The sequence below is a fragment of the Numenius arquata genome, chromosome 2 (genome assembly GCF_964106895.1).
Source record: "Numenius arquata chromosome 2, bNumArq3.hap1.1, whole genome shotgun sequence".
Classification (NCBI taxonomy): Eukaryota; Metazoa; Chordata; class Aves; order Charadriiformes; family Scolopacidae; genus Numenius; species Numenius arquata.
Window position 1 is genome coordinate 108,349,957 of NC_133577.1, and position 72,089 is coordinate 108,422,045.

Below are 72,089 nucleotides of genomic sequence, written 5' to 3' on the forward strand. Positions count from 1 at the left end.
CTGGTGACTATGCTGTGTCTGGTGTCCTCTCACATCCTGGATAGAGCACCACCAGGCATTGCGCTGCAGCTCTGTAGATACCTTCAGGGAGCAAGGGGTGCTGCCAGGGTCCCTGCTGGGCTCCTAGTTAATCATTTAAATCCTATCATCCTTACATTCTTCCTTTTCATGCGTTGTGCCCCACTGTATATTTTTTCCTTGTTCTTTTTCTACCCATAGTCCTCTTCCATCCCAGATGGGCTTTAAGATTTTGTTAGGGCTGGGCCAACACCTGACTCTAAAAGGAGAACCAGACAGAAAAAAATTTCCCAAATCAATCTCTGTAAAAGGCCAGAGCCATTCTCTGGAGAAAAGAGATTCCTTTTGGTGAAAACTCTTTCTCTTGCTGCTTTTCTGCTTTATCACTTTCTGGTAACTGAAACTAAGTTAAAAAAAAAAAAAAAGCAAAAAAAAGCTGTGCTTTCTTTCCAGCGTCTGCTTCAGGCAGCATTACTGAAACCAGTTACTACCAACTGAGCAGCCGGGAGGCAGCGCAGCAAAATAAAATGGTTGGAAGAGTGTATGTCATATGCCTAACCACTGGCTCAGTTTTACAGCCTTGTTTTCCTAACCAGATGACATATATAAATTGGATATAGTTGGCAACATTTTCTGGCATCACCTGTGCAATCCAGTTCCAGAATAAAATACTGTAATCGAGAACAGAATGTTTGCATCATGTGTAATTGCTTGCTGTCTTCAAAGTAGTTATTTTGGCTACGTAATTTACTATATGCATTCTACCTTTTGCCCTTATGTTATAGCTTACTTACATTAGCATAATCCTTTGCATATTTCCTCTCAGGATGACCTGGTAAACACCATTGGAGAATCTGCTGCACTGGGTGCTTCTGGAATTGTGATCTGGGGTGATATGAATTTAACACAAAATAAGGTATGCCAGATTATTATATGACATTTTAAAAGAGCAATAAAGTGAAAAGGATACAAAGCACTATGATTACTTATATCATATCTTCTATGACTCCATATTGCCAGCAGTCTTCTCTAGCTAAAAATCAAGCACATTTGAGGCTTCAGAATTCTGTCGTTGACTACACAGAATAAGAGTTCAATATTTTAAAAAATCAGTGTTGGCTCTGAGTAACTGGGCAAGCTACCATGATAACTGTACGCAAGTTAGCACTTGTTTAGTTAATTTAAGGAAAGAATTCCTATATCTTCATTGCATTCCAGTCATGAGGTACAGAAAAAATTACTTGTGCTTGCTCAGGACAATTTTTAAAAGACTCTTCTGCTTTTTAAAGTGGTGCACTTAGCAATAACATTTAAAGCGCTAGGAGGAGCCAGTCTGTGAAATTTCAGCTCTAGCCTGTTCTGTGTGTTTTAAATAGTACTTTGATTAATTTTACTGTAAGAAAGATCTGAGTCAGAAGAGGAAAAAAAAAATCGAATCTGTTTTAGGAAGGCCAAATACATAGTTTGAGAAACATTCTTATAAGGATGTTCAAATAAATCTTTTGAACTAGCTCATTCATACCCAGCAAGCAGATATAATAAACTACTGCATGGGAAGACTCTTCTAAAGTCTTCTAAGAGCAAAGAAGTGAAACTCTTCAGCGCTACTGGGCCTCCTGTCACAGAAAGTATGGCCAAATAAACCTCGGCAGCTCTGGAAGGGTCCGATTCCTCATATCATCCCACTTTGACTCTTTTTAGTATGTGCCTGCCTTCGAGAAAGCATCAGTTGCACCTGAAGCTTTTTTGCCCATTACCCCAATAACAGAACATAGAGGAGCAACAACTTTTATTGCCTGAATTTTGAGATTTGTATGAGCAAATAGAATTTTTCACAGCCCAGTCAAACTATGTTTTTGTGGACTAATCACACCTTTTTCTTTACAGCTATCAGAGTCAGTAGCCTTTCAGCAATGAAATATTACTGTGAGCCTCACTTCTGCAAGAATTGCATCAACCAAAATTTTCAGGCAGGTTTTTTATATATACCTAAAAGAAAAACAAAAAAGCTACATATACCTCAGATTCACTGAAGTGATCTCCTTGGGTGTAAATATTAGCTGTATCCGTGTGTGGTATTAGGAAAATGCCCTAAGGAGAAATAGGGTCAGAAACAAAGAAAGAGTTTGCAAAGCCTCTGGTTATTGAACTGTGCCAAGCATACACAGAATATATGCCAACATGATCAATTAAAATGATCAATTCTTTTAGCATGCTTTCCAGTTGACCATCCTCCCAAAATACTTTCCATTCAAAAATGTTGTGAAAGCTCCCTACTCCTGCAGCCTAGCTATTCGGGTCAGGGGAAAATTGAAGAGCCTTACAGAGATGATTTGATAGAAAAATTATTTGTTCGGGCTGAAGAAGTGACATTTTTTTTCAAGATATCCTTTCAAACTGTTCAAGATACAAAAAAAGGAACTTCAATCCTTCATGTAACTTTTTTCAATGCATCTGATTCAAAATGCTACATGAAACATACAGATAAAATGAAAGCTTAAAGTCATCTGCTTTCTGATATAAGTGCTTTTCATAACATCTCCAGTAACCACCCAACATAAATTTGCTGCGATCCTTGAGCTATATAGCAACTTCTCAGATAAACTTGCTTCCAACAACCAGTTATAACTATTATCAAAACCTCAGGAGAAACATTCATAGATATCCACTATGGTACTGTTATTAGAATGACAGCATTGTAATGGTTTCCATACTAAACACTGCAGATATGATGCTCTTTCCACAGAACACCTGTAGGACTCTGGACAACTACCTGAGGAGGACTCTGACCCCATACCTCATCAACGTCACGATGGCAGCCAGAATCTGTAGCCAAGTGTTATGTCAAGGCGCTGGTGCTTGTGCACGGAAAAAATGGAATTCCAGTGACTATCTTCACTTGAACCCCAAGAATATTGCCATTCAAATGACAAAGGATGGAAAATACACCCTGCAAGGGCAACCAGCATTTCAGGATCTGCAAACGTTCGTAGAAAAATTTGATTGCCACTGTTATGCAGGGCAAAGTTGTGAACCTAGAGTTGATATAAATGACATCCATTACCTCCATGCTTGCATTTCAGAAGATATTTGCATTCATGTATCCTCAAATTCACTTTCTGATATAGAAGTCTCTGAAGAAAAGATCCTGTCTAACAGAACTGTATTTCCATTTACCTCTCAGAGTAAGGTGACATTATCTACACATCTTGAAACAGAAGATTTTCAATCTACCTTTGGAAAGAATATACTCAATGTAACATCTGCAGAATATAACACTGTCACAGCTGCCACTGGATATGATTTAGAAGCAAATGACACTCGTACTTTCAGTAGTGCTTCATCCTATAAGATGTTTAATCTGTTTTGTTTAATTCTAATTTTGAGAACCTTAATATAAATGACCCACGGAATTGAGAATATTCTTTTCTAAAGGTTTTATTTACACAGAAAAATCATTCCTGAAAGGCATAAAACAGCTGCAACTCTGAGGTCTTATCTGTATCAGGTAACCTTTTCTGTTCCATAGGTGACACTTCAGCTTGAAAGTATTTCTTCAGTTTAGTTCTATAAACTACTATTTGTGCCAAAGATATACTGGTATGTATACACTGATTTGACCATATGGAAGGCTAATCCAGAATAAGGAATATTTTTTTACAGTTTACATTTTTAACAGTTATATTAAAAAAAAAAAACAACAAGTATTGCAGATAATGTAATTTTGTACACTTCAAGTTAAGCCAATTAAATACATCCCAGCCTGGATTTCATTGAGTCTCAGCAGTCAACAGGTTTGATGCTCTATGCGGGAATTCATTTCATTCCAAAGGAAAATTAGCTCTTAAAAATATTTGGCATAACTTTAGATCTGTGGGACTTTGCAGCACAAAATTGATTACTGTAATGTTTCTCCACTTTTCACAATATCTACAGGGACACTATGGTTTTTCTTTTAATTAAATATATTCATAACTTCAAAGGGTTCTAACTTTAATGTAGACTTCAACTATTACAGCTTCGTTATTTAAAATTTGAGCTGTAGTGGTTTATGCTTCTTTCTTTCTTCTCCTCCTCTTCTCCCAAGCCTTCCCTCTTATTTCAGAGGTCCCTTCCTTGGCTTTCAGTCATTTTGCCTGGCCAGTACTCACAACTCATCTCATCTGCTGCTGCACTCCCTATGGGCCCTGGTCACCTGTCCTAGTTTTTCTGTTCAGCTGGCCCTAGCAACTGGATAGGACTGTCCGTGCCATTTGGACAAAAGCCTATGAGCGTGGCACTTGATCTATGCCTGACTATTTCCTGGGCAGTCTCTTTGGTGGAAACCAGTCTGTTCCTTAGGAAGATGCAGCAGTGGGAGGCTGCAAGATGCAGTGACCCTGGGAACCTGGGGTCCCCTTCCTTCACTTCCAGTGCCTGTGACCCCCAGTCTCAGGACCTCCTTTTTGATCCAGTCTGCTGACAGAACTAAGACTACCTCCTTAGTATTATTTCACTGCCAAAACCAACATTAAAGTAGCAGAGATACCTCAGAAGAAAACCATTCCTGGTTTCATATCAGGACTCCAGTTGTGATTTATTTAATCAGTTTAAGCATTTAGAAGCAATTAACTGCAATTCATTTGATAAAATATCCTTTCCAGATTATTATGTCAGATGCTTAATAAACAGCTGGACTTCTGGTGGGTGAAAAGTGGCTGCTGGCATGGATAGATTAAAAAGGATTCCCTAAAGCTAGGCATGATCTGCATAAATCACCATCTCCTACAGATACAACCTGCCTCACTAATAGAAATACCTGGGATTTCAATATAGTAGCCCTTTCTTTACGAAAAGTTAATGTCTAAATTTAGCAGAAAACACATATTATATCCTTTGTCTTTGAATTTACAGGTTGTCAGCCATAATAGACGTGCAGAAAAATAGGTAAAGGCTTTAGATTTAACATGGAGAAGTAACGTTTTATGGCTTTTGGACAACAAGTTATCAAGAGGAAGTGACAATTTTCTCATCACAGTTATCGTGTTGAGTCCACAAGCCAAAGGTATTTCTGCCATCAATGTTCCAAGTAGAATAATGAATAAAAAATATGCATGTAGTGGACTGTCCAGCACAAAAGAAGCCAGCTGGTTTTGATCACCTCTGTAAAAACACAGTTTCTTCACTGCAGCTTTGATTTTGGTTACTTGATCTTGAGTAAACAAAAGCCATGGTCTGTCTTCTGAATAACTCCTATACCTCAGGTCCCTCCCTTTCCCACTGGACTTGTGATAACTATCAAAGAATTTCTAAAAGCTGGAAACGTCACTGGTACTGTCTTACTGTATTTTGTATGACTTATATGAAGTTTTATTTTTTTTCAGCAGAACGTTTTAACATGGTTAAAATTTTATGTTCACACATAAAATTGTGCTCAAACACTGCACTTTTTTTAAATCACAAATTGGTAAAGTTTCCTGAGGTTAGGCTTGTTTGTATCTAGTTCTCTGAAAGACACTGGATTTGTGATAAGAGCTTGCTTACAAGTCTTGCCATAAATGTTTCTGAATAACAGCCAGGCAATAGAAAGCAGAGCATCTCTGATGAGAAAAGAGTGAAATCACCAGAAAAGGAGGAATGAAAAGCTAAAATCACAGAAGAGTTGAGACGGAGCACCCAGGACCTCCCAGTGGATGCAGAGAAAGTGAACTGCAGAAGTGAAAGAGTGAAGCAATAGGGAAGGTGGACAGACCAGTCTCTTCCCATTCAACAGTTTTTTATCTACCTGGTATTTAATACAATCTTTCCCTGAGGCCCACCGTAAAGATAAAGGAACACAGTAACTGCTCTGTTAGATTAGACCTATCCATCTGATCCCACCTCTTTTTGATTGAGAACAGCCAGGACCAGAAAAGGAAGGTGAGAAGAAAGCAGACTATTGCAATAAACTGTCCACAGAAATATGTCTTCCTAAGCTCTATCCATAAATATCATTTGGGATATTTATGTTACCTACATGTATCTGCAATTCATGTTTTAAATCCTACAAGCCTGTCACAACGAGATTCAAGCCAGCTACATGCTGTGTAAAATTACAGTATTTTCCAAATATATTGTTTTGCTCTGTATTATATTTGTCTTGCCTATATTCTATGTTAAAGAGTCACCATGGAGTCAGAAAGTAGGGAAGGAGAAAAGAAGGAAAAGGGGAGCTACGCCTTGTATTGCTGGTGACTATCTCCTGTTCAAAGCCAAACATGCATTCTCCTAAAGCAGAACACCCCCCTCCCAAAAAAAAAAAAAAATTATTCACCTTCCATTCACTGCATTTCTTGTAACCACTAGTTGTCTCTGTAGCCTTATAGTTTCCGTTTCTTATGTTCTTGTATTTTTCGAAAGATTAAATACTAGAGGAACATCCATTTCGCTTTGATTGCCATTCATTATTTTGTACTTCTCCCTTCTAGGCAGAATTCAGGCTGGCAATACTTAAGAACTGGGAAACACTAAAATGGGTTTGATGAAGTGGTCTAAATGAAAGTCGTTTAACTACTTCCAGTTCTCTCCTTCAACGTCTAGAAATTTTGCTAAAATTTTATTTGGAATTCTGTTTCTCTATCTGATGAATCTGGACCTGGTTTATTGTGTTGTTTATTCTGAGACACCCAAAGATATTCACACTTTTATGAGAGATGGCTATTAGCACTTACAGAATCTGAACAGAACTGAAATCACAGTCTAGTCCCTGCCTTACAGTTTCTTGCTTCTCTGTATTAAAAATAACAACATGGAGAGAGATTTTGAGAGACAGGCAAATAAGACCACTTTGTAGACAGCTTAGGATGTGACTAGCATCCCAAGGAGTCCAGCAAAATTTGCTTTAATCCCTGCATCACACTGGGACACCCTGTTGTATATATATCAGCAAAGAATTGTGTGGAAGATTTCAGACCTGTGCAATATGCACTAGGCAGCTCCCAGGCACAGATTAGATTTGTACATGTACCTCTCCATCACTTTTCACTACAAACAACAAACAGCAAAGACAGTTACATAATTTTAAAGCATATTTAGTTATGGAACATCAATGACCTTTCTAAGAAGGTAACTAAATTCCAGCCTTCAAGCATACATACTTAAAACTTACTTGAAAGGTTTTCACAGTGTGCTTGTGCAGGCCCCTTTGCACTGGCAGACACCATTCTGCCGAAGCAAAACAGCCTCCAGAATTGGGGTCTGAGATTTCAAGACAGGGTCACGAGTTTCATCTCAAAGAATACCATTGATAAAAAGCAATGTTTATTGCATGGGTTAAAAAAAAAAAACAACTGCTTTACTAAACAATAATTTAATTTTTTCTTAAAGAAATTTCATTTTTGTTGTTCTTGGCAGGTTTTTGCCTGTCCTATTGAAAACCATTGTATAGATGGCTGGGAACAGATTCAAAAAGCTTATTGGTCTAACTTCATCCTTTAAGACTTTTAAACGTTTCCTGATGCGTGGCAATCCTAGACCCATGGTATTTTTATTAATGATGATAGTCATGTAAACACACAGTATTTGAGATTGAGCCTAAGTTTTTGTGCACACCGCTCAAGGATCTGGGTCTTTAGAGAACAGTTCTTTTGTTATAGGTGTTCTGAACCTTTCACAGCTACTTTTCTCTTTACTGTCAGTAGTACTCAGGACTACAAAATCTTCCTGCATTTTTTGTCCCCTTGTTAGATATGAGAAAGTAAAGGGCAAGGAGGTAAAGGGCAACTATCAATATTAGCATCCTTAAGGGAATAACTTTAGATTTCATTATGTTCACTAATGTGTTACCACCATCATGGTGTATTGATCATAGTTCTCCTTGGCCAGTAGTAATTACATGACATTTTTCAATGTATACTTGTATATCCCTTAGTTTATAACTGATAAGGTATTTATTGATTAGTGATCAGACACAAACAGACAGTATGAAAATTAATGTGAATCACTACTTTATATATTGAGCCACCATTGTTTCTGCGCACGCAATTCCAGAGCATGGTGTTCAGCTATATATATATACAGACATAAGACAATATGCTGTCACCCTTCTCTGCCTTTGTTTTCATCTCAGAAAATGTATTTATTCAACAGAACTTCAAGATTCTGCAGAAGATACGCCAGTTGTTGGCAGTCTCCTTGTGGAGCACGCTGCTCCCTCAGGCTACCAGCAGGTTGAGACAAGATGATCGCTTGCCAGTGTCAAGTAGTGATTTCCTGAGGCAGGGACCTAACAACCCTCCTTTCAAAGGGAGGCTAAGGGCTCCCTGCAGTCCCATAACGATAATACTGTTAATGTCACAAGAAAGCATGAAGTACCTTACTGCTGGGACTAATAATACACAAACTTAGGCTGTCGGTAAGTCCTATGTGTTGTTTCAGTTTTCATGCTGTGTATACCAAACATAGGCATGCAAAATGCAGAGTCCTTGAGTTAAAAACCTTAATCCTCCCCACTCTGTCGGTATAACAATCCTTACAGAAATCCGTTTTTACTCCTTTCACTGTAACGTGAGAAAAATTTAATAAGATATATAATAAGGAGTCTGTGATCCTCCAGCCAGCAGAGGGCATGGACGATGCGCAAAGATACTGTCGGGTATAATTACAATGCTTTCACTTAGAAGTTCAATACAGTCTTTCCATTCTCTTTAGCAAAGCAACTGCTTGACTCTGGCCTACAAACAGAAAAGATGGCTGGTCTCTCACTAATGCAGTGCCTCGTTAGCAGAAAAGATGTACAGCTTATTCTACACGTTTTTTTTTCCCCAAACATCTCGTATATCAGGACAAACCTGAAAATATAGGAGTGAGACACCATCTCTTCTCACGCTCTGCTCCCTGGAGATTTCATTCAGCTGAAGACTACTTCTCATTAAGATCTTCAGCTGTCACTAAAATCCATTTTTAAACTACAGATAATGTGATCTGATCTCTGTGGTAGTACTCTGAACTAGAGGTGGGGTCTCGTCTCTACCCAAATACGGAAATACCTGGATATGCAGTGTTGGTACAGGTCAAGTTTTGCTGACTATGTATTTCTAGCATTACCACCATCGCCATCCGAAAACCATTGTTACAAATTTTTTTAGCACAAATAAGTCTCTGCAATGGAGTAAGCTGCTTTACTATCACTTCAACGACAGAGCACTTGGAAGACTCAATATGCTACACTGCTAAACTAGTCCTGAAGTGTGTAAATCTCAATAGACAAGACAGAAAAGATTTTAGCAGTGGTCAAACGTTTCCCAGAAAGTTTAAGCAGCTTGTCTACAGTCGCACGGGATAATGAATTGTGGCCTTCTGTGACCCAGCTCAGACTTTTAGCTACAAGAATAAATGCCCTCTGAGCTTGCAAAAGATATAACAGACTTTAGAACAATATAACAGATCTTTGAACTTGGACAAACCCTCCAAGACTTTGTCATATATTATATTTTGACCCCTTAGACACTGTAAAAGACTTCAGTCAGTGTACAGATGAATTAATGTTTTAGAATTTACCTGCCTATCCTCTGCTGGCCTTTTATGAGGATATGACTGAAATGTATTTTTTCAGAATATGTTACTGTATTTGCAACATATTGTTTCTTCAGATTTCCGTCACTTATGAGCCTTAAGCACTACTGCAGAATTTAAAAATTCCTGCAAAAATTCTCACAAAAACAGAGACTGCTGTAGATCACCAATTCCAGTGACAACTTCAGAGACCGGCAGATGCATCCAGGCTAAGAGTTAGCTCTTTATTTATGGGGAAAACCAAGCCCTTCTCTACTGCTGTGTGGCAAGACTGGATGCTAAACGTCGCTTATCCAGTGCAGACAGAAGACTCCTGGAAGGGGCATGTGCCATCATTGCCCACTGCACAAAACCACCATCACGTGTCTCTTGTTGAGGCAAGGAAGCATGCTAAGGGAGACCCTCCAAAAAGTGTCAGAGGAGAACCCAAATAAAAGCACAGGAAGCCCTGGATCTGAAAGCCTGTTCCTACATGATGAACAAGAAGAGTCAATTCAAGAAGAGTTTCATGGGAAGAGTGGCAGTCCTAGGGGTGTGAGAACTGCCACCACTAGAAGTGAAGGACCTACAAAATCAATCCTATCAAGGAGACCAAGTCCACCACAAGACAGTGCTGCTAATGTGGCCCTGGGCCATCACTTCTTGGGACATCCAGCCCAGGGCGGCTGACCACCGCCGGCCGCCCCATCCTGCCACACTCCCGCCAGGGACCAGCTGGCCACCTCACACGATCCATCGCGGTGCCCGGGGCCACCCTGCTGCCCCACGGCCTTGCGTGCCTCCTTGCGGCCGCCTCAGGCCCCCAGGCCCCGTTGGACTCCCCTCCGCCCGCCGCCCTCGCCCCGGCCCCGCCCGCCATTTCGTGCGGGAGCCGCCTCCCCGCAGCGGACGCGGCTCCGTCACCTCACGCGACGGACGCCTCCCCGCCCGCCCCCGGCCCTGACTCACGCTCGCCCGCCCGGTCCCCCCGCCGCTCATCGCCGCTGCCAACCACCCCAAACCCCTCCCCTGTCTGCAGCAAGTGGCAGCGGGAGAAGGGCGGCGGCGCCATCACGTGAGGGCCCTGCCTGGCGCCCGGCTCCACGCCCAGCCTCGTCGCCGCCGACCCCCGGCCCCATCCCGCGCCCGGCCGCTGCCTCCCCTCGCCTCGCCTTGCCTCGCTTCCCTTCCCCTCGCCTGGCCTGGCCTGTCCCCGCGCTCCCATGCCCAGCAGCGAGGCGGTGCCGCTGGGGCTAGGCGCCTGCCGCAGGTCGGGGGCGCTGGCCGGGATGCTGGGGCTGGTGGCGCGGCTGCTGGAGTGGCTGCGCTCGCTGTTCTGGAAGGAGGAGATGGAGCTCACCCTGGTGGGGCTGCAGTACTCGGGCAAGACCACGCTGCTCACCGTGCTGGCGGTACGCTGCCGCGGGGGGCAGGGCGGGGGGCGCCGAGGGCGGCGGCCGGCGGGAGGAGGGGGGTGGCCGCCGGCGGAGAGGCGGCGGCCCGGCGGGGCTGGAGGGGGCCGCCCGCTCCGAGCCGGCCGCTCCGTGTCCCTTCCCCCGGCAACAAGTGCGGGCTTTGCCTCCGGGGCCTGCGGGGACGCACCCGCCTGTCATGAGGGGAGGGAGAGAGGGAGGTGGGGGGACGGCGGGGATGAGAGGGCTCTCGCATCTTTTGCGAGCTGGAGAATGTCACAGCAGGCTCGGATGGGTGTGAAACTGTTTTAAGAGAAAGAAAACGTCTCCTGTGCCTGACTGCGAAGCGCACCCGTCTCAAAGCAGATTGCTGGGCACGGGGCTCTTGCCCGTGGTTCAGAGTGGGCTTCTCACGGCCAGTGTATCCCAGAATAAATGGGAATATATTGTGTATCCTCCAAAGGCCACAACTCCCCTGTCACTGAATTCTCCCCTCCCATCGGTTGCATCGTTGTTAAAGCTTCCCACAATCCCTTGATGGCTCTTACCCGGCATTTAAGTCTGATTTTTGCCTTCTCTTCCCACCGTGGTGATGGCCTTGCAGCCCTGTTCCTCGCTAACGCTGACACCTGCCGTGACGCTTTCCGTTTTGTCGCCATGCTGAGTACGGTCCTCATCTTTGTTTGCTGTGCTCTCCGCCCTGCTGCATTCAGGTCCATCCCGAAGATTTTCTTTCCATTGGAAGATGGAAACAAATATGCACGTTAAATATGGTTACTACTAATCATGAAGCTTAGTGCATACCTTTATTCTGAAAGATGATCACTGTTGTGAGATGTATTGCAGCTCACCTGCCGCCAAATAAAGGTTTTCAGGTATTCTTCAGTCCTCATCCTGAAAAGTCACTAGAACACAAGTCGAAACCAGACTAGGAGGTGTATGGCCTAAAGTCAAAGGGATTGAAGCAATGATGACACGAGTATATGGTATTCATTATTTGCTTTCATATACAATTATGGATTAAGGGAAAAGTAGGAGATTGTGAATTAGTGTGAGTGAAGAAGTAGAGAGAGAGAGCAGGAGAAAAACGAATGGGGTAGGGAAAGTGCACAATGAAAGTAGGTTTTTGGGGGACATCAGCAGTCAATAAACAGAAAAGAGCTGAAACTGGTATTTTAGTTTGTTAGGCACTCAGGCGGGCTTCGTAACACAGGCCTCAGCACTTCTTGTGCCCATTGGAAGTCTTCATCTCCCAAGGGTGGGTTTTGCTGAGGAATGGGGAAGAGGCACAACAAATTATATTGCTTCTTGGGTTGGTTTCATAAACGGAGCAAAGGAGAACACAACAGTTCAGAGACCTCAGTAACAGTAGCATGTAACTGTTTATCCACTCACACTACACCACCTGTGGAATGGCATCATACATGTTTGTCTCTGTCATGCTAATATCTTGAATACCAGAGCACTGTTGTTACTGCAGGTCTGATTTTGCCAGCAAACGTGTTGCTTAAGAATATTGTACAAGGCATATATGTTTTCTGACTTGAGGAGTGTCACACATTGCAAGTTTTGTAGCTTTTGATCTTTGAGTCTGGAGATGATGCACCATGGTAATCACTGAAGAAGGGTGGCTGAAGAATTTGGGAGTAAGGCAATAGATAATAGCTTACTCTTGAATACAGTTTATATGGGGATGGCGAATAGATTGGGAGCTCTATGTGTGTTTGTATGTATGTGGCTAGAGTGTAACAAGATGGAAATAACTGTCACAAAATAGTGGCTACTTAAAATGCAGACTGTGATGGATCATAAAAACAAATGGTAGGAACTTACTATTTTTTTCACTTTGCAGTAGTATTCAGAGATCTTATCAGGCTAACATTGGATAAACACTCTTTGAGACAGTCTCCTCCCTGAAGAGCCTGAGCCATATTTAGTCCTCTGTTACCAGTAGAAACCTTGGATACTGTCACTGCCTTTTACTATGGATGTGCACTGATGTAATGGGTAGAGGGTCTGGCCCATGGTCATTATCATGAGGGGTTATGGCAGTATTCATTATCAGTTCAATATTCAGCAACATTTAGAGAGGACATTGCAAGCTTCTTAGCACCACTTGTTTTCATCTGTGTCAGGGTGTAATCTCTTTTTTACTGAGATACAACAATAAACTTCTTGGCACATCTTGAATATTCACCAAAATAGGTAATTTGTCATGTAAAACTTCCTTAGCAAGCAAAATGGAACAGATTTTTTACTTTATGGTGCTTATAGCACTTGAAACAAAGCACAGTAATCAGAGTTTTTTGACTAATGCTGACAAAAGATTCAACATAATACTTTCTTTTCTTCATTGTGTGGGAAAATAAAGAACTGTAAACAGAATACTTTCTTTGTAGCTGTTTCCGCTCAAGCAGAATGGAAATTTTTTAGAGGAAAAGACTAAAGACCAGACACTTACTCTTTGCACTCTATCCCCAATACCAGAGCAGTTATGATGGGTTTGTTTGATTTTTGTGTTCCATTTTAACATATTACATACGGTATACAATTTGCTGACAAAAGTGGAATTCTGACTTTCTATGAGTTTGTTTAAACAATAGCGTCCTGAGTCGGTTGGCCTTTTTTCCAGTCATTCCTATGCTTGAGTAATGATGGCACATCCTCAGGATTTATGCATTCATATGTCTGTCCTCCACAAATAAGTGTACTATATATTCTAACAAATTAGGCCACTACCTCCTACAGGAGATGGTTACTGATTGGCTTTGTCTTACTCCATCCAATTAAAAACTTAAGTCACTGCTGGGTACGTGTATCTGCATGAGGCTGCAGGTGCATTTGTCTTCACTATTTTTTCCTACTGCTGTTGACAAGTCACTGAAGCAAGGAAAGGGGAGGAAAAAGAGACTTTCAGAAACAAAAGATGGGGAAGATGTCTATAGTACAGAATTTAGCAAGAAGCTTCCCACAGGTAAGGTTGAACAGGTAATTGAAGGAAGTTGTTTCTTGCCTGAATCTAATTCTGGATCTAATTCCAAACCCCAAAATCTTGTGAGAGGATCAAGTAACTGTCAAAGTTTATATAGCTTTTAATGTCCCAGATGAAAAACAATTAATCTTAGTTTGTGAACATGAACTGGAGGCATAGTGTATTCTCACTCTCCATGAATAGCAAAGAGAAAAGCTGCAGAAAGCATACAGAGAGCAGCAATAGCACTAGGGGTAGCTGGAGGCAATGTGCACGCTGTAAGGCACGTAGCTACTCTGGTGCACCCTGAAGCTCTGATCATCCAGTTGTCAGATGGGGAGGACCTGTTGGAGCACACCTGCTTCCCTCCTTGTCCACATACCCTTATTTTCTTCCAAAAAAAAAAACCCCAAAAAACGCTAGGCCACATAGGATGATGTAGTCGGTAAAGGGAATATGAGCAGATAGATACATGGAGAGCCATTGTCAAGTCCAGAAGGTCCTGCTGTCCTTTCTGGATGGGTGGTAACCCAGCAGTACTGTGTATGTTGCAGAGAGCACCTGGACCTCTATGTAGACATAACTATTAAGTAACCATCTGCATATCTTAATGCGCCATGCCTAGGAGACACGATATCTTATTAATGATACATTTTGAAAAGGAAGATGAATAATTAAATACTTGGATCTGAGTTTCTCCTCAAAAGCTGTCTTCTGGAGTGGGTAGATGTGTGTAAGGTTCCTGTTGGCATGATGACAAGCGCCTGTCTTATAAAAATATTCCTCTGAACTGGGGGAGGAGGCAGCACTTTGATTTTGTTTTGGGTTTATGGTGTGCTGAGTTAGTACCTTGTATTTTTCTGTCTTAATAGTGTTCTCTTAGCTTCCACAGTGGGACTGCTCTGCTGCCACCTACTCGGAAAGGGTCTGCATGTAGTACTCTCTACATGGGTACTCCTTCACCGTTTATTAAATTTGGAGTTAAACCATTGGTAACAGTAGTGAGAAACTACAGGAAAAAATCCTGGTATAGTCAGTTTTATCATATTTTATCTTATTGGGGGTTGGACTATATGACCTTTAAAGGTCAAACCATTCTATGATTGTATATTTTGACTGTGCTGCTTTCTGGTTTGCTGAAGGATCGGATGAAGAATTATCTAAGTCTCGTGGTTTCTGGGGTGATCTTTGTCGCTGAGGAGAATAAAAGATCATTTAAAGGGGCTGAAATGAACAGTCTTCCTTGGAGTGACAATGCATTAATTGAAGTGCTAGCTAGTGCTCTTGCAGAAAATTAATGTGATATTTCACCATGTTGTAAAATAAGAATTTTAGATTGCAAATGAGAAACTTATCTCTTAGCTATTTTATAATATTTTTTTTTTCTATTCTAGTCAGGGCAGTTCACGGAAGATATGATTCCTACAGTGGGCTTCAATATGAGAAAAATAACAAAAGGAAATGTTACCATAAAGGTAGGTGTGCATGTTTGAATTAATACAGAGTGAATAGCTAATAGACAAAGTAATTTCAACTTAGAATGTGAAAATGTGGGAAATATCTTTTAAGATGGTAGGATCATTTATCTATTTTTCTAGCTCAATAATATCTTTTTGAAAGCATATAGTCGTATATTCCTCTGTTACGTTAATCTGATTACATTATATCCATGCCAGGCAGAAGCTTTGTTACACTCTTGTGGGTTAGAAAGGTCATAAAATTCTGAAATAATAAGGGAGCTGAGTTGCCTCCTGAAGGTCCCTCCCCTCCCCTCTTCACTTCTAACTTACACATCTCAGCAAAGAGTGCAGTTTAACTTGCATAATGTTAGTTATACGGAAACAGAATGTCTAATGTAAGACAGTTGTCAGGGAACCACCTCTTAGGCCTATAGAGGAATATAGGTGATGCCACTTGGGTTTTGATTCATGCCATAGGCATCAAGATAGAGTATATTCCAGTAGCTTTAAGGCACTCTCTTTTGTGGTTGATGAGTCTAGATTGAATTCATAACTTCTGTCTAAAGTTAGGTGAAGGGAATATAGTTTTTTGGCTTTACCTTGACTTTTTCCTTTTTTTCCTTCATTTTCTCTCCTTTTGCCCTCAGTTCTAAAGGTATTCTTTTCCTCTGGTTTGCTGTGACTCCTAAACCTAGGGAAGATTTTCTGAAATGACCTGTAATGTGAATATAAGTAGTTATTAACTATCTTGCAATTCTCTCTAAGCAGTGAGCAGGTAAAGGAAGGGAAAAGGGATAATTGACTTCTCTTGGTTGGGAGATGTTAAAGCTGGACTAAAAAACCCTAAACCTAAAATGTCCACAGTGGTGTAAATACAGTGACTGCCTCTCTCTTTCTTGTCATAGTATCTTGCTATACTTTTTCAAATTTCACATGACTATAGTGCCTTCAGCTGTACATTTCACTTGTGTATCTACTTCTCTGTTATGACCTTGCAGAATAATCAATAAGTTCCTCTACAACTGCTTACACATTACAGTGCCTGATAAGCCAGTCTTTTGAAAGCTATTGGAATGGAAAGTCCAATGCCACCCAACTGTTTCCTCTTATCACCCCAACCCTCCTTCCCATATACCCTCTTGAAATTCATGTCAGATTTGGCTGAAATAAAAAGTCTTAACTATACCCATCTACAAGAAGGGCCGGAGGGAGGATCCAGGAAACTATAGGCCTGTCAGCCTGACCTCAGTACTGGGAAAGATCATGGAGAGGATCATCTTGAGTGAGCTCTCACGGCAAGTGCAGGGCAGCCGAGGGATCAGGGCCAGCCAGCATGGGTGTATGAAAGGGAGGTCCTGCTTAACCAACTTGATCTCTTTCTATGACCATGTGACCCGCCTTCTCGATGCGGGGAAGGCTGTGGACATTGTCTACCTGGACTTTGGTAAGGCCTTTTACACTGTCCCCCCCCTGTTACACTGAGAAGCTGGCAAATCATGGCATAGACAAGTGTACTCTTCACTGGGTAAAAAACTGGCTGGATGGCCGTGCCCAGAGAGTTGTGATTAATGGGGTGAAATCCAGCTGGCGGCCGGTCACTGGTGGTGGTCTAAAGTTGCGGCAGGGGAGGATTAGATTAGATATTAGGAAGAATTACTTTACTGAGAGGGTGGTCAGGCACTGGAACAGCCTGCCCAGGGAGGTGGTGGAGTCGCCATCCCTCGAGGTATTAAAGAAACGTGTAGACATGTCACTTCAGGGCATGCTCTAGTGCCCGAGATTGTTGGTTTGTGTCTGTTTGTGGGTGGGTGTGGGGTGGGGTTTTTTTTTTGGGTGGGTTTTTTTTTTTTTGTGGTTGGACTCGATGATCTCAAAGGTCCCTTCCAACCAAGAAGATTCTGTGATTCTGTGATTTTGGTTTGATTTTAATTTCCCGGGAAATTTTGGCAGATTGTGAAAAATACATGATGGCGAGTATCTTAAAACTAGATCCACCGTAAAGACTGTAAAAGGCTTAGAAGGGAAATGGGGTAAAATGTAAAATGGAGTAAAAGTGAAGTGGAAGAGAATCATTATTGCTTTGATAACCTCAAGTTAGTGACTTTGTGCATGATCATTATGATACATACATGATTAGAGCCTACTTTGGGAGAGAATCTGACCTCATTCTTATCACAGAGCAGGCAAGCAAGAAGACAAAGCATTTTTAATCCATATATTTCCTGGAAGGAAATGATTGATAGAAACCTGAACTTTTTTTTTTCCAGTGTAGATGGAGTGTGTGTGAGTTAACAAAAAACAAACTGTCACACGATGAGCACTGCAATGTGTCCAAACTCTTCCTTGAAATAAAAAGTCAAGACTGGCACTGCTTTACACAGTGGCCAGCTCTCGGAAAACACAGAGGAATTTATATGGCAATATGAATTAGCCTGCATCAGGTGGACTGCATCTGCAGAAAACGGAGGTGATCAGAATCCTCTCAGCACTAATTCTTGCAGCCAACCCTGTATGCTCTATTTATTTTGGAGACCCAGGAATCCAAAAGAGTAAATGGAGAGAGAAGTAGTGCAGAAGGTGCACATTCTGCTGAGTAACAGTTATGCAGCTTTTTCTTGTAGATGGAGGCTATTATTTTGTGATGCTTTCTGTTAGTCCTTCTGAATGCTATGTTTGAAGCTGGTGAAAAACTGCAGAATTTGATTGATGATGAAGTTTCACTTCTGGTCTTGGCCCTTCTTCACGTCTATTCTCAGTGTATACAAGATCATCCAAGCTCTCCCTCATCTGCTGGTTCATTTCTCTGTGGCCAGCTCTGCTTGTGATAATGCGTATGCTACATGTAAGGTAAGGCTGGGAAGGGGAAATGTCAGTTTACGGGAACATCTGCTTTGATTGCAGTAGGGCAGTACTCATGCTGCATAACAAGAAGGTATACTCATCGGGAGAGAGCTGTTGCCTCTCTTCCATTGCTGTGGAGTTACTTTCCAACTCTCCTCATGCCTGTTAGCTTCTCCTCATCAAACATGTTCCCCTTGTGTCTCATCCATTTGCATAAACACAGAATTGCCAAACCCCAAACACCTCCTTCCTCAAAATACCCACTCCTGTCCCTTAAAGAGGAAGCAACAAATGTCCTGTCTTAGTCCGGGGGTGAGTTTGTCAGCAGGTGACAAAAAATAAGAAATTCTAATCTTGGGTCCCTCTGTTAAATGTGTCTCAACAACCATCCAAGTGTTGTTAAGCAAGGAGCTGAACTCTGATATAGAAAGAACATACTTCAGCCTAACAGTAGGTTGGTAAATTTCTGTTGATCTTCTCCCAAAAGAGTGGCTTTTTGATCAAAATCAGAACGTCTGTAATCTTTTAATATACCTGCTTTTATTCCAGTGGCAGCACTTCTAAACCTCAGTATGATGTTCCTCTTGCTAGGGTCAAAGTAGGCTTACCTTCTGGGAAAACTAAGAGGCCATCAGGCCAGCCTAGTGAAGGTGGCAGATTGAAGGTCACCTTTTACAATCAGCTGAAGTAGATCATGATATGAGGTTTTACATTCTACTTTAAGCCTGGCCCTGCACCCTTGCACCCTCTTTTCCATCAGTACCAGTGATCACATGGCAAAGCAGTAGTCAGATCAGCCAACTGATCTGGATGAAAGCAACCTCTAAAAAAACCCACCAACCAACCAAAACAAACCCACCCCCATGCTAATTTCTCCCCAGTCCAATTTCCTAAGTAGTGTGCTCCCCAAGCAGCTGCATGATTGCTGGTGCCACCACAGTGTGGGAAAACAGGATGCAGACACAGGCAAAATCATGCATTTTGGGGGCAGCCTGGAGGGATTGACTTAGATGGTTAGAACTCAACCATGTTTAGAGTGCAGATTCGGAGAGGAAGAAAGCAGTCTCTCCATTTGGTGAGAAAAAAAAAGTTTTCCCTCATCCTTCCACTCTCTTAACTGCAAACTTTTAAGCACCACTAACACTGCCTGTTCCTAGAGGGCTGCCAGAATTACGTGTTCAGTCTGCACACATAAACTGCTTGTGGATTCAGATGGATCAGTGATAGTATTTTAAAAAAATGAATGTTTAATGTTATATTGTTAGGATTTACGCACTTTGGATGGTGTTTTCTAGTTCTTATAATTAATTCATGATTCGTATTAGTTATGAAAGAGAACTTATGGAGAAGTCAATGGGCATTGTTATCAGAAAAACAGCCTGATTGATGTGCTAATTGTGTAGATTTTCTCCCCCAATAGTCTCTTTATTATACACAAATTAATATGTACACTAGCTATGACAGCAAATCAAATAGTGTATTTACAACAAGAACATCAGAGGTACTGCCTTACAAGTGCAAAGGCATCCTAAGGCCATCCCATGCTTTCTTGACCTCTTATATATCAATGGCAGATGTGTAGGAGAATGTGACCAGTGAGAAAATTGTGATTAGCACTGTGATATGAAACATCAATTGCAGACTCACAAGCAAAAGCTGTTTGTTTCAGTTTAAGTAGTCAAACTGTTTTAAGTTTTCATTTACTCAAAGAGGTATTTTTCTCTTATTGTTCTTTTCAGGCATACAGGTGTTCTTTGTCCTCCTGCCTTCCCCTCTCTTTCAGAAGAGCACATTTGTACCGAAACAGTACCTTCCACTTGAGCTTTAGCAATGCTTCCTAACTCATCCAGGGGAGGATTCTATTTTATTTATTCCTAAATGTCAGTTTCATACACTTTTCATCGCATCTGCCTTGGTTTACAACTGATCAAAGAAGTCCATAGATGCTACGGTCAATAAAAAAGATGCTACAGTCAATAAAAAAGATACTACATTCAACCTGGTTCATAAATAATCCACAGGAATAAGGATTTCCTTTCAGTTCTATTGTTTTCTGTCTTTTGCATAGAAAGAATAAGGCTGTAATTGAGAATTTATATAGAGAAAGCATAAGGGTAGTTGGAGTGCTATACTGATGCTGCTACGGAATTGTCAGACGTGGAAGAAAATGAGAAAGCTGTTGATGGTTCATTCAACTAGACAAACAGAAATAATTTACAAATAGACATAATCTTCAAAATAAAGTGTTTTCTAAGCCAGGATAGTTCAAGTAGATAAAAGCAATGACTAATAAGTTGGTACTGGATTGTCTGCACAAATGATACTGCAAGATCAGGTTCAGACAGAGAGGAGGTGGGTGAGTTTCTGTGGAACCATACCTTGTTTTACACTTTGATCTCCAAAGTCGTTATATATAGTTGTTATAATTGAGAACGTTAAGAATAAGAGGATAATGCTAACATTATTAATATGTTTATTATTTTCAAGAGTGATACTTGGTTTGGAAGCCAGTCTGCACAGGAAAATAATTTACCTTAACCAGTTCCCATGGTCTCTCTGCTACAACAGCGTACAGTGAAAGTAAGAGGTGTAGGGTGTATGTATAGATGCTTATTTCCTTAAAAGCCTGTCAAGATGAAGTACGTCACTAAATCCTGTATATAGGTAAGCTGTTAAAATCTTACAGCCTAATTGCTAGATAAAGTTTCCAAAATTATTTTACTGTGAGAAGATGACATCATTTGCTGGTAAGTTGATGACTGAAGATTGGTGAGGGGGTTGCCTCTTACTAGAATCCTTTGATGAGCTATTTGCAGCCTAGTCAACAAGGATTCAGAGTGAAATTTTCTTTAACCTCTTTATCCCAACAAAGAAGGTTACATTTCTCATAGAAATACTATGCTATTCAATTGTCAGCTATTAAAATTCCTGGAAAAAGTGTTATTTTACTAAACCTGTGAAGTCCTTCAGACATGGTAGGAATGATCTTCATGGTAAGCAGATAGGTCTTTCACCTGACCTTTTTCAAAGGTGTCAAGGGAACATTGCAAAACAGAATCAAGTAAACTTACTATAAGAGTGAAGCTGAGAAACCATCTAGGTCAAAAAGTCATCAAGTGAAGAAATGGCATTCAGGAAGTGTAAGACTGATCACCTCAGGCAAAGTATGTCACAACACCAACAAAGAGGTGATACTAATCCTTCATCTGTTTTTTGCTGTGTTTTGGGGTAGGCCACTAAGAAGGAAGTACTATGCTAGTGCAGCATCACTGCCTAGTTTCTTTACTAGAGTTCTATCTCTAGATTCCGTACAATTCCAGAAGGCAACAAGAACTAAGGAGACCATGGTCATCTTTACTTTCTTCTGTTTTTGACATTTGTTTCCAGAAGCTAGCAGATTTATTCTCATATTTAGTCTCTAATCCTGCTGTGTAAAAGTATGGTCACTGGTATGCCCGTGTGTATGAGTACTTGTCTGAACCACACTGAAAGAAAAACATGGATTTATGCAAGCCAAAACATTTTGCAGGAAGATGCCAATTTCATGTGCTCTTTAATTGAAGTTGAGAATGATCAGAAACGTAAAGCTGTCAGCTTTAACCATGAATTGTCAAATTTTGGCTTGTCAGTGTATTCAATAAAACCTGTCACCTGTTATTTCCCAAGAAAAGAAGCAGCAACAAAGAAAGATTTTACCAGGCAGTATTTGAAATCTAAGCAGGAAGCGTTATGGATTTTGAGGTTGTGGTTGAGATATTTACTTACAGGATGATTTTCAACATCAAAATACCTAATGTATTACAATTTAAGGATCTGTTAAAAGTATTTTGATGTAGTTCATAACAAAACTGATAGCTGTCATTTTTTTTCTGATAAAAAAACTATGGCTGAATTAATTTGGGGTTTTAATTCCAAGCAAATTTTGTTTGCTGGAATTTCTCTATTTTGGGATTTTGACGGAATTTCTCTATTTTTGGATCAGCTCAGTATTAGTAATCTTTTTGCTTTTATGAGATTTACTGTTCAATAAGCTAGCCAGTAGCTAAAAAATATCTATTACCAAACTGAATTTCAAGAGTCTCTGAAGGCATGCATCACGAACTGTTATTTTAAATGATTGTGAAGCTGCAACTAATCAACCTTTGATTCTCACAGTGATGTTCTTAGAATAGTCTCAGGTATAAAAAAGAAATAGAGCAACACCAGGCATCCATACATCTGCAGCAGGCCGTGCAGCAGCTTCATTTTCCTTGCTCTTGAGCTTCGTTTTCTTAAAATAGCACCCCCAGTCAGTTTCTGCAGCCGCTGGATATTGCAGTCCGGAGGGAGCAGCGAGCAGCTGCTCAGGGGACCGGAGCTGGGGAGGTGGGACGGCGGCACCCCAGCTGTCACCACTAGAGGCCAGCGTCCTTCCACGGGAGCTGCAGCCCGGGCCAGTGGCGGCCAGTCCGCGGGAGGGAGGGGGGAGCCGAGCTTCTTGCTACTTGCTATTTGCTCTGATGTGCAAACAGCACATCAGAGAGATGTGCAGAGGGAGGAGGAGGAGTATCCCGGCTTTGTGTGTTCCTCATCCAGCTTCCTTCATTGCAGCGCTTCTCCCTCCTCTGGATAGTAGAGTTTCCAAGTCTCCAAACACCCTCATAGAAACAGAATCCTTCTGATTTGTAATGCTTCATCCTGCTATTCAGTAGTAATTAAAAAACATCTTACCTGTTATGTCATCATCTCACTTGTCATGCAGTAGTACAAGCCTCTGGGTGTACTGCCTTTATAGCTCCAGCAGTGTTTCAGCAAGTGATGGCTATTCCATACGGCTTGGGTAACTCGGAAAGGCCATGCTGTATCTGGGCTGATTTCAAGTCAAAAGTGATTATTTCTATAAGGAAGAATTCTTGTGAGGTGTCCCAGTGATTTATGATGGTTGTGTGTAAGGAAAAGACGTACTGCTGGATTCAAAAGCAGGAAGTCCAGTTGCTAGTGATATACCCCCGGGATTGTTCAGTGTCTGTGTTAGTGACTTGGATGATGGGACAGAGTGCACCCTCGACAAGTTTGCTGATAATACAAAACTGGGAGGAGTGGCTGATGCAGCAGAGGGTTATGCTGCCATCCAGAAGGGACCTCAACAGGCTGGAGAAATGGGCTGACATGACCCTTCTGAAGGTAAAGAAAGGAAAGTACAAAGTCCTGCACCTGAGAAGGATCAACCCCAGGCACCACGACAGGGTGACTGGCTGGAAAGCAGCTTTGCAGAAAGGGACCTGGGCGTCCTAGTGAACACCAAGTTGACCATTGGTGAGCAGTGTACATTTGCAGCAGAGAGACCAACAGCATCCTGGGCTGCATTAGGAAGAGCTTTGACAGCGGGTCAAGGGAGGTGGTCCCTCCTTTTTACTCAGTGCTGGTAAGGCCGTACCTGGAGTACTGTGTCCAGTTCTGGGCTCCCTGGTACAAGAAGGATGTGGAGCTACTGAAGAGAGTCCAGCAAAGGGCCATGAAGATGATTTAAGGGACCGAAGCATCTCTCATATGAGGAGATGTGGAGGTAGCTGGGACTGTTTAGCCTGGAGAAGAGAAGGCTCAGGGAGATCTCATCAGTGTAGCCAGAAAATGTAGCCAGACTTGTCTCAGTGTTAGGACAGGTGGAAATGGGCACAAACTGAAATATGGGAAGTTTCATTTAAACCATAAGAAAAAGCATTTTTACTGCGAGGGTGATTGAACATTGGAACAGGTTGACCAGGCAAGTTCTGGAGTCTCCATTCTTGGAGCTGTCTGCTCTAGTCAACCCTGCTTTGACCAGGGTGAGTTGGACTATGCGATCTCCGAAGGCTCTCGCTACCCTCAGTGAAAAGGAGTTAAATGAGTGTTAGAGAGGCTCAGGGAGTAAGTATGGAGCGTATTCAGTATTACTCAATGATCAACTAAGAAGGAAAAGTATGAAAACACTATCCCATCTGATAGTTTGGGAAGAGAAGCCTTGGAGACTGTATCTGTGCTGGGAGTTGTGCACCGCAGTGTGGGACAGGATGATGCATTAGGTAGGAACCTCTACAGTGGTTGGGACAAACACATGGGGCCGGAAGCCAGTGTCCTGAGTCAGAACAGGGAGTGTTGAATGTTGCACCAGTCATGCTGAGTACCTGTTAGGACTCCTAAAAATGGGGACCAAGAGTTGATCTCAAGGAGTCATCTAAACCAAACTTGTGCTCTTAGGTGAATCAAGTATTTACCCAAATATCTTAGGTAGTTTTTTCTTAAAATCTGTTCTTCCATGAAGAAGGTTCTACAACATCCCTTGTTTTGTACAATGTTCTTTAAGTGTTAGAAAGCTTTTTACATAATATCTGACGTGAGTTGCTGTCATGACAAATTGAGCTGCTTTTTTCTTCTCTTCTATATCTGGCAGCCATTTCCTGGAAAACATTATGGTTTTGCTCCCCTCTCCCCTCTTTATAGGTCGTATTTTCAGAATCTCTTTGCACCCTTTCTTTTTTCATCTGGACTTCTTCAAATTTGTCTGTGTCTGTTCTATAGACTGATGCTCAAAACTAATATAGGAGCCTCTCTGACACTGGGGACAGGGCAGTACATACTTCCAAAATTGTACATAAGATGCTTCTGCTAGTACATGCTGGTTTAAGATCTGCAACACTGTTGAAACACATATTTAGTTTGTGAACTGCTCAGGCTTTTTGTCCTTCACCTCTACCTGGTTATTATCCATTTTGTGCTAGTGCATTTGGTTCCCTTGATGCAAGCGCAGCATTCTGAACTTGTGTGTGTTAAATTTCAGCTTTATTTCACACCATCCCTCTAGATGGTCCAGATACTTCAGGATTCTGATCTTTTCTTTTTATCCACTCCCAGTTTGAAGTTATCTGCAGTTTATATAAGCATATGTTCTATTCCAACATCTTGTTGCGACACCTGGGAACCATAAATGCTGTCCCTCATTAGCTCTGTCCTCAGCAGCTTTGCCTCATTGGTAAATGCTGGGAATCTGTCGGGATTGCTCATACTTGAGAGGTAGAGGACAAGAGGGACACACGAGGAGAGTGCCAGGGAGCTGCTCTGTGGGGTTAAATCTGTCATGGGAGAATGTCCTTTTCTTGTCTAATTTACCAATATTAGATTACCTTTTCCCAGCATACACACTGTTGCACACCCTCCTGGCTTTTCTCTGCTATTGAGTAAATACTAATTTTTGCTTTCATGGTTATATGTTCTTCAAGGACAAGCAAAATTAATAATCACTACAGTAGTTATTGATCAGCAGTTCTGAGCTATCAGTGTCCTTTCCTCTGGTGTCTTTGCCCTTAGTCTTCCAAATACAAGTTCTGCCTACAGCTTATAACTTGTATATGTCTACTTTCAGCAGAATCTCTTGGATTTTGATGTCTAGAGACTGATTCATGATCATATGAAAAAAGGGTTACAGAGGATTCCACATGGTCATGCATAATCAGGCTTTTCTGCTTTGGGGAGGACACAGTATTGAGGCTAGGGTGGGTTGGCTCCTTCTATTTAGAGGTGTGTTATGTGTTGACTGAGATGATTACAGTCTTGGCTCGAAAGCTGGATTCCTGGTACTCTCCTGCCTTAGAACACAATGTGGAGCCAAGCAGCATGAGGTTCAGAAAACGGTTTCTGAGAACAGACTTTGCTTTTGTGTCCTGTGTAAAATCTACCTGTTGATCCTTCCAATATTGTACCCTCTGTCTCTAATAAAATGGCAAATGTACCCCGGTCATTGGGAAATAACCCCTTCCACTGAAATGCTTCTGCACTTGTTTTCAGGAGTGGAAGACGTTCAGCCATTTTATGTCGCAAGTCTAAGTCCATTTCCCATTCTTCAGTGAAAGTGCTATGATTAAATTAAGTAATTATGAACTGTGAAGTGTGCATATAGTATTTTTTCTTTCTGATGTGACTAAAATAAAATGCCGAGTTGCCAAAAATGTTTAAAAGTTGGACTTTATTGCCAGTCAGGAGTGACAACAGGGTTCTTTAAAGAATCAAGACTGATTTCAAAGACACAGTGTTCTGGGAGGTGTTGTCTGCAGAAAATGTAGCCACGTGGTATGTTTTTTTCAGCTTTAAGAGCAACTGTAAAGGCATTTCCAAAATATAGGATGATAGGTAGTAAGTATTCTAAGGTAGTAAGGTATCCTAACTTCCATAATAGGTTACGTGGCTGGTACAAGTAAGGCTCTATATTTTATATCCACAGGGCAATTTATTAAAAATTTTAAGGTTATTTGATTTAGCTCTTTTTATTCTTCCTGTTTATTAGTTGGGGAAGCTGAACATTACTGGTTGAAGATTCCAGTCTAGAATAGGTGACTACTTAGGATTTGTGTCCCCTGAGCTTAGCCAGGTGAAAAGGAGGAAGCCCACCTGAGGCAGGTGTCTAAACTCGGTGGGGAGCAGTGAGTGCTTTGCAGGAATGGTTCAGCTGGTGGGCAAGGTGGGCAAGACAGATAGAACGTTTCCTGCTGTGTGTGCCCTCTGAGCCCTTCAGTAGCCACAGAGATTTAGTCACTTGGATTAGATGCCTACGTTTTAGGTGGCTGAAGCTGAGGGAAATTAATCCCATACTTTCCAGTTATTCCCTGTCGTTACACGTTGAGTTGGCTATGAGTGCTATGGCTGTTTGCTGCATGCACATAACCTTCTTAGTCACATCTCAGTGTACATGGACTTGTCTGTGTATAATGTGGTGTTGGAGGTTGCTGATGCTACCTTACTCTCCCCAAATATTCTTCTATGTTTAGAATTTCCTCACCTGTTTGTTCAGGTTGGGTTTTATGGCTGGTATTTTCTGAATACTCCCAAACAGAAAGATATGTTTCTGAGTTCAGGTATTTGTAGTGTTGGGTTCAGCTTGCAAATTAAGATGCCTGAATGTAACCAGCTAAATGTCTGCAATGAGGGTTAAGCTCCTTTAATAAGAGTCAGAGAAGCTCTAGATGGTACCGCCAAGCCTAGAGTGTAATTCTGTCATCCTAAAGAAGACATTACAGCTGGTGGGTTGAATAGCTGTCTGGGCTTCACTGACTACCATGAGATCGTAGGTACTGAAGCCGTGTCTTGACATTGAGATACAAATGTGTCATTGTACACATCTCTGTCCACACGAAATATCCTACCCAGCATGTCTGAAAAAAAAGCCATGTAAAACTGACATCTAGAAAATGCATTTGGAAAATCTTTTCCTGCAACTTTCTCCTTAACCGTCAAGCCTTCCCACAATATTAGCTAATTAAAAGAGACACAACTAGAGGGTTAATGAACCTTCCTGTAACTGAAAGCTTTCGAAAAACCTTTGAACCTATTCCCCAGCTGCATTTTTGCTCAACTGTCACAATACCCCTCTGTGGAAAAGAATTTGCTCCTTGAATGTATCAGTCTTAAGGAGCCTTAGATCCACATGAAGAAATTGAACAAGAGACATGTCCGGAGAGATTTCTCTTCTAGAAGAACTTGATTAAAGTATAAGCCCTATGGTAAGTGATGATTCCAAAGTATGGTGTTTAATCTGGTTTACAAATTGAAACATTGTATTATTTTATGAGAGTGTGGACTTGCAAGCATGATAAGAATTAGTACTTTATAGGAGTAGACAGGAACAAATAAAATTGTGATTTATGAAATACGGTAGAAGTAAAAAGTATGCCTTTGAGATTAAGCGTAAACAACTCCTTGAGGTTTTAATCTCCCGTGAGGCAATGGTACTGGCTATCAAAGAAACTTTTTCGCTTTTTTGTTTGGTCATTCTGTAGGCATTTTCTGATTCTTAAAATCAGCTGGTTTTCTAGGGATAAAATTATCTCTTAAATACTATGAAAATTTTATTCCTGAAGGACCAACAAAAGCCATGGGAACAATTTGAAGTCCAGTCTCTTTTTAAAAACACCCAGACAAAATAAACTTCTTTCTATAGCTAGCTGTATATTCTGCTGTTAGTCTCCTGCCTCTCCCAGTTCACACCCAAAATATGCTTTTTACCTGTGTATTAAATACTGGGATACAAAAACAGGTGATGTACAAAGCATGCAAGGCTCATGCAAGAAAACTTTTCTAATACTAAGACCTCTCCCCTTTCCTTCCTGGGTGCCTCTTGTATTCTCACAGTTCTGTCTGTTCAGTCAAGTACAGTGGAAATGGTTTGGGGCAGAGATTTGTGTTTTGAATAAAGTAGTTAACTCTGTCATTGTCTATTCAATATAATAAAGAGTATTAGAAAGTTACTACTAGCACCATTTCAATTCCATAGGCAAAGAGGTGAGGATTTTTTTTTATCTATTTCGTGCATTAATTTTCTTTACCTATTTCAGATAATTATAACTTAATATATTGATGTAAACTGGGTTCCCAAGCACTAGTTCCCAAGCAGTAGCATCTTCTGTCCTTCAAGTTGTACTTCGACGAATAGCTGTAAGCCTTATTAGGGAAACTGACTGGAAATGACTTATCTTTCCATTGTTTCAAGGTGACTCTCCTAATGAGAACACTACTTGTTCTGCAGTGCTATTTAATATGGTATAGATACAGTATATCATCAAACAGGGACAAAACCAGTATTTCTTTATCTTGTATTATTTATTTTGTGATTAGTCCAGGCTACCATCTTGTAGATTTTTCTGACTACCAGGAATAGTCGCTGTCAATCTCCAAAAATCTGATCTTGCTACTGGCCTCCCCTGTCCTCTTTCCCCTTCTTTCTTCTCTGATCTACCAAGAAAATAATTTGGTTTCTTTTTCTGGACACACAGATGTGCACCAGATGGTTACTGATAGTTTCAAGGTCCTGATGAGTTATTGGAATAATTAGTGTTGGTGTGAGGTTTGTCATCTAACTATAATACTGAACTGTGTACTCATCTCTTTAAAGCTTTTAAAATAAAAGTTTATTTTATTAAGGCTTTAGAAAAAGCACTTCAAATATCAGTCAGATAATAACTGATATCCAGTTCATGGTCAGAAGTTCACTCAACTCTCTTTAATGTGTAAAATTCTTGATCTTATGAAGGGGTTCAAAGGCAATCTGCATTTAGCTGATTGATATACTAATGTTATGCCAGAAGGAAGAGTAAGATATCAATCAGGGAATTATTTTAATAGTGAACTGGGAAATACTTCTTTCTAAAATATGAATATAAGGTGTTGAAAATGATAGATAAATTGATACATTAATATGATGTATGGACTGTGAAATTAAAAATATAGCCGCATTAGTTGAAGAAGGCCTTATTATCCCAAGGGTCTATTAAGTCTCGCTCTTTTGTGCAAGTCTTTGTTGCTATAGCAGTTTTAATATGTTTGGATTTATAAAATATAAATATGAAAACAGCTCTTAAGAAAATTTGCTTCTGTGTATGTTACTTCCATATTTAGTCTGTGTTGTAATGGATATGCCTCCTAGATCTGGTGTATAGCACCCATTGTTTTGATAGCTTTATCTGATTAAAATAAGGAATAATTACTTCTTGACTTTGACATAGGAACAAATCCATTCCTTTTGTTTTTCAGTGTTCATCATTATTTTAATAGATGTGTCACTTGTAACACAGCTGTCTTAGGATGTAGCTGCAACAGCTACAGCATCACATAGCCCTTGCCTGCATGATTTAGATCCTTTCCAAGATCCTAGATCTTGGAGACAGTTTTGAAGCAAGATTATTGTCATCCACCAAAAATACTGAATTTTTGCAAGCAAAGCAGAATAAGTAACTCCTGTACAGAAAAATAATGTGCTGGCCTTTGATGATAAGGAGTTCAGTGGGATTGCCGGACACTAATAGCACGCATAAGTATTTGCAGGATTGGAGCTTTATAAAATCCCAAGCAGAATTTGAGCTTCCTTTCTTTAAGATTCCCTGATTAATCACTTCAGGCCTACCCTGCACTACTGTTTCCTTTCTTGTTCTGATCAGTTAATCCATATGTCGTTTAAAGCACATTTGATGAACAAATGGGAGAGCTGTGGAGGTATTGGAGCTCCCTAGAGTATATCATCCCTTACACAGGCTCAATCTGCTCTCCGACCAACTCTTTATTTACTTAATATCTGTCTTTATCCTGCTGAAAGAGTGATGCATTCCTAACTCAGGTCTCCCTAGCTCCATAAAAAATGAAACTTTGTAACTGTTTTCATACAATGATGTTATTCTTTGTGAGTTTTAGGCTGTGCATTTGCAGAATCCACTTTTGTATGTGAGTAAGTCTTCTAGCAATTAGTGGGAAAGGGTAGGATTCTCCAAATGGACATTTGGAGCTGTTAAGGTCACAGGACTGACTTGCCCTATGAATGTGCTTGTCTCCCTCCATTGCCTGGAAGGGGCTGAGAAGACCAGTCTCTTGAGGAAGGTCACTTAAAAAACTGCCTACCTTTAGGCATTGTTAATACAACCTGCATGCTGCATGTAAGAGCATTTTTGTTCTGTTCTGTTAGTACTGTGTGGTTCAAAAAAGTTTTGGGGTTGGGGTGTTCTTACCTTTTCCAGGTATGGGACATTGGAGGGCAGCCAAGGTTTCGAAGCATGTGGGAGCGTTATTGCAGAGGAGTCAATGCAGTTGTGTAAGTTTTCATGTGTATGCCCATAGATAATGTATTTTAATATATATATTATTACTATAGAGATGCTTTTCTTCCTGTCCACCTCCATCACATGAGACGACCCAACATGATAGCAGTAGTGTGTTTTACACATCTACCAACCCAAGTATATAATTAACTGCATGTTCCATGCCATTTTTTCCCCACAGGCCATATTTAATCTGTATCTTCCTGTATTAATAAATGCGAGGCTTATAGAGCTCAGGACTGTTTAATGCAGTTGTCAATGTGAACACATTTGTCGCATTTCAGATGTTTTATTGCAACTTTCTGCAAGTAATGGACAGTACCATAAATAACTCTGTTCCCATTGCAGTTACATGGTGGATGCAGCAGACTTAGAAAAAGTAGAAGCTTCAAAGAATGAGCTACACAGTTTGATAGATAAGCCACAACTGCATGGAATTCCAGTAAGTATTTTGATTATTATTCTTACCTGCATGTAGACAGTGTAGCCTAAATCCTCATGAATTCCTCATGGTTCCTCTGGAATCTTGAAAATAAGAGCTTAAATATAGTGCAGGCTTGATACATTGAGTGCTCTTAGAAAAATTATTGTGACATTTTTTCAGAGGACTCAGCATCTTATCAGTGCTGCAGTGTGTTTGTGTCTTTTCTAGTCTAAAGGTCAGAAAAGATTTGGAAAAAGTTCATTTTCACGTGTGGCATTATCAGACAGTAATTACTTCCAGTCAGTCCCCTTGTTGGCTGGGTTTGAACTGGTGACCCAGATACGTTTCTGGCAGTATCTTAAGGCATGCGAGATTTGTCTTTCTGAAGGTTGGCAGGCACTAACATCAAATAGTGTCTTCTGTTTCCAGAGATTGTAGAGAAGCTTGACTTTTTCTGTGTCATGACTTCTAATTTTTCTTGACTTCTTAGTTTTCAAACTAAACTGTATGGAAGAAATGCAAATACGTATCTGTTCTCCAGTAGGAAGTGTCAAAGAATAGTATACTCTGCTGAAATTCTAAGGAGGAATTATGGAGGTGGAGACTAATGTTGTTTAATTAAACATAATCTGCCAATTTAGAGCTAGTAGGAATCAGTCAAGTTAGTGCTGATCTGTGATGCTGACACCACCAAGCAAGAGTTCGTACCTTCGGTGATAAGAAAGAAAACAATGGCACATACAGATCAGGAAGATCTCACAACTTGATGGCTTTTGCTTGGCCCCTTTTTTGTAAGCAAATATTTGGATGCTTGGCCAGTGCAAGTGATCAAAGTCACCTGAGGATGAGTAGACAGCCAGCCAACATGGAATCATTGTGAGAATAAAGTTGTCACGTGTCCATTCTCAAAGGCGATTTTTTCAAGTGACTCTCCGTCTTTTTTATAAGGTTTGCTATTACTGTTGTGGTTTTTTATGTTATGTACATATCGAACAAATCCTACAGAAATCCATAGTCATGCTATTCATGGCAAGTGACATTGTCTGTCCTTTATACTGTCTTCACATCCTGTTTTACTTTGCACTTTTTCTTCCTGAAATGATAGGTCTCTCATATCTTCAGAAGTATTTAATTAAGTTCCTTTCCTTTTATATGTTATAATATCACATTCCAATCGCCCAGCCTGACCAGCAAAGTAATTGCCAAGGTGCAGTAATGTATTTTTTACTTATTTTTATTTCATAGGTAGTAACTAGTATTGAACTTCCATCAATTTATTGTACTCAGGCTTTGGCATTATAGATTTTAAGGTAGCTTTATTAATCTGAGGCTGCAAGTAATGAGTTTTAATGTGTTCCAGATTCATGGGAAATAATGGGACAATCTTGATTCAGTATTGTAACGCATCTGGAAAACAATAATGCAATCATAATTAGAAAAACCTTCCATTGCTTACTTTATCTTAGAATGTGCTCAACCCATTCATCTTACCTTGATTTATACCTGAAGCCTTAAGTATTGCATAGGGACTTTAAAGTTCCAGCATCTATTCAGTAACTTTTCTGCATTTCTCTGCCTTAACTCCTACTGGCTGCCCTTCTGATTTCTGCCATGGATGCTCAAAGGGGAGGGAGAGGAATCAGTCATTTGGCTGGTGCTTGGGTGATCCATGTTTTGGTAGCCTGGCTGCTTAGTCAACATTAAGAAGCCGGGGAGCAAAACTAGAGAGAATCATGTCTGGGTCTTGAGGACCCAGCCCCTACTTTTGATTAATGATGTTAGTCTGGTCCTGTGGATTGAATGTCTTTTGGTGGCTCGAGTGCAGCCGGTGCATACTTTCCTCCAGGTTTAGCTGCATGCAACATGAATCCACTTAGTGCAATCTAACACCATCCCATAATGCCATCCGGAATGGAGAGATTCCCTTCCAGAGGAGACTTCTGATACTGATACACCCAGAAATAACTGGATCCAGTTTTCAGAGGGTGTGCATCCAACACCTGACTCTGGCTAGGAGCAGGATTTCCAACAGTCGTTGGTCATTTTGAATATGTATGCTTTTGTGTTCTAAATACTTGGCTTCAAGTTCCAAAATAATGCCAACAAATGGTTAAAGACCATTTTTAAATAAATTTTTATTGCTCCTGGATTTAACATGAATATGAATGATTTCTTTCAGGTGTTAGTCCTTGGAAATAAAAGAGACCTCCCAGGTGCACTGGATGAAAAGCAGTTAATTGAGAAATTGTGAGTAGCTGGCCTGTGTAAAAAGCTGAAACACTGTGAAGTTTGTGGAATCATAGAATTGTTTAGGTTGGAAAAGACCCTTTAGATCATTGAGTCCAACCATTAACCCAGCACTGCCAAGTCCACCACTAAACCACGTCCCTATGCATCACATCTACACATTTTTTGAGTCCCTCCAGCGGTGGTGACTCCACCACTTCCCTGGGCAGCCTGTTCCAATGCTTGATAACCATTTTGATACGTAAGAGAAAGTCGTTGGTGGTCTATGGCAATAACCAGCTATAACAGTTTCAATTTTATATTCTCAGATGATCCACTTTGAGCTCTGCTGGCAGTTGAAATAGCAATCTAGGCTGATAACTGACGGCAGTAGATTTGAACATCCCTTGATTATTATTTCGGTTGTGTAAAGTTGTTTCAGATAATCCTGTTTTCCCATCGCTGAAGATACAACTGCTATAGATAGTAATAGGCTCACTTATACTTTTCCGAGTACATTGTAGTGGCAGTTTAATGCTCAAATGGCATTAGAACAGAACTGTTTCAAACTACTGTCTGTAAATTTAAGCAATTCAGATATTTTTGGCATGTATCCAAAGCATATACTTACAGATTACTGAAACTAACTTAGATTGATGCATTGTAAAGGTATTTGTAAAGGAAATATACAGTTTTGTAAAAATAGCCACTATTGCAATAATTTTGCAGAATAGGATTCTGTGTCTCAAATAGCATAATTTTAATGAGTAGGAAGTGCAAGCAAAGTGAAGTGAAGTTTCAGTATAGAAGGATGGTCCAAAGGCTAAGCAGCTAAACTGGGACTTAGGAAATGCAGAATCACAGAATGGCTGAGATTGGAAGGGGCCTCTGGAGGTCATCTTGTCCACTCACTGGCTCACGCAGGGCCACCTAGAGCTGAATACCATAGACCATGTCCAGACAGCTTTTGAGTATGCATAAGGATGGAGACTCTGCAACCTCTGTGGGCAACCTGTACCAGTGTTGAGCCACCCTCAGAAATAAAAAGTGTTTCTTTATGTTCAGAGGGGGCCTCCCATGTTTCAGTTTGTGCCCGTTGCCTCTTGTCTTGTCACTGGGCTCCATCTTCTTTACAACCTCCCTTCAGGTGTTTGTACAAATTAATAATATCCCACCTGACCCTTTTCTTCTCTAGGCTAAACAGTCCCAGCTCTCTCAGCCTTTCCTAATATGTGAGATGCTTCAGTCTCTTTATTGTTTTAGTGGCCCTTCACTGGACTCTCTCCAGTAGCTTCACATCCCTCTTACACTAGGGAGTCCAGAACTGGACACAGCACTCCAGCTATGGCCTCACCAGGGCTAAGAAGAGGGGAAGGATCACCCCTCTCAAATGGCTGGCAATACTCCTCTTAATGCAGCCCAGGATTCCATTAGCCTGTTTTGCTACATAGCTAGATCTCCTGAAGTCCAGGGAGGTCACTATTTAGTTGTCCTCTTTATTAGAGTCTCTTGTGTGATCTCAGGAATCTTTCCTTCTTGGTGCCTCCAGTCTCCATCCGCTCCAGGAACGTAATCTGTTTCCTGCATGTGTGTGTCACTTGTGTGAGGATAAATAAATGAAAAGTGACAAAGTGCTCGGAAACTCTAATGGGGATAGGGAAATTCCCAGAAAGAAACATAAGTTAATTAAGAATCAGTTTCTTCCTAAATGTAGAGGCATCCTTTCAGTAGGAATCAGATCTGGTATATTTAAGTATGATAAAACAAACATCCTGAAGATTAATGATGTGATCATTTGAGTACTGTTATTTGATTATAAGACTTACTAGAGATAAAAGCTCTGGATTCTAAGTGAAAAGAGTAAAAGGTGAATGCTAAGACATGGTAATGTTCCTTGGTTACCACTATAAAATGTTATTTTCAGCTCATGGATTTATGTGGTTTTATTATTTGCTATTACACTGACTTAATGAGAAATCTGAATTTTTGTGAAATTATTTTATATCCTTTTAATCTTTATAGTTTAAGAAAAGTAGGGTTTTTTGTGTGCAGTAGCATATTTTTAAAATTTGATATCTGAGGATAAAATTGAACACACTGAGTAGAAAGCAGAAAACATGTAATTTAATGGAAATTTCTGTTGTCAGTCTTCGTGGAGTTATAACACCACTATTTTATAATTCTTTTTTCTGCAGAAACCTTTCAGCTATTCAAGACAGAGAAATCTGTTGCTATTCTATTTCGTGTAAAGAGAAGGATAACATCGGTAAGCTTCTTTCTCTTACGGCATCATCAGGGTATACTTTATACTTTGGATCAGATGTTAAAAGTGTTAATGAGATTTGAATATCTAACTCCAATATATAATTGAAAATACCGATTTTCTTTGAAAGATTTTGTTGCAAATATTGCATGCAATTGTATTTTTTAATATAGAATTATGTGTAATTTAAAAGTCACTTGTAGAATTACTTAGTTCCCTGAGAAGTTAAGAAATTAATTTGACAGGGACTTTGGAAAAGCATATTTAAAACTCAAAGTAACTGGAGCCTTCACAAAAACTGTGTTACTTCTGAAAAAATAGTAACTGGGTATGAAGGCCTTCGTATTATCATGTGATACTTAATAAATGTTGGTGTTTTGCTCCATACATGATTTTACTTGTGAGCAGGCCTTACATGCATGTGGCTGTATGGTGGTGTTCCTCAAACTGAGGGACTAGTGCTCCTGTCCTGCTGGAGATGAGTGGAGCATATCCTGAAGTCAGTGAAGTTGTCTCCCATCTTGCCTTTGCTTCTTGTCCTTTTGTTTCAGTGGTCAATCCGGCCCAAACCACGACAGACCTTTCCTCTCTCTTGCTCGCTTTCCTCCTCTTTTCTGTCCCTTTCCTCTGTCATGTTCTCCCCTTCCCTTCCCTCCACGAGGCAGAAGAAAGGGGTGAAGCACAGGCTGAGCCAGCAGCAGCAGTTGCCCGGGGGCATGCTGCCTCTGTGCCACCCTTCTCCTCTGCACACGCTAAAACAAGTGGTGCTGGATGGGAGGAATGCAGCCTGGGTAGATATTTATAGCTGCTTTTCTTGAGGAAGCCAGACTCGTTAGAGGAGCTGGGCAGCTCTATAGGGCTCAGCGGAATGAGAGATGCTGGGAGTAGGAACAGGAGGAAAGCCAGTTTCTCCCAGCAGCAGCAGGGGAAATTCCCATCCTTGGCAGAGAGGACCAGGTAGTGGAGGTGGTGGGGAGACTATGCCGTGATACCTGGGCTTCAGGGAGCTGGAGGAGGTGTCAGATGTGTGCAGGGATGTGTTAGGCAGTGAGGGCTTCTCCTGGAAATGGTGTACAGCATTTGGGTATGTTGGTTTGAAGGAGGCCAGACCTAGTTTTGCTGCAGCTTGGGGTGCAACAGCTGTCTCTGAGTGAGGGAAAAACACAGGATATGCTGCTACGCTGGGGAAGGTTAGACTTTGGGATATAAGGACTGAGGAAGACAACATAGTCAGGAATATCTGCATGGGTGAAGGGCAGTGAAGGCGATTGAGATTTTAGAAATGCAGTGCTTCATCCTCATAAAATTGGCGAGGCTGCAGTGGAGGATCTCAAAAGTGGTACAGTGACTAGAAACTCGTAAAACCAGCTTAATTTCTGGAAGGATCCTGGGGCAAATAGGTTTTGATCCTGGTTCATTTATATGGATGGCCTGGAGGAGAAAAGCATGCAAAAAAAGCGTGCTAAAATTTGTGAACGGGAAAATAATGAAAAGAATGATCGCTAATGCAGAACCATGTAGATCACTTACTTTGTGGGAGTCCTAGGAGTAGTGCTGAAAAATAGTCAAATCTTAACTAAGAATCAGTCAAGTATCTTCCAGTGTAACATTTTGCCTAGAAAAAGTAACCTGGTTCCTGAGTATTTGCTCAAAGAAATAACAAATGGGAGCAGACTGTGTATATCGCGTGTGTTTGGAACTGTGTGGGCTTTACTGGAGCACCGTTTGCCATATTTTGAGGAAGACCTTGAGAAACTGAAAAGAGGTTGGGCAAGAACCTAGGGGGATCAAAGGACTGGAAAACATCATTTATAATGAAAAACTATAATGAAAATATAGTTAGCTTATTAAAGTGATGAAACTACTAGGCTGTTAAGGAGAAGACTGGGAGCTGTCTTCTTCCTCTGCATTTTTGATTGATGTCAGTGCAGCTGAATGAGATGATGGTCATTTTTCAGGGCAAACGGCAGCCTATCTCACTGGTCTCATCAGGATGTGTAGGTGTAAAGCTGCCAGTTTCTGTGTCCTGAAAGACTGTGGAAGATTAGTATATAGTTATTAGCTTCGTTTTAGATGCCGTGGGATGCTTTTGTCTGCATCTCAGTGCCTAAGCTGGTCTGCCAGGATATTCATGGAGTGCTGTCTTGAATTTAAGACAGATGTGGCAACAAATTTAAATTTGAGGGCTAGAGCTGTTGCTGCCCCCTGACAACCTTTCTACCTCCCTGACAGATGTTACTGCCTTGAGGAAAAAACGTCTAATCTGCTCATGAATCAGTTTGTGAACTGCTGCAGTTTTCAGCCCAGTGCATTAGATTGTATCAGGAGGGGTACCAATTTCAGCTATCAAATTTTAGTCTAGTGTTGCATGTCTTTCAGAGACCTTGGACTCCTACAACCTACCTAAATGGCTTCTTAATGCTTTGTCAGATGTTTGCCCTTCTCTTTCTTTCTGCTCGTGTATTTCTGCCTTTGTTCTCACACTGCATTTCATTCCAGTCTGGATTTTACAGTTCATTTTACGGTCATCTTAAATCTTTGCTTTTCCAACAGTTCATGTGTGGCTTGGAGAACTTGATGCCAGTCATCATATTTCAAGAATATAAAATGCACACAATTTAAAAACAAACAAACAGAAAACAACAGAAAAGAATCTACCTGAAGTTTTAAGTACTGATTTTTTAATTAGGTGTAAATTAAAAGCCTGTGGTTTCTGGGTTTGTTTTGTTTGTTTGTTTGTTTGTTTGTTTTATTTGTATTAACTTGTTGGTGTTCTCTTGTCCTTTTACACTCTGCAAACAGGCTGTTGAGTTTTTCATTTTGTTTTATCTGTCCTGGCAGACATAACATTACAATGGCTTATTCAGCACTCCAAATCGAGACACTGTTGAAGAAAACTTCTGCTGAAGATAATTTTTTCCCAATCACTTTGACTCCTATCAGCTGTACACAACTGAAAAGATAAAGAATGCAACTGCGTACTACCAGGACTCACTTTGGTTTTCTTTGTTAACAGAAGTAAAACTGAGTTATAGCTTGTCTCTCTATTTTGGTTCTTTTTTTTAAAAAATCCAGATACTGTCTGCCTAGGTGAAATTCCTGAACACCTTAATACAAGACTGAAAGAAATCAATACTTTATGAGTTTATGCATGTGAATTGTCAAACACTTAGTAATTTTTTTTCTAATTTGAAACTGAATAAACTGCACAGTGGAAACAGATATGACTGGTTTTTTTGAACATATAATTATTCATACAGAATGTTTTCCCTGCAAACACCTGTAGTTAAGTATCAATAATCAATTAAAACCATAATTAAAAGCATCTTATTTGAACAAAATGCTGTTAATCAGAACACTTTCAAATACTCCAGTTGGTGAGAAGTTATTTCCGAAGTCGTGTATCTGTAGTTATCTAGTTTTTCCAGTCACTAATGTAAATAATTCATATGACTATTCTTTGGGAATTGAAAAATAAAACAAATAGTAGACAATCCTGTACTTCTCTGTCGGAAAAGGAAAGAGTCTGGATGTTTTTCTCTCTTAGAGAACAAAACACAGAGAGAGCTCAGGTGAGACCCTTGTGCATTTTTTCTGACATTATTACCCCCAAAATTCATGGATTTCCTAAGCTTTTTTATTGTAAATGAAGTAATTTTTACAGTGCTTCTGGACTACTCCTGCCATTCCTGAACCTTGTGAATTTTTGAGCCTAATATAGCTGGGCTCTGAAGTAGGATTAGTTCTGTTGAAACAGATTAAAGCAGCAATTCACTTTTTGAATTTTGATCCATTGCTAACATCTTACAGATATCTGCTTCTGAGTGCTTCACTTAGAAGCACTCTGATGGGAATTCTTCTGTGAGTTTGTAAATTCTATTAAACATGGAAAGTTCATGTCAGAAAATACTTGATAGACTTAAAACTTAGAGAAGATAGATTAGATGCTCTGTGGCCAGTTGTTTCAAGGACACTTGCAGATCTAGGAGGGGGAAGTTCCAGGATGCCAGTCTAAAGATGTGGTAAGTCAACTGATGGCTCTAGTATTAAAAAGGTTCTAAGTTGTTTATGCAGTTCTTGCAACATTTTTTGTCAGTTCTGTTTGAGGGTGCCTTTATGCTAGTGGCTTTGATAAGCTGCTTAACGCATACTGCACAGAGTTGATGAAATCTTTCTTGAGTGTCACAGGAATGCTACTAAAAGCATGACAGTCAGGTTATAGCGCTTGTTCTTAAATGTTTGCAGTATTACCTGCAGAAGTCTGGCTGGAGGGGCTAGTTTTTCTAAAGCTTCGTGAAAAGAATGTGACTATTTGTGAGGTGCTAAGGTCTCAATAGATAAGTAAATAGTGGATGTTCCTGAAACAGGATGTTGGAAATCACCTTCCAAAATCTGACATGTAATCCATCTAGTGACATTTTGGTGAAAACCAGCATTAGGTGGCTAAGATGATGAATTTTGAACACTGTTGTTGTTTGTGGTCTTTTGAAGTAGTAGAGCTGTTGCAAAAGCACTGGAATTGCAGTCACTGTGCATGCAACACAAGAAAGGAGCTGCTTCTCTACCAGTGGTCTTGGTAGCCTTCCTGTAGTTGTGCTTTGTTATGGTGGTGCCTCATCCTTCGACCTCCTATCATAGCGTGCAAGGTCATGCTTCTGGCCTAGGAGCTCCTTACTGAGTCTTATTCCGTCACACCTTGATCTGGACCTCTCTTGCCCCTTTGCTGCCGGCTGTTTTTTGAGTGGAAGCAACCTGTTTGTAGGCTGATTGGAACCAGCCAGTTTTCCAAGCAGCACTGGTGAGAAAAGTGGTGCTGGCACCTGCCCTTCCCTTGCTTTGTTCAGTGTAGTATGTCCTTGGGAGGCGACCAAAGAAGTGAACTTCCTACATGTGCTATACACACCACCAAGTACCAGTACAAACGTGGAGGGAGGAGGTTAAGTTCCAGGTTGGCTGAACGAATCTCTGTGGATAAAAGATGAGAATGAGCAATTTTGTTAGTAAAATTATCCTATTATACAGCATATGCTAATTTTTTTTTTCTTGTTATCTCCTTGTGTGACCTTGTATCTGGACCTAAGGCAAATCAGCCCAGGCACTGGCCTCGCTGTTCCCATTTGAAACAGCCTGTCTGCGTTTCAACAATTCGCCTTCAAGTGATTTCTCAAAATGGGCTTAGCTCAAGATGAGCGTTTACTGCCGCACTCAGTAGCTTTGTGGGAAAGATTAATTGTAGCTGACTGACAGCTCTGACATCCTATTTCTGAGAGGGTGTATGGCCATAAAGTGTTACTGAGGTCTAGGCCACTGGAGACAGTATTGCAGTGAAGTTGTGTGGAGAGGTCACAAACTTGCCTCTGTGCAAGGAGTGTCCCCTTGCTCAGAGAGGAATATGTAGTGCAGTGCCCTGCCTGGATCCACAGTAGGTGTGTTTCGGAAGCAGGGAGGGCATGGAGATACGGGGAGTGACCACACTGTGATTGCTTTCCACTTCTCAGCACCCCTGAGAAGTTGACTGCAAGGCAGAGCAGTAGAGGCTGCTGTCGTGCTCTGGCTTTGCTTGGGAGGTGGTAGGTGCCGTGCAGTCCCCAGAGGTCCTGGTCCCGAGGCATGTGTGATGGTGGTGATCTGGTCTATGTGCACAGCATCCTCCAGGCTACGGGAAGGAGCAGTGTTGGGGGGTGTGGACAGTTGGGGAAGTAGGACTAACCTTCAGTTCAGGCACAGCTAATAACCCCAGACCTCACAATGGCAAGAGCCTAAAATAGCACAAGTGCAACAGTGATACAGACACGTTTGCCTTCCCTTTTTTCCTTCTCCAAGCTTAACTGTCACCCAGGGCTATACAGAACCACCAGGTGCCAACCATCTGTTTTACTTCCAGCACATTTTATTTATTAATTTTTTTCCTGCTAGCGATGTAATTTTCCCCATATTTCTTTTCCGTTTGCATTGTGTGTTGTAGAAAGCAATCACGAACATAAAATTTTAGTTAAACGATATAAAGAAAAAACAAATCAGAGTACAGTTTTTTTGTCAAAAGCGCTATAAAACTTTCTACGTTTATTGCAGAGAGCAGTGACACATACATAATATGTTCCTGAATAAGCTGTTTTGTAAAGTGCTGGTACTTCAGTCACCTGAGCAGCATACTAAATTGAATGTTCTGTGGTTTAAGACAGGGTGTACGTAGCGGCTGTCACGAGACTTTAGAGCAGGCTGGTGGACCATCTACAAGAATTATGTATAGTGGTCCCAAAATTTTAAAGCTTGTGAAACAGAATGGACTGTACCCTTGGCTGCCATCTCCAGCAGAGTCTTCTGCCTCTTGCTATGACCCAGTCTGGTCTGTAGCAGATAGGCTGTGGTCCTGCAGGGGCCTGATAACAAACCCTGCCTAGCTCAGGCCATAACGCCGTGGCTTAAAAGCACGTAAAGGAAGTAAGGGATATGAGTGAAGGGCTGGCTTCTGGCTATTAGTTTTCTGTGCAGTGGTTTCCGGGCCAGTCCATGCCTTGGGGTCAATATGTGGCAGCCTATACAGTATGACCGTGCAGTGCTTCTTCCCATGGATTTGTCTTGCTCAAATGCCTTCAAAGAGCAGGACACATTTATACTTTTCCCTTCAAAGATCCTGGGGTATCTTTGAATCACGACAGGAGCCATGGTATCTCTCCATTATATTTTTGTGCTTGGGCCCTAAGACGCAAGCACCCTTTCTTATGGGGAGCGCCTGCAAACCTGGTCTAGAGCCGGAGGTCATCAGCATGGAGTGATGCAGGACAGGATATTGAAAGCAAAGATATGAGGAGAGATGTCCTTACATCCTCCTTCCTTATGGGGAGGGATGGTTTTAAGGTGGGGCAATGAATGAGAACAATATCACGTGACATCAAATGTGGTATGGCCAAATTTTATCCCTGGCAAGAGATGGTGTTACGTTATGGTCCGAATCAAATGATTCGTGTCATCATGCAGTCAGGCTAGAGGGGCAGACCAACCACCATGGGTAAACTAAAAGAAAACAGTATTCCATGTTCTTGGATTTTGCAGAAGCGCAGCTTTTAAGAAGGTGGACAGGCAGCCCTGTGGCATCCGGTGGTCCAGGCTCTGCCGTGCTGCTGTTGGGTGGAGACTGTGGCCTTGACCCCTCTGGAGGGGCTGTGTCGGCATAAGCATTTGAATTTGCATTGAAAAAAACATTCAGAAGGGTTAGCTGCCTCTGCATAGATTTTTCCAATGGCGCTCCAAGGCCACTAATAGTGTGGACAAGGTATGGGGCCTCGTAGCGATTCAAATACCTAAAGGGGGCCTACAGGAGGGATGGGGAGGGACTCTTCATGAGGGAGTGTAGCGATAGGACAAGGGGTAATGGTTTTAAACTGAAAGAGGGGAGATTTAGATTAGATATTAGGAAGAAATTCTTTACTGTGAGAGTGGTGAGACATTGAAACAGGTTTCCCAGAGAAGTTATGGATGCCTCATCCCTGGAAGTGTTCAAGGCCAGGCTGGATGGGGCTTTGAGCAACCTGCTCTAGTGGAGGTGTCCCTGCCCATGGCAGGGGTGTTGGAACTCGATGATCTTTAAGGTCCCTTCCAACTCTAACCATTCTATGATTCTATGATTCTATGAAATATTTCTTTGGGCATCTCTGCCCTTGTTTGATTCATAGATTCATAAATTGGTCCAGGCCGGAAGGGACCTCCAAAGGTCATCTAGTCCGACCTCCCCGCAGTCAGCAGGGACACCTCCAACTAGACCAGGTTGCCCAGGGCCTCGTCGAGCCTCACCTTGAATATCTCAAGGGAAGGGGCCTCAACCACCTCCCTGGGCAACCTGTTCCAGTGTTCCACCACCCTCACGGTAAAGAACTTTTTCCTAATATCCAATCTAAATCTCCCCTTCTCCAACTTAAAACCATTGCCCCTCGTCCTGTCACTGCAGGCCTTTGTAAACAGACCCTCCCCAGCCTTCCTGTAGGCCCCCCTCAGGTACTGGAAGGCCGCTATGAGGTCTCCCCGGAGTGTCCTCTTCTCCAGGCTGAATAACCCCAGCTCCCTCAGTCTGTCCTCATAGGAGAGGTGCTCCAGCCCCCTGATCATTTTGGTGGCCCTCCTCTGGACCCGCTCCATCAGGTCCATGTCCTTTCTATATTGAGGGCTCCAGACCTGCACACAGTACTCCAGGTGAGGTCTCACCAGAGCAGAGTAAAGTGGCAGAATCACCTCTCTGGATCTGCTGGCAACACTTCTTTTGATGCAGCCCAGGATGTGATTGGCCTTCTGGGCTGCGAGAGCACATTGCCTGCTCATGTCCAGCTTCTCGTCCATCAGCACCCCCAAGTCCCTTTCCTCAGGGCTGCTTTCTAATACCTCATCCCCCAGTCTGTATTTATACTGAGGATTGTTTCTTCCCAGGTGCAGAATCCTGCACTTGCTTTTGTTGAACCTCATGAGTTTGAGAACTGCTCTGGATGATCCTACTTTTCCTGGGGTGTGCTGCAGTGTCCAGCACGTCCTGTGATGGAGTCAAAGCTCCACACCTCTGAGCTGAAGAAAGAGGGAAGCGATTTCTCTGTAATTTCTGAATACCTAGTCCTTGCTGCCAGAGACAACTCATCCCTGGGGCTCACAGGTAAGCATTTAGAAAATGCTTTTGTTTTTTGGCTGAGTGGACCAGATTGCACCTAGTGCACATCATTTTGCAAATGGTCCCCAAGGAGGGTAGCTCATCTGCCTTCCAGTTTCAAAAATTGAGGCACTATGATTCATCTATGTAGACAGTATACTTTTTCAGGAATAAAGTATTTACAGATAAGTGCACTTAAAGTAAGTGGGTTTGTTAAGCAGCATTGCCTGACTCTTTGCTCATTATTATCTATAGATGGAAAGTGTTTTCACTGAAATGGAAAACAAGTCAATACATTTCCCTAATCTGTCTTTCAGACATCTGTCTTTTACCTGCACTGCTGGTATTTAAAATTACTTACCAATTGAAGGACAAGGAATGCAAGTTTACAGCATGTCACTTTGGAGGCTGCACAGTACAGCCATATTGGACCAAGAACCTTGGAGAGATTCAAGAATAAAAGAGCTTCCATGTTTTGAATCAGACTGTCCCCACTAATGCTGATAGCATTAGGTTAAGCATTAAGCTTAAGCTTAGTTAGTATTAAGCATTAAGCAAGGTTCAGAAAATAGCGTAGAAATATATATATTAGTGCATGAAGTGGCAGAAAGTGCCACTGGAATGATGAAAGTGATTTCTTGATATCTGTTGGACCGTATGTAAGTGTATTCTTCAAAAAATAGCTAAAACAAGACCGCTAGGAAAAGAGTCATTCATTTTCAGTCCCTAAAGAGAAGTAAACTGGGTTTTGAAGACTTACACTTTACCTTTATTTTTAAGCCTTTAACCCAAATCCACACACTAGGTCTTGGTCTGTGCACAACCCCAAATGCACACGCGGCCACTTTGATTGATGTACAGGTGTACAACCATGTATTTTACATGTAGTTGTACATGCAGATGGCTAGTTGGCTACCAACCTGTTTGAATAAGGTCAAAATTAGATTTTTAGAAGGGTAGGTCATCAGTCACAAGGATGAAAGAGCCCAACTTGTCCTCCCTTCTGTAGAGATTAATGCAGATTAACTATTTTTGCTGTACTAATGCTGTATGGAGGTCTGTAAGTGTCCCACAAATAATTTATCAAGATGGTGCAGGTAAATTTCAATATTTATTATACACTGTGCTAAAAAAATCAGCTTCCAAATCAGATTAATTAAGAGCCTGTGATACCACTCCACATCCGACAGCCTTCAGTATGTGCCATCTTCAATCTGTCTCATGCCTCGACACTCCAAAGCTCAGATCCTAAACCATAGCTGTGCTCATTTCCTTGGTGCTTGGGATGCAGCAGATGGAACATGCCTTGAGCATCATGGGGCTGAGTGTTAATCTAAAGACTGCCATATTAAGGCACCTTTCATGTTTCTACAACCTCAGCTTCTGTACAGAGTGCAGGAAAACAGTTTTTTCACGTGTCTGTTTATCAGCCAGTTTATTCCCTTGTGCTATACAGAAAGCCACCAGTTTGCTGAAGGACCTCCTGAGGAGTGGAAAAATGGCTTGGTCAGAAAGTAAGTTTTACTTGCCATACAAAACTGCATCATCTTTGATGGTACGGCAAGTCTGCTGTGAAATGAAATGGAAGAAAATATGTTTTTATTATAAACTACTCGGGAGGGCTGTCTTCTATTTCCATGACCTGAGAGCTTGATTTTGTTAGTTTTGCTTGTAAGGAAATCAGATATTCCAGGCAGTGAGGCTTTTAAAGTTTTTATTACCTCAGGTCCCGCCTCTTTGACTCTACACAGCCTTCCTTGCACTCTGAGATTTTCTCAGTGATGGCCCAACCTGTGTTGAACTTCTGAAACCTTATGAATTGCGAGTTTCAACCTTAGGGCTTAGCAGCTGCATTTTTTGTAAATGCGCTAAATGAAAAGAAATGGATATAACATAAAATCTCTGTGTTTTGGGATGCTTTCTCGTTAACGTAGTGATGCTTAAGTGTGTGCCTAACACTCAGAAGTGCTTTCTGTTTTGCCTGCAACCATCAGCATGCACATGGCCCATTCTAGATACCATCCATACAGCTGCTAATATACTAGGTCTATTTGTTGGGTAATGTAGGAAATAAAGCTATTTTATCTCCAGAAGTTAAGGTCAGCATATCCATTCAGGCTTGGAGGTAGACAAGGCATGAGTATTTTTGTGCATTGGAAGAACAAAATCACTGAACATGTTCTTAACCTTCTTTAACTTCTCAAATTCTCTTCATTCTCATTTATCCTGTAACTAGAAAGTCTTAAAGCCGTTCTTCATGCATTTGACAAAACACTATTACATGCTTCATTTGCGTCACTTACACAAAAATCAGAGCTGAATGGCCTGTAAGTGGAGGTAGAATGGTACCTTTAATGCTTCAATAAAGCAATATTTAATAAAGACTACTCAGAAGGATCTGTAGTGCTAGAACCAACCATTCTTTCTGAAAACATTTTGTTTTGGAGATACAGGAATGGAGAAAGAGCATGGAATACATTTATGACTTACGTTTTAAAGATATTACTAAAGACACGAGCAGTAAATCCTATACACAGTTGCAATTTTCTTGCTTAAAAACTTCCTTTAGAATACTTGTTTGAAGTCAAATTACAGTAAGGTCATTAAAGCCCTTTTTGCTTTTATGTTTATGTGATCATCATGAAATATTTTACAAGTGGATTTATAGGCCTCTGTGCAAATTAAAGGAACTGGGGAACAAGGAAGGCTTTATTGAGGGAAGGGATTATAATTCAAAAGGACTTTGTTTTTCTAAGAATTTTCTTACTGGTGTGTATTAATTGGTTTTCATTGAGAATAAAGTCAAAGCTATCGTACCACCTTACATGTACAAAAACAAAGTTCAAAGTTGTAGTTCAGTCTATGTTGAACTAAGCATAAAAGAGGGAAACAGTAACAAAATAATACTGCAGTATTTGAACTATTGGAAAACTGATTCCTAATTAAATCTAGTATAACTGTCGAAATAACTGTGCAGTACATTTGAGAAATGAGACTCAGAAATCACATGTATGAAGTCTGAGCATCAGGCTTTCTCAATTTACTGAAGCTGTAAACTAATAAATCAATGTCTTTAAAACAAGAGATGAAAGATGGAGGAACAGCAAGAGATATTTTCACACTGTACAGAACAAAATGTATTGATATTTGTAATGGATAGTTTTAATTACATTTAATTGTTGTACTTTAAGCCTTTAACAGAGGATTTTTAATGGGCACAGTAAAATCTGTGCCATTAGTTTTTAATGCAATGAAATTCAATGCCTTATGCTGAGCTGTTATAAATCAGTGAAACGCCACTGGAGTCACAAATACACTGTTTGAGGCTCGTGTCCCTTATTTTGCATCAAGTGCAGCCAATCTGCTCTATTACACAGTGTAAACATCGAAACATGCTGTGCAAAACCTGAAGTGCGGGAACAACACCTTTTGGGGAGGAGAATTGGAGGTCATCATTGCTGGCTGAGGTTTGCTGGTCCAGGGGCTAATGAAAACTGACAGATTACTCCTCAGGAAAAAAATATCTCCTCACAAAAATAACAACCATGCAAATTAATATGATACACAAAGGGGGTGACATTTATGTGACTGCTTCCCTCACCCCTTTCATCTGGCTTCCTTTTTTTGTGCTGTTCCCTAATGATGCTCATTTATCTGCTTCACTTACCACTGCCTGTCCGTCCTCCTATGCCACTCCTGTACGCCGGGCTCACAGGGGGCTGCACCTTCCTGGCCTCTCATTAAAGATCACGACTGATTTTTTTTTGATGTCAGTGGAGCTGTTGCAGCTAAGGAAGATCTTTTGCCCATCTTATCACGCCACCTCTCTGCCGGAGTTGATCTCCTCGCAGCAGCGGTGGTAGGACTGGCAGCAGCCCTGCGCCGCAGCCACAGCAGATCATACTGCATTCAGCAGAAATGGGTGACAATTTAAGTTAATATACCAGGCTGCGAGGTGACTTGAGCCATGGGTGAATTGTTTTACTGCCTCCTCTGCTGGCCTCTGTCTGCCAGGCTTAAACCCGACAGAAACGGTGAGGCAGAGCTGGGCTGATGAGGCTTCAGCCCAAGTCTGTGGAGATCAGCAGGAAGATTCCCACTGCTTTTTAATGAAAACAGGACATTGGCTGTAGATTATCCACAAGACTCAGTTCTGCTGTGACATTTACAAAGAATGAGATCCACTGAGATCCACTTGAGCAAAATGTGAGTTAAGCCCTCATTTCTGTTCCGCCATATCGCACACAAATCTCTGCTGAGAAACCATGCAATTACCTTTCTCTGCTTCCATCTTCCTTCATACAGTCTTTCCCTATCTTCTTCCTCTCTGCTGCATCTGAAATGAGAGTCAAGCTTCTTAGAAGAGAGTCTCTGGCTTTCCATTCACGTTAGCCTTTTTGAATTTGTGAGATGATAAGTATGTCACAGAAAATGTGTTTTCTGCACTTAACTGGAGAGCAATTAATCCTAGAGCTTTCTCCTTCCTTCTGGAAATGGTACTATCAGCTACTTCCCAAGGATGAGAGGCAATTTGCAACAAGCAGCCTGCTTGATGAAGTGAGATGGATGGTGGATTTCTCCAAAGATAATGATATTGAGCAGGGTCTAACTGAGAAAAGATTGAAGCAGAAGGGAGGGGAAGGGAGGAGAAGGGAGGAGAACCAGGCCATTGTCCCCTTGTCCCTCAAAGACAGGGTTCAGGGACAGCTCACCCCAGATGTTGTTCCAAAGTGGTTGGTTACTGTCCTATATGCCCTCAGTCTACTGCAGCAGAACGTATGTAAAAAATACATGTGCAGGTACACACACACACATATATACAGTGTGATCTTTGATACACTTTTTGTTTAAATATAAGATATACTGTATTAATGAGCTTCAGCCTGAAGTCTGAGCTTTTCACAGCACAGTGTGAAGGACTGTTGTGGTGAAAAACATCAGAATTAGATAACTTGCTAAATTCCTTACTCAAATATGGGATAACTATTACAAATATGTGCTCATTTCATTTCTGCACGTTTGTGGCTTTGTAGTTTGCAAATGATGTTTTCTGCTTTCTGTTCAGCAAATAAGCACTTTTATTTGCTTTCACCTTAGCCTGCCCATGAGATAAAGCTATTTTTAAGGTCACTTTCAAATGTCAAGTCATCCCTTTCCTGCATGTGTTACCACCTTTTGAAGTGCGAGACTGGGAAACATAACAACTGCCTGACTCCCCAGAGCATTGCTTCAGGGTGGGGAGTGTTTAAGAGAGACGGACATGTTTTCATATTAGCTGCACAGGTTGGTTTGAAAATGAGTGGTGTGGGAGTCCAAGAGGTAGATGTCTCTTCTAGTGACTGGCAGAGTGCGAGGAAGCTGGCTGACCTATAGCAGGGTGTGAGGCATACAAACTGTGAGAGCTTTCAAAGTGTTCAAGCAATCACACCACTGGAAGCTTTAGAAGGTTTATGAGAAGTGCTATTGAATAAACATAAAGAGTTTGTCCATGTTCACAAAAGATTTGGGAGTGTGAAAAATATTTTCAGCAAATATTGCCACAGTCTATAGTAAAGACCTCCAAAGTCTTCCATGGAGTTGTGTCCAAGCTCTTTCACTTGGGCTTTGACTATGGACTTTGACTTCTGTTAAATACTGAGTGGGTGAGAAAAAACCCAGCCTATCAGTCCACAGATAAAAGATCGTATTCAGTAATCTCATCAAATCCACAGTTTTTGTCCCAGAAACAGAAACATTAACAATCTACATGTGTGGAATAGCATTTACCTGTGTCCTTGGCAGGTCTACCTGAAGGAAAAAGACTTCAGAATCTGCAGATTACAAAACCAAAACATGTGCATAAATTACACATGCTTTTTACAATCAAAGAATCGTCTGGTTTTGGAAGCTTCAGCAACTCAGCGTAAGCTGTTGTTTATACCTTAGGGGTTGTTATCTGACAGTCCCATGAGTCCACTTGATTCAGTCTCTTTCTCAACAAGTGATGATCCTTTTAACATACATATAACAGGAATTTGATTTAGCCAAGAAGAACTCTTTTCTGTGTGTTGGAGAAACTTCTTTTCATTGGCACCTAGAGACATTTGTGTCCTGCTGTGTTTATCAAACTGCTGGCCTAGATATTGCTGAAATAGATAGCTTTGGGGTGACAAGAGGATATGTACCAAAGATATTTTTTACTACTCATTTTCTCTAGCTGGGGTTACATGTAGAGACAGCAGATCAAAGAAAACTCTGTAGATATTATTTTGCAGTCACAGAGAAAGGAATTTTTCTTTATAAGTCAATGGACTGCTAGTTTTATTGCTTGTTTTTCTTTTCTACTTTCTATTAGAAGCTGAATATTTGAAAAATGTAACTCAAAACTTAATCTGAAGAAATTCTCCTGATAAATGCACTATACCAAAACCAGTAAGCAATGCAATGTGTGCCCTGTTCTCCTTTCAGCGGGAGAAAAATAAACTAAGGTATTTCGATGTATATATAGGTGCCAAAGCAAACTTCATCCTGCTCTTGATAATGCAGTCAGCATTGAGGATGGATACTACAGCTATATATTTGCAAGCTAGGAGGGTTGAGTGGCACAAAGATAAATTGGTTATCCAGAACCATTCACTTATTCCGTTTGCCACCAGCTGATGTACCTTCATCATTCTCCCCTGAGACTAATAGTGAGATTTGCCATTGCCTTTGTGTTTGTGAAAGATGCTGAGCTGAATTTCAGGTATTGCAACAAGATAAATCTATTAAAACCAACATAAATCTCTGGTAAGGCATAGGGCTACTTTTTTTTTTCTTTTTTTTTTTTTTTTCTGTAGGCTTTCCTGGACTCTGCTTGGAAGTCTCTTAGAGCATCCATTATTGGACAGACCAGTAAGTTTGCTGAAATGCTGCCTCTGGTGAAAAGAACACGAACCAGCACTCCCTAGTCCTGTGTTTAAAATTAGGGAGAAACAGAGAAAAAGTTGAACTCTTTGTACTCTATGGAAAGTCTATTCCTCTCTTAACTGAATTGGATAAAAGCAGTGAAAAGAGGGACTTTATTAGTTCTTCATAATTTCTTGAAATTAATTTTTTTTAAATACATAATCTTAGAATAGAGGCTTTTAGTAAATACCTTTATAAAATGGAAGTTGCCCCTTCTTGCAACACTAACTAGGATCATGCAATACTCAAAGAAAGGCAAAGAGAATAGTTTTCAATAGAACTGACTGTTTGCGGTATGACAGCGACACATAAGTTTGGTGTAGGATGTAATTGATTGTGAGACAGACTTTATAGAGCAGGTCCCAGGCAGATCCTGCTGGTGCTTCAGGCGTAATGGGATGAAAGAGCCCACAGATTTGGGATGGATCAATACCTGTCTCTGCTCATGCTGTCTCAGAGAAAGCAGTTAATTACATATTTGGAATACCCCTAGTACATTTTGGATGAACAGAAGTAAAAAATGTTGGGTACTTCTTTACTGCCATTTTGCAGACTATGATCACTTGTGTATTCAAGCTAGCAACCTTCCCTCAGCCTGTTGTATCATGCTAAAATTGACATCCATTAGTTGGAAACAAGTTTGACAAAGATTTGTTTTTCTGTTAAATTCCATTGCTTTTTTAAATTTCAGCTTCCTACCCCAGCATCTCATCTATTTTGTTTATATTTTTTTTTGACTACCCACAGACAGCTGTAAGTTCTCTGAATAGCTGTCAGGACTGCATTCAGGATTTTGGAGGCCACGGGCACAATACTTCTAGAGGGTCTCCATCATCCCAGACAGGTACCCTATACGTGCACAAGATAGTTATATGACATGCACAGTAAAATCCAGTCAGAGTCTTTGAACATATGGCATAGCAACAACTGTCTGCCTGCACAGATGGAGCGAATGGAGTGATTTATCTGTTCATGTGCAGTAGCCGCTTCTGAGATGCACCACAGTCAGTATGGCCATGCAATTACATGTAAGATGCTAGCAGGGATGAACAGCCGTTCCAGTACTGATTGATGTGTCCTGGTGACCGTTCCGAGCAGGCATTCAGCCTTATACCAAAAGATTATGTTAGCACTCTGTTATTTCCATATATGATGTCTAGCGTAATAGGGACCGTGATCCAGGTTCACAGGTGTTAACACAGTAGAAGGAAATACTAACTTATATTCAGACAGTCTTGAAAGTTACCTGGTCATGAGATCCTGGCTCAGTGTTTCTTTCTACAAGTCTTCTCCTGGGGGTTGTTGTTTTATTAAGAGACCGAAGAAGTGAGGAAAGTCAGCTGTCTTAGGAGTATTTCTTTTGTTGCTTAAGTCAACTTTTCCAACTTCCTCTACTTGGCAATCTCTCCTACAGGGCAAGAGCTGTTTTTATCAGAATAGAAGGAAAAAATATATTATTAGGAATAATAATGGCAACAATAATGGCAACCATGTCATCACGTTTCAGAAGACCAGTACAGAAAACACATATCTATGTGTTTCCAACCTGTTGTTTCAAGAAACCAGTGAATATTAAACCTCGAAGGGGTAAGTAAGAACAATAGGGATATGGGTGAATAATTGTTACAGATTTAAATTTTAATACTTTTTCCATTTACTTACAATCCTCCCAGTTCCTCAGATACTCAAGAAGATGCAATGAATCTGGGATTATACTGCGATCAAATAACCCTTGCCAATAATCTTTGTAATCCAGAGCCTGAAAGCTTAGATATTTCCAAGCTTTTCTTATTTAACTAAAATTACTATGGTTATTCATATCAACTTTGTAACTAGTCAATAATTTCCTTAAGTTCAGCAAAGCCTTGTAAGGTTAAGTTCCACAAACTAATGGTGTGTTCTGGGAGGGCCCTTAAAAACCTGTACATCTCTCTCCTGTCATGAGGAGCTTTATCTCAAAAGCTACTGCATGGATCAGAGGATCTGGACTGTTGAGTAGGGGCGTAGATTTATCTCTGATGGGAGAAATGAACAACTTTCGTTTTACTATAAAGCTTCAGGCATTGTAGACAGCCAGGTAATATCCTGACTCTGCTTAAATCGCTGGCAAAATGCCTGCTGACTTCAATAAGGCCAGGATTTCATCCACAACATCTTTAATAATCTGTGTCAAAATGAGATCAAGTCTTTGCTGTGGGTGGGAAGACGTGAAATTGTTCTAAAATGGAAAATGGACAAGTTGCCAATAACTAAGAGGCATCAGAGAATTTGAGAGGCTTCCATCTGGGAAACATCTTTGGTTAGTCTTTCATATATATTAAAAATATGTTTCCTGTTTTCTACAGCTAATTAACTGGGAAAAAATATTCTCTTGGTGGGTATATCTAGTGATCAGCCTATGAGATAAAATCAGCTGGTCTATCAGTGCCAGAAATATTGCTGAAATCTTTACTTGTATTGAAGTATCATCATGCCCTCTTTTTCATTAATCTGTACACCAGGCTGTGTGCATTGAAGTGAAACATAAACTGCTATTTAGAATTAATTCATATAATCTAATATTACAGCAAGGTATTTTATAGAATAATTAAGGTTAGCAGGTAGGACTTGAGTCTTTCTCGGTTTCCAATAACTTGAGCTCAAATCCAGAAAATACAGTATATACCACTGTTATTTTTGGCCCAGATGAACTGGCAGTGAAGTACCAACAGGCAGAATATGGTATTTTAAAGTCCTGTGAGTGAGAAACTAACTTTTCTACCTTCTTTGAGAAGTCAGTGACACTAAGTTAATGTTGCAAGAGGGGACAAATCTCATTTCAAAAAGGTATGCGCCAAAACTCACAGGTTTGGCATTAATTATGTAAACTAATATAATCAAAGAACTACAAAGATAAATGAAGTTCTCCAGTCCAATTATATTAATCAAGTAGTTATTAAGTTATCAATATAATTTTATATCAATAAAGAAATCAGGCAGGCTCTCTGGTAAGTTTTTGCCATTCTGTAGACTTTTAAATATATATATTAACCCTAAAGTTAAAATATACTGATTTTGCTGTAAAAATAAACCAGATTCCTTTTCAACTCATGTTCAAGATTTGCCCAGGAAGTTTTACTCTGCATGTCTACTTTTTAAACAATGGCTGGTTGTCCATCTGTGCTCCTCTACAATAATCACAGCTGGGTTTTTTTCTCTGTTTAATGGCATTGATCTGTAAGTAACTGTTTGCTATATCAAAGTGGCTTTCTTTTCAATTCCCTATTCAGTGGAGCTTCTAAAAAAAGGCAAACACTCTGTTGCATGAAGGAAATACTTCCAGAGAAGCATTATAGCTACAGGTTAAACAGTTTCTCTCTGCTAAAACTGGAGTCCCTCTGTGGCAATATAATGTGTAAACAAGAAAACAAATCCAATATAGACTCTGAAAGAGATGAATTATGCTGTACTGTGTGGTAAAGGGAAGAAAACAACACTACAGTAGTCTGGAAAAAAGGAACGAATTGTTGCTTTCCTTTATGTGTCCTTTTATCAGGGTAATCCCTTCAGCGGGAGAACCACAATGTTTGGAAAAGGAAAAACAGCATCTCCACCCATTAGTTTTATAGTAGCTGCTAATATAGTAAAATTTACAGTCATGCAAGAGAGGGCCTTTACGTCAGCTACTGTTGATTGCAAAGCCCAGGTCTCTGTAGTGCCATCAGATCATTATGCCCTTACTGGTCTTGCCATACAGCAGCAGAGACATACAAAGATACAAATATACAACCAATGAAGTAATGTTATGTGTCGAGGAGCATCATGTTATCCAGTAGTCAGGCAGAAGCATTGGATCTATTGCATGACCTGAATAGCCTTGCAGGTCAGAGTCATACCTACCTGTAAGAGAGTTTAAGTATCTGACATCTGTAGGACAGAAGTAGAAATAACCCAAAGAGTGCAAGACTTCACATAACTTTGCCATCTTCTAATAAGAGCATAATCCTCTAGGTAAAAATCAGACTCTCTCAAGCAACCATTCTCCCAGGCCAAGTCCCCAGCTATGTTCCCCAGCAATACAGTGGTCTGGACTGAGCAGGTAGGAGTGTTTCCAGCATGAATGCCTCATCTTCTGATGTGTGGGTACTCTCCCAGACCAGGAAGCAGAGACTCTTCCATGCTGTGGCGAGCCTGGATTCAGGGCTCTTGGCAAGCGTCCCCAGACAGTAGGCTGCCGTGCAGGAATAGAGAGCAGCGCTGCTGCATTCATGAAGATGATCAGAGGGCTGGAGCACCTCTCCTATGAAAACAGGCTGAGGGAGTTGGGGTTGTTCAGCCTGGAGAAGAGAAGGCTCCAGGGAGACCTTATAGCGGCTTTCTAGTATCTGAAGGGGGCCTACAAGAAAGCTGGAGAGGGTCTGCGGGGCATGTAGTGATATGTTGAGGGGTAATGGCTTCAAGATGGAAGAGGGGAGATTTAGGTTAGATATCAGGAAGAAATTTTTCACTGTGAAGGTGGTGAGACACTGGAACAGGTTGCCCAGAGAAACTGTGGATGCCCCATCCCTGGAAGTGTTCAAGGCCAGGTTGGATGGGAACAACCTGGTCTAGTGGTTGGTGTCCCTGTGCATGGCAGGTGGTTTGGAACTAGATGATCTTTAAGGTCCCTTCCAACCTAAACCATTCTGTGATTCTATGATTTCATACGGTAAGAGAAGGGCTGAGGGCCTGTGCTTAGCGCTTGCTATTGATCGGCTCTAGCTGGCTGCCTGCTTGGCCGTGCAGGGACAAGTGGCACTTGGAGTCTTTACATACACTGAGAAGTTGAGAGATGCAGACTCCTAGTTTAGGCTCTCTAAATTGCTCTCTGGAGGTGCTCAGAGCTCTCTTGTTCTGTGTGTTGTGCATTTAAAGCAGTTGGGCATGTTTTCTGCGCAGCTTGCATTACATTTAAAAGGACAGTTGCCTGATTGTAAGATGAACGTAGTTTGGACACAGGCTTGGGGTGGAGTGCAATCCGACTAAGGTTCGCTGTGCCTAAGTTCTCCACCTGTGGAATGGAAATGACAACACTCTGCATGGAAGTTGTGTAGTTTTGTATACATTAAGAAACTGATGTGCCTCTGATTATGCTGATGTCTCCAGTTGAGAGACTGAACCCCTTCACACCCCCAGCTCTCCTGGGCTATATCTTTCTGCTAATCTCCATGCCCAAGGCAGTTTTGTCCGGCTGCATCTTTTCTGTGCCTTTAATGAAACATAACAGCAATATGATTGCAAATCTATGGCTACTGGTGAAATGTAAAATTTGTGAAAAGGAACTGGTCTATTCAGGCTGTATTCACTGCAATATTTTCCATGAGAAACATCACATATGCCACTTAGCAATTGTTAATAAGAAGCAGAAGCCTAATTGGCAGCTCACCAGATGAACAAAGGATATAAAAGGATATCAGTTCCCCCAGGATATGCCTAGATATCTAGGAATAAGAATACACATTCTGTGGCTCCATTTTTATAAACATTGTACAGCTTTTATAAATACCTGCAGCTACTGAATCTATAGCTGAGTTCAGCAGTTTCATGTGGTCAGTAGCTCTGCAGCGCAGGGCCCAAGCAGCAACGTATATCGAAGTTACAGCACATACTGTTGCATTTTACTATAGCACTAAGTTGCACTGTGCCACACTTCAAGGGTGGACACAACATAACCCTACCAGCCCTGAGGAAAGGGACTTGGGGGTGCTGATGGACGAGAAGCTGGACATGAGCAGGCAATGTGCTCTCGCAGCCCAGAAGGCCAATCACATCCTGGGCTGCATCAAAAGAAGTGTTGCCAGCAGATCCAGAGAGGTGATTCTGCCACTTTGCTCTGCTCTGGTGAGGCCTCACCTGGAGTACTGTGTGCAGGTCTGGAGCCCTCAATATAGAAAGGACATGGACCTGATGGAGCGGGTCCAGAGGAGGGCCACCAAAATGATCAGGGGGCTGGAGCACCTCTCCTATGAGGACAGACTGAGGGAGCTGGGGTTGTTCAGCTTGGAGAAAAGGAGGCTCCGGGGAGACCTCATAGCGGCCTTCCAGTACCTGAGGGGGGCCTACAGGAAGGCTGGGGAGGGTCTGTTTACAAAGGCCTGCAGTGACAGGATGAGGGGCAATGGTTTTAAGTTGGAGAAGGGGAGATTTAGATTGGATATTAGGAAAAAGTTCTTTACTATGAGGGTGGTGGAACACTGGAACAGGTTGCCCAGGGAGGTGGCTGAGGCCCCTTCCCTTGAGATATTCAAGGTGAAGCTCGACGAGGCCCTGGGCAACCTGGTCTAGTTGGGGGCGTCCCTGCTGACTGCGGGGAGGTCGGACTAGATGACCTTTGGAGGTCCCTTCCGGCCTGGACCAATCTATGAGTCTATGAACCATAATAATGCTCAGGGTTCCTGGTTTTACTTTTTTTTTCTGCTTCTTTTTGTTTAAGAACGTGCTCTGAGACTGAGATAAATCAGCTGGAAGTATTTAAGACTCAAGGAAATGTTACAGGTAATTAGCACTCCAGATGGATAATAAAAGACTAATAAAGGGCTAAGGGTCAAACATTGTAATTGTTAAGAAATTATCTTCATTAAAATACATCACAGTCTCTGAGATTATGTTTTATCTCTCTCCTGACTGATGAGAGAATGGGATCTCCCATCCCCTCCCTATGTATTTGGCTTTGGCTTTTATTAGCCTGTGTATGCTTTCAAAACCATATGGCCATCTTTCCAAGGTCTGAATGTATGGTGTATTTGAGTTTATAAAAATTCATTTTATTTGTTGTTTTGTTTTGTTTTGGTTTTGTTACAAAAGACATTCCAAGAATCTGGGCAGTTGAGTAAAGTCCAAAAGGGTTTACGAAAGAGTGGCTGTTTTTAAGAAGAGGTGAAAGCACTGATGATAAGTAAACTCACTGTCTTGGGAAAAGAGGAGCTGCTGAAAGGCAGTCACTTCAGGAAGGGCCTTGCTTGGTCTTAATGAATGGAGGAATGCAATGCTGAGTCTAGACAACTTCCCCTCAGATTTAGTATAACAGTTGGTGTGCCTAGTAAATAGCTCTCTCCTGGAAAATGTATACCTACCGCCTGTGTGAATTTGTGCTAATTAAATACACCTACCAAAAACTGCAGTTGTTTTTATTACCCAAGTAATCTCCAAAACCCATTTTTTCACTAGTCGTTGCTTAGCATCTTACATAAAAAACTGCCAGATCCTTGCTGGGTCCAGGTTTACGCTTTTCTTCCCTTCTCCCACACCCATGCAGACATGATGAGTGCTATTATTACAGGACAGTACAGCTCAGAGGCCTCAGTCTGCAAGCCCTGCTATGATAATGTGCACTGGAGATCACACTAGGTGCTAAAGTGAGCCTGCTAATGTGTAAACTGACTTTGCCTCAGATATGTAAACTGAGGGAAGATCTCAATGGAGTATTTGTGGCTGAGTGAACGACCTGCAGTGCTTGGCGTTACATCTTGGAGATGATTTAAAGCAGTCAAAAAATATTATTGCATGAAAGAATGTAAAAAAAAAAAAAAAATACTGAAAATTGGTTGCTTTTGGCATGGCTTAAAACACCCCCATCATACATGGCAGGTGGCTGTGCGCACAGTGTGGCAGTCAGTGATGGTACTGGCACATAGCCCATCCTTCTTACGTGCCATCCCTTCGTTTGCTCAAATTTATTATTCAAAATGATCCTATTTTTTAACAGGTGCCCATGATGTTAAAATGCAAGTAAGCCCACAATAGATGTCCACATTACTTTGTTGTTGGCATATATCTGCATCTTCTTTCATTTGCCATGAAGGCATTTCTAGCAAACGATGAAGGGAGGATAGGCTTCCTACCTCATCTCATGGATGCTAGTAGATGGACAGTTTCTTGGAGTAGTTCTTAACATGGGGTGTCCAAAATTTATTACTGGAATCCAGTCAGCCTGGCTCTAAGATCAGAGTTTCAGTCCTTCATTGTAACTCAGAGAAATAAGGGACCACATGGATCATCTTCAGTTAGCAGAGGTAGCACACTCCCCTCAACTTCACAGGGGAATGGGCTCAGGCTTCCTCTATCTGCTTTAGCTGACAGAGCACCATCTCTTCCAGATGCTGTTTGCTGACAGATTGTATTTGAAACAAGATGTGTCATCTCAGTATTCTATTTATGAATACATTTAATTAAAATCCATTCATGCAGATGTAAAAGCATTTACCATTTAAGGAGGCTATGACAAGGACATAGAGAGGACTTCTATTCCTGTAACTTCTTTGCCCGTTACTTTGGGCTTTTCAGTCCCTATCTGAATTTTCCAGGATATTCTTAGATTACCTGTTTGACCTTAGATTACCTGTTTGACTAAAGTGGCTTTCAAATATAGATACTACAAATGGAAATGCTCACAGAGAAACCGTTCAGTAATCAAAGTCTTTCATTTCCCATCTCTCAGCTATCTGCTGTTTTTGAAATGCAGCCTCATGAGTCTGACAAGGGCTCCATGCTTAATTGCCGAGATTGAAATTGATGCACCTGCTGCAAAAACTAAACCACCACTTCACTAAGGATTTAAAGATATTTAAATAACCACAGCATGTCACAAAAAACTCTCAAGGGCCTCATCCAAATTATGTCTAATCATACAAGACAAAGAAATACTCTAATAGTGCTAAGCTATGAAACTAAGCACTCCAAAGTGGCTAGTGTCAAGGATACCTGCACGCTCCCAGATGTTCAGGGATGTCATGGTTCAGTCTTTGCTTACAGGAGCACATACTATTTTTAGAGGATCTTTATGTATGCTGCACTGGGAATGGCCTGTGATGCCTGGATCTGTTAATCTGTCTCATGCCAGTCAGAGATATCCTCATGGTATTAACGGTGCAGAAGGCCAGGAGGATGGAAAGGGATGTCTGCACAATATCTGCAGACAGCTGCAGATTATCCTCCCATGCTACCAAAGCCGTTTGAGTGTCTTGCCCTGCTGCATCCAGAAAGGACCAAACATACACGCAAGTTATTAGATTTCAGTAGAGGAGCGTTAGTAGCTTTTGTAAGCGCTTAGTTAGGAACAGAGAGCACAACACAGAGGAGGTGATGACTAGCACCAGAGTGGCTAGGGGAGTTTCTTGAGTTTCAGGGATAATACTGCTCATTTGAAAGAGGGAGGTAAGCTTCCCCACTTGAATGAGCACCAGTCATGAGGGTACCAAATAAGCAGAGCAGTTCAGAACATTTTTTGCTAGATAAAATGTCTCCAAAGTATGTTTCATTTAAGCCAAAATGTTTCATAAAAGTGTAGAAGTGCATTTAAAAATTTCCTCAGACACACTATGCTTGGTGATTTGGGCATTAGGGGAAGAGATGGGAGAATTCTTTTAATTTCCTAGCCTCCCAGTTTGAAAGTGCTTGGGGCAGTAAAAGAAAAATTTCTTTGAATCAATATTATGGCTATATTACTATGCCTGGCATATTCCATCTCAAGGGATAGATCCCTCAGTAAGTTTGCAGATGACACCAAGTTGGATGGGAGTGTTGATCTGCTTGAGGGTAGGAAGGCTCTGCAGAGGGACAGGCTGGATCAGTGAGCCGAGGCCAGTGGTATGAAGTTCAACAAGACAAAGTGCTGGGTCCTGCACTAGGGTCACAACAACCCCATGCAGCGCTACAGGCTTAGGGAAGAGTGGCTGGAAAGCTGCCCGGTGGAAAAGGACCTGGGGGTGTTGGTCACCAGCCGAATGAATATGAGCCAGAAGTGTGCCCAGGTGGCCAAGAAGGCCAACAGCACCCTGGAATTAATGGACTGGTTTATCATGCCAACTAGCTTCACTGTGTGGTGTAGGGTGGCTTCTTTGGGTGGCTATGAAGAGAACACTTTTTTTAATGTATAATACAGCTTGAGACTGAGTTCTGATCTAGTAGTAAACAGAGATTTAAAAAAAAACAACACTCAACCTACCTTATAGAAGTCTGAATCACTAAAAAATATCCAAACATGCAGAGTAAGTAATTATTTTGTTAAAATTAAGCATACCCATCTCTGAATCCTCCACAGTGAGCGGGCATAGTCAGGCACAGAGGAAAAAGCTGTAGTTCCTTAAACTGAAAGGAGGAGGTGGCATCTGGCTCTTCTGCTGCCACAGTTGCAAAAACACAGAAAAAAAAAGTCAAAGTCCTTGGAACCAAGATGAAAAACATTTGGGATTCTGGTAGAAAAAGAGATAATGGCATTAAAGAAATGTAAAACTGTCTGGAATAATAGCAATTTGCTACCATTGCTGTTGAATAAATACAACAGATTCTTCTGCCTGTGACAGTTCTGCCATTAGCACAAGAGAATCATTCATACCACAGCATCGAAGAAAACAAACAGAGATCTGTACTTAATTTGCAGCGAAACCCTGTGACAGCAGCCTCAAGATGAGGACAAAGGACCTTGACAATACCCTCCGCAAGCTGCACCTATAGTATGAGTGAAAAGAATGTGTGTGTGATCAGAAAATCAATGAAACAGTGTGTGGATTTGCAAGAAACAAACCAAGAAACTGTCAACCAGGAGCAGAGGAGGCAGAGTATGTGCGCACTGGGTGGGCTCACAGCACATTGAGGGTAGAGGAGTTAATGCAGTCCTAGGACCTAGGAAAAGTTGCAAGAGACAGGGTACGCTACAGAGGATGGAGGTAAAATAATCTGAAGAATTATCAGAGAAAATCAGGTTGAAGGGGATCTAGAGAGGTCACTAAATCCACCCACTAGCCCAAGGCACAATCAAGCTTTCCTCCTGTCATCTTCCAGAACAAGCAAAGAAGTCCTCATTGTAGTGGGCGCAAGGATGTTGATATCCACGTGAAATCCCAGCTCCTTCACTGAACCAAGTATGATCATTTTCCTTTACTGTGGAGGCTAGTTGGTATTTTCAAATGTCAGACAACTACTGCAGTCCCTCTCTTTATTAAGACCTTTCACTTTGTGAATTATCACTTCAACTCCAGCCCCAAGGTCAGACAAAATAACTACTCATCAGACAGATGTCCATTCCTAACATGGGCAAACCCACATGCCCAGCCCCACCATGACTGACACGAGCCAGTTCCTTCTGTCAGAGGAGCTTGCAAGCGGTCAGAGGACAAACCGTTCACCTCGGGTGAGCTCTCCACCGAGCCACAAAGCAGGCAGAAAGGGCAGAGCAGGGAAAACAGCCCATGTCACATCTTTTTCTGGTCAAATAAGACTTTACTCACCAAAGCTGCCAAGCAGGCACTTTTGACAACCACTTGAATTCATCTCTGAAAATGTAAGATATCGGTGACACAACTGATGTTGGTGCTGCTGGGGCTGTCTTTTCTCATGGACTAGCTGGCTGTTAATGAGCAGTGGATATTTTGCATCTTGTCTGGGATTAATTGCTTCATCTACAGTTACTCTGGCATGTAAGGGCTATCTAATGGAAGCAGCTACAAAGTGCTGAGGGAAGCTGGGCTTTGAGAAGGAAGATGATGAAAACTCAATCATTGACTCTCCCACCTTTCAAAAAATGTCCTTTTAGTGCTGGAAGTGAATAATGGTATTGATTTTTACCTGAGTAGTGTGGGGTGGAGATTCATTTTATTAAAAAAAATCTTTTTTTAATCACTTTGTTGCCAACCAGGAGTATATAATAAAAGACAATAAATTAACCATTTCACTCTAAACAAAATCTAAGAGTTACAATGAAAATTCAATTGCAAGAAAAGTCCTTTGACAGTAAATATAATTTTATAGCACATGTAAATAACCTTTCAAGTGACTCAATTTAGCAGTGACAAAAGCTGTTTTCAATGCAGAGTAATTGTTCAAATTGCCCCCTTTCACAAAAAAAAAAAAGCAGTTAAAATGAGCCAATTTATGTAGCATTGACAAGAATTGTTTTCAACTGTAGGCATTCTGTTAAAGCTGTTTAAAATTAAGTAGATGGTTGCCAAATTGATGCAATTACTTAGACATCATAAAAAGGGTTTTAAAACTATAAATGCATCTGCTAACAGTATTAAATTGAGGCAATTAGCCAACAGGAGTTTTAACCTTCATCTAGCCACCAGGAATCTATTTGGACATGTATGTCTTACTGTACTTTATATTAGTAATTAAGGAGGGGAATTACCTGGAGATAAATCACAATATGAGCTTCCAGAGGTGTGCCTATCTGCAGCTGACGTTAAACCATGCGTTGCGGAGGCTGTGTACACATTAATTGGTGCTGCATGAACTGTACTGATATTATTCACCATTATGTTTCATGTATGTACATTTTTTTATTTAGTCAATAAGTCTTATACTGGAAAGCATCTGGAAGCAAACCAACCCCATTAACAGAAAGCAATTGTATGAAACAAGGGCTGTGAAATTCCTCCAGTTCTCCCCATCTCTGGAGGAAAGTTTGGTGCTGCACAGACCGGGACCCTTTCTGGTGGTAAGCATCCCTTGGAGCTACACTGCTGACTTGTGAGGTGCTGTGTGTGTGATGGCTCTTACAATGTTCCCAGCAAGAGCTGTCTGATATTCACTACTATCAGTCAGGATGGTGGACTGTTGCAACTGTGGACCATCTTACAACACTCACTCCAAGCCTTTCTAGGTTGAGCTGTATGGCATTGGGCTAATCTGGGCTAATGCCCAGTCACATCAGTGTCACTGACACTAATATGAAGTTCTTTAATCCTCAGTATTAGTTTAAGAATGTGCGCCAGAAAACATTTAGGTAAACCCTCAAAAGTGCAGATTTCAGTTACTAAATTTCCCAAGTCCTGCCCTGGGAGGTGCTCATCCCAAGCCACTGGGGTCCTTTGGTTGAGAAGGGCATCAAAACCATGTCCCCTGTTCTTATCTGCAGAAGGAGATCATCTCTTGAAAGAACTCCAGATCCAAAATGCTGTTCTGACACAGATACTTCAGTTTGGAGGAAGACTCCTTACTCTGAGCCCGGAGAAAGTAAGTTGGACAGAGTTGAAGTTTAGATAAATTTTTCTCTTTAGCATTTCCTAATTGCTATCTTAGGCAGCTCCTAAGATACATTATTCAGTATAATGGGTCGTCAACCCTATTTGGAGATGCTTGACTTTCCCCACAGACTGTTCAAGCACTTCTGAGCAGCAATGCCTGTCTGGGATCCAGGCACCTTGCAAGAGCCTTGCAACTTTCAACATTGCAAGCTAAGCCTGTTTCCAGATAGTTGTCTACATCCCCATCTGTTAGTAGGGACAACAGTACTGTCTTATCTTAGAAGAGTAGTGTCACGTGGGTAAAGAAGGATATCTGGTTGTCAGATGTGGTAGTGAGGGAAACCATGTGAAGGAAAAGGAGGAACAGCTGAGTAGGACTTGTAATTTCATTAGCCTGATTTTTTTCAATCAATTTCCTGATTAGTTTTGTTCAGCCATACTCTCTCCTAGGGGGGAAAAAAACCTCGAAGGAGAATAATACATGCTCAAAAAGATTCAGTTTTCTGAGTTACATCTCCCTGTGGGCCTTTTCTGTGCATCTTGATAAAAGTTTTGAAGTTCAAAGTTCTGACGCTCTGAGTGGGCTGTCAGATTGGGGAGGACAGGGACACCTGGGAGCACTCAACTTTGGGACTTATGGAAAGAACTGCCTTCTGGGGAAAGTACTGCCTTCTGGGGCTGAGTGTTTTCTACTGATACTGAAGGACTTTCAGACAGCCTTTTTAGTGTCCGCTATTTTTGTGTCCTTCCATATTTTTGTGTCCATCTGTTTTGTGTCCTGCAGTTTGTCAAACTAGGCAAAACAAGGCAGAGAGATTCCTGTATGAGTTAGAGAACCAGGTAAGGACTGTGGCTACATAGAGATCACTCTCTCCCAAAAGTGCAGCTTCTAGTGCATAATCTTGTTGCAGTCTTCTAAATGGCCTCTGAGAGTTGTACCCCGTGGCACAGGAGATAGGTCTGACAAAGAGAACAGTTACAGGAGAGCCATTGGCTTTTGTTCTCAGCAGAGCTGCACCCACCAAAGAAAGGGTCATTAATCAAAAACACTCTATCATATATACAGTGTACAAACGCTTAAAAAATAAGGTGGTTTAGCGGCATTTCAGAAATTGTATTTCAGAGTGCTGTTTTTTAACTGTAATGCAAATAAGACACCTTAGAGATGTAAATTGAGAATTTCAGAACATTATAAATAACTTGTGTTTCTTGTTAAAGCTTTCTTCCCATGTGTCTAAAATTTTGGACTAGTATCTTCCTCACAGCATCTGCTAAATAATTCTTCCTACACTGGCCAGACCCTGATAATTTGTCTGATTTAGGTCATCAGAGAGCAGCTATCAATAGTAACTGTCAGACTGGAAAGTTTTCATATTGAGTAGAGTTCCGTGGAGCTCTGTCCTGAGTCCATTCAATATTTTCATTAAAGTCTTGGATGCAGGAGTTGAGAGTTCACTATTAAATCTTCAGATAGCTTCAGTCTGGGAGGGACCACAGGCCCATTGGAGGAAAGGTCTAGAATTCAAAATTATCTCAACAAATTCGAAAAATATTCTTAAAAAGTGGGAAGGTGTTCAACAGGGAAAAGTGGAAAATACTAGATATGTGTAGGAATAATCAATGGCACAAAATCAAGATAGGAAAAGAATCCCAGGCCTCCAGGAAAAATGAATAAAGAAAAAGAATTTTAGCAAGATATATAAGCGGGAAGTAGTGTAGACCCCATTTGATATTTATTAGAGTAAGCAGTAAATAACACCTCAACTGAAGTATCATGTCCATGTGGGGTATTGCAGGTCAAGACAAACATGGAAAAGGTAGATCAAATTTCAGAGGAAATCATCAGAAAAATCAGGAAAACATAGAATGAAGGAGATAAATTTGTTTAATATGGAGAAGGAACTAACTCGGGAAACATTAAGTCTGAAAGTACTTAAAGTTTTTTGCAAAGAGGAAGCAAATAAACTTCTCATGCACACTGGAGACAGGGCAAGGTCTGAGAAGCTTAAACTGGAGCAAAGAACGTTTAGGATAGATATTGAGCAAAACCTTCTAACAGGCAGGAGAGTTAAGAACTCAATAGACCATATAAGGAGGCTGTGAAATCACTGTTTATTGAGGGTTTTAAAGAACAGATTAAACCAATCTCTCTGAGGCATGAGATGGCATGGACCTTGCTATTGGGCATGACAGAGGGAAAATTAAGTGACCACCCAAGTTCCTTTCCCATGTTGTTTTCTGTAATTCTTCCCCCAAGAGCATCCTCAGCAAATACTTCAGGCAAGAAGTCTTTCAGCCTCAGACGATACTGCTCAAACGTTAAACTGTTCAGACTCGGCTCGTATGGACCCCCTTCTTCCAGTTTCAAAAGAAACTCAGCTTTGCTAACAACCTAATTACTTGATTTGCTGCATTTGCACTGTTGATCAGTTATTGCTGCCTGATTCAGCACAAGACATTCACAATTCTACAGGAAAAGTACATTTGGATTTCACAGAATTTCAATTTACCAGAGTATGTTCTCATCAATGGGCAGCATGCAAGAAAACTGCTTTTCTCTTAGCCTTTGCTTTTCAATCTTTTTCCACTTTCACCTCTTGTGGTATCACAGTTCAATGCATTTTTTATGAAGGTTTATTCTGGCTTCTTGTCTCCAGAGCCTGTTCCTGCATTCCTCAGGCAGGCAAGCTGAGCCACTAGGATTTCACAACATAATGTTTTGCCTATTTCTTCTCTTCTGGAAAGAAACAGCTTGCTGCCTTCCTGCCTTCCTTGCTTCCTTTTCTGTGTATTCATTTTGTTGTTGTACTTTCTCAGTCTGGGGAGGTCATTATATGAGGCAGTGGTATGTTAGCCAATGTGTGATTCAAATGAATTTCTTGTGTCTTGACGGTACAAATGATTATCAGTGTCAATTTAAAAAATTAACTTTTACCAAAAATGTTTTCTAGACATTTTTTCACTCTGACTGCTCATCACTGGACTCTTTAAGTGGTTTGTGGTGCCCAGGAATGGTGCAGCCCACGCTGGACAGAGTGCTCCAGCTGAGACCGTAGCTGATGTACCTTTCTTTTTTAAAAAAGGACCACATTACATACTGCAGTATGGTTAATCCCTGTTTGGTTTGTTTGTTTATTTGGTTTTTTAAAGTAAAGTTTGTAGACATTCAAATTTTAAGGTTGTTAATGGCGGAATTTCTGACCGTTGCCTTTTTTTTTATTAAAGTAGGAAATAAAAATCAAAACTAGTGATGTTCAGTAGATCACAGAAGGACTCAAAAGTTGATGAATCTGTTATTTTATGCTGCCTAAGCTCCTAAGAGTCTTTGTTACTTCATTTTGGCAAGCCTGATTGTATCATACTTTGGTGAGGTTTTTTTACAATTACATTCCTCTTTATATTGTAAGCTCTACAGTGAAACCATTGTCTTCTGTGTCTGTGCTATGCCTAACACAGTGGGATTACGCTCTGTTTCAAGCCTGGAGGACTTACTGTACTACAGATAATGAATGAAAACAGATCATGCTAGTTGAATGACCCAGATGCAACGTAAAAAATAACCATGGAAATGACAACAGCTCTTTCTTGAGGTCTTAGTTTTCTCCTACTGTGCAAGAAAATGTCTTACAAATGAGAGTTTCAAAGGAAGAAGAATCATATTCTACTACTGATGTTTTAATTCATAGTATTCGCTGATCCAAAAAGATCCAAAGGTAGGTGAAGTGGCCAAGCAGAGTAATACTCCTTAGAAATGTCAAGAAATGTGTTTTCCCTGAGAAGTAGCTGAGAATGCATTTTTCCCGTAATACCTGGTGCTGCCCTAAGTTTGTGGCGTTTTGTGAGGACATGTGGTCCATTGTGCATAAATGTCACTGTGAGTAGATACTATTGTATGCAAATGTCTATGAATCCCTCAAACATTTCAGTGTTATTTTTCTGCTAGTGATTAAAATCTTGGACTTGTGCCTGTCATTCATTATTCATTATTCAACATGAAAAACAGTTTGGTCACAGGCAGAAAACAAGAACAATACCAACAGGCATGGGTAGCATAATGTATAATTTAAATGAATAATTTCAGTCAACAAATTCAGAATCTAGTCCCTTAGTAATGCTTCAAAATAAACCATAAGTGCTGAGAAGAGGTGGCATTGCAAATTTTTAGCAAATAGAAAATAAAAGGTGAAATAAAACTCAACATTCTTTAATAAGTAAGTAAATTAACCATTTGGTTCTCCGTTGGCCCCAGCTTTTAAGCATTTGTGTTATTGAAGCTATTGCAGGTGTCAGGAGCAGATTCAACAACTGGGAACATTGTATTTCCTTTTCCAACACCCACATGAGTTAATGAATATTAACTTACTCATTAATTGACCAACAATTGTACTTCTGATAGTTTTTGCAGAGATAGTTAAACTTCTCATTTTCAAATCTCTTGTTGTTGTAGAGACAGCACCGTTCAGTACAATGCAAAGGTGCAAGGATTTCCCTTAAGAGGAAAGAAGGAGTAAGACAATTCAGTGATTCCACTACCTTTGAACTTTTAGGAAAGATATTACTTGGAATTGAAATTTCCATTGACAGATTTAAATGAAGATAACTTACTACTTCTGATGCTGAAAGATCATCTATTAATTTCATATCTTTACTTGAAAATTCAATATTAGAATTCAAAACACAAGTAGCCTGGGGTGCTCTATTGCTTTAAGTCATAAAACTGTCACTGAGAGGATGTCATTGCATATTGACCTACTTTTATACCCTGTTACCCAGAAGCATCCCTTACTTTTAGCATACTGATGTCTTAAGCAAAATGCAGCTGCAGACATCATCTGAACAAGTTTGATAAAAACAGACTGACATCTAGCTTCTCTGAACTCTCCTGAATGCAATTAAAAAAAAATAAAAAGATTTTAAAAATCAGCTTTTCTGAGATGCGTCAAACGTGTTTCGGAGTTTTGATGATCGCAGTTATGTGCAGCAGTTCACAAATTATAAATTCAGAGTACATCACATAAAAGTCAGGTCATTGCAGTGAAGGCCAAAACTTTTATGGTTAACTGGAAAAGAAGATCTGCAATCAATCTGAATAGTAAATGTATTAACAGGGCAATTCTCTCTGCTCCTCAGTTTGGAAGAACAGAAAAGAAAACACGTATCATAAGCTTTCCAACTCACATCACAAATAGGTATTGCGGAAAGATCTTTGCTATCTTTGTTTCTACTCAAACTGTTTTTTAGATTGGTAAAAAACCCAATAGTTTAGTCCCTTCGCCCAAAACCCACCTGTAACAAACAGCAAGTTTTCTCCAGAAGCTAACCCTCATTATCAAAAACCACCTTGTCAGAGATACTATCTTTCCAAGTAGTCTCTCGTCTGGCTAAAACAGCCACTGCCATTGCTGAGCTAATGGGAGGATTCATCTGCCCTCAACTAGTCATCTAGCAGTTAGACTTGTATATCTAATTTTGTTACCCTTGGGCCCTTTTACATTCAGTGGAGAGAAATATTAACCTCCAGAAGGTCGTTTTACCCAGCCCTCATAAGGAAGCCAGGACGCACGAATCACCTGCTGAGACTACACAGAGCCAAGGGTGATTAACAAGGCTCAGACATGTAACTGCTAGAGGACTTCAGTGAGGATGGATGAATCCCACCCAAAGTGTTTTTGCTTAAGTCCTAAACTTCTTAAAATTCGAGACTTCAGCTCTGCAGAAGAATTACCAACGGGAGTTTTCTTGGCAGACAACATGTATGCACAGTGGGTCACTAAGATTTGCTTTGGGTCGTACTGTTGAGTGTTTTACTATAAGTGATGCCCCTCTGAGGATAATTACTCAAGGAGTAAAACACCACACAATTTGTATAAGGAGAGAGAACTATGGAATAATAGCAACATTTTCAGGCAGCATTCCTAAAAGTGACTGAGAAGGGAACATCTCCATTTTCCTCCATCTGATACCACCGTATCCCTTACTCTATGAGTTTCTTCCCACTTTCATGTATAAATATACATATAAAAATATAAATATATCTGATTAGTCTTTCTAGCTCTGCCTTCTTTCTCTAAGCATCTTTCTGTAATTGCAGAATTCAAGAGAATTTTGTATTTTATACTTCACAACTGCAGACTTATCTGTTTGGAGGTACGAATTATTGATGAAGTCTAGAGGGCCACATAAGAGGAATAAAGTTATAAACAGGAGGAGCTGTTTGGATACAGCCCTGGATTGCATTTTGGCTTTGTGGTCAAAAGAAAATCCCAGAAAAGTGACAGGAAGACAAGAAGGTTTCAGTTTTCACTTGTTTTCTTTAAAAAAAAAAAAAATCAAACAAGAAATCAAACCATGACACATGCTGATGTCAACATGATTAACTCAGGAATTCTTGAAAAGAAATATTTCATCTCCTTTCCCTCATTTTTATGGCTAACACTATTCGCTGATTCAATCCTAGTAGCTTCAGTTTCTCTGATTATTTTTTTTTTCAACAAATTATTACTCCAAAAAATGGTACCCAGCCTTTCTTCAGAGGATTCAGATTTAGCTGTTGTTTATTTCAGCTTTTCACATGAGGTAGATCATCTAAACTTAGGACCTGACCCTGTACGTTTCGTTGCCCAATTTGAAATGTGAACCAAATAAATGGTATGGATGTGACTTCCCAAAGTTTTAAAGCTGCAACAAGCACATCCATGCAGGCAGAATTGAAGAGCTATCGCCTTATTAATTAAATGAATCCCAGAAGACTTTTTCTGTGAGTGTGTTACTCAGCTGTTGTGTTAAGGTTCCTAACACAGCCCTGGGAATAGTGAAGATAAATCTCTTGTGCCTTTGGCCTTCTTTGGACATTTACAGCTATCTGAGGTAGGTGGAGGAAGCACTAGCTAATCAGAATCGTAATAGTTTACATTCATTTGCATCAGCAGGTTTGTCTGCAGGGATGCAAGACAATAGGGAATCCAAATAGGAACTGAAAAGATTAATAAGAAAGAAGCAGGAGAATACTGGAAACTTCATATTGACCTTACCATGGTGAATTTCACGAGCCTTCATATTGCTTAAAATGCACAGACACTTGTTAAAGGGTTCAACTATAACATGATTTTTATTGGCACAGAAAAGATAGAACAAGCTGCATAAGGATAGTGTTTAGAGCAGCTAAGGTGGTACCTTTGTCATGTTAGCTAATTGAGATACGTTCCCAAGTAGAAATGGCTTCAGGGAGTGACCAGCCAAACCATACACCCACTGGTTCAGGTACAAAGATTTTTTTTTTCAATATTGAGAAAGTTTTGGTCTTGTTGTTGAATGAATTTTGCTAACCCACCAAAAGATTTATCTGTTTTCCAACAGATGGTCTTTTAGCTCGAGTGCTCTACTCACAGTATTCAAATTTCTTTAAAAGTTCAGTCTTTGGTTAGCAAGAATTTCTCACTTCATGTTTATGGGCTAGCATGGCTACCCTAGAGTATTTCAAATTTTAAGCCAGCATATGGTTTAACAAACTCAGTGACCTCTTTGACCACGGCTAGAATAAGAGGCTTGCAAAATGTGTCCTCTAAATTTGGCTTGCCAAGGTTATTATGTTGAAGGGCATTACTTGTCAGTATGTCCTTTTTTGATCTTCAGACACAAACATATTCGACCTTAGGAATACTCCTAATATCAGCAGTGCTGTCTTAGGTGATGATTGAAAGTCAGGTCCAGTAGTAACGCACAGCTGTAGTGCACAAATGCCTGACAGAATTTAATGAATATGTTATGGCTCTGAATCTTTTACCTTGACTTTGTGATTCTTCTCATGACTTGTAATATCTCTGGAAAGACAGTAAATG

The 72,089-nt window shown here is 40.9% G+C and overlaps 2 protein-coding genes across 2 annotated transcripts in view; both read left to right on the forward strand.

The window, feature by feature from the left end:
• SPAM1 (sperm adhesion molecule 1) overlaps positions 1-3,418 on the forward strand; it is a 5,034-nt gene extending 1,616 nt beyond the window's left edge. Inside the window, exons 2-3 of the mRNA XM_074168099.1 lie at positions 845-934; positions 2,765-3,418. Of these exons, the coding sequence (XP_074024200.1) occupies positions 845-934; positions 2,765-3,418 (744 nt within the window). The remainder of the gene's footprint in view (positions 1-844; positions 935-2,764) is intronic.
• Positions 3,419-10,751: 7,333 nt separating this feature from the next.
• LOC141479541 (ADP-ribosylation factor-like protein 8B) lies at positions 10,752-38,606 on the forward strand. The gene is made up of 7 exons (XM_074168773.1): positions 10,752-10,940; positions 15,306-15,386; positions 30,722-30,795; positions 31,151-31,244; positions 33,406-33,473; positions 35,648-35,718; positions 38,557-38,606. The coding sequence occupies exons 1-7, from the start codon at positions 10,752-10,754 to the stop codon at positions 38,604-38,606; spliced, it is 627 nt and encodes a 208-aa protein (XP_074024874.1).
• The last annotated feature ends 33,483 nt before the right edge of the window (positions 38,607-72,089 follow it).

Bases quoted from the DNA above. Each gene is read 5' to 3' on its own strand.
- LOC141479541 (XM_074168773.1), top strand. From the start codon at position 10,752: ATGCCCAGCAGCGAGGCGGTGCCGCTGGGGCTAGGCGCCTGCCGCAGG. The intron at 15,387-30,721 runs GTAGGTGTGCAT...TACCTTTTCCAG, and splicing joins AAGGAAATGTTACCATAAAG to GTATGGGACATTGGAGGGCA. The intron at 31,245-33,405 runs GTAAGTATTTTG...GATTTCTTTCAG, and splicing joins CACAACTGCATGGAATTCCA to GTGTTAGTCCTTGGAAATAA.